Here is a 71,023-nt window from a genome sequence, read left to right on the forward strand (position 1 = left end):
GCCAAGTGAAAATTAGTCAGAGAAAGAGAAATATCATACGACTTCACTCATATGAGGACTTTAAGATATAAAGCAGATGAACATAAGGGAAGGGAAGCAAAAATAATATAACAACAGGGAGGGGGACAAAACATAAGAGACTCTTAAATACGGAGAACAAACTGAGGGTTTCTGGAAGGGTTGTGGGAGCGGGGATAGGCTAAATGGGTAAGGGGCATTAGGGAATCTACTCCTGAAATCGTTGTTGTACTATATGCTAACTAACTTGGATGTAAGTTTAAAAATAAATAAATGAATTTTAAAAAATAAATAAATTCTGTGTCTACCTCTCTCTCTGCCCCCCTGCCTGGCTCACACTCTGTTTTCTCTCAAAAATAAATAAACATTAAAAAATTTTTAAAAAGGAGCGCCTGGGTGGCTCAGTTGGTTAAGCGTCCAACTTCAGCTCAGGTCATGATCTCGCGGTCCATGAGTTCGAGCCCTGCGTCGGGCTCTGTGCTGACACCTCAGAGCCTGGAGCCTGTTTCAGATTCTGTGTCTCCCTGTCTCTCTGACCTCCCCTGCTCATGCTCTGTCTCTCTCTCTGTCTCAAGAAAATAAATAAACGTTAAAAAAAAAATTTAAAAAACCACTTATGTATCTTTGCCTTACGAATTCAAACCATACAGAAGTATAAAAAGTAGAAAGTGGGGCTTGCTTTAGCAGCTCAGATACTGAAATTGGCACAATCCAGAGAAGATTAGCATGGCCCCTGCGAAAGAAGGACAAGCAAATTCATGAAGCGTTTAAAAAAAAGTAAAAAGTGAATGGTGAAAACTGTTTTCTTTTCAGTACTTTAGCTGTTCAATGAAAATCAAAAATTCATGAAAATCTAGAAATACACGAATACGTGAATACATAGATTTTTTTTTTTTAAAAAAACAGCTTGATTATGGTTACGTTTTACATCCTATAAAATTCACCCATTTCATGTGTAGGATACAGTGATTTTTAGTAAATACAGACTGGTGGAACCATCACCACAACATATATACTTTTTGCAAAACGACGTAGTTACTTTCTTCATTCCTACTTAACTTATTCTCCCAATTCTAGAATGTACTTACCGATGCCTACAGTGCGGTAAACATGGCCAGGAAGCTGCATTTGAGAGTTTTTGGGTAGTTCTGTTCCTGCCAGTTGAGCTACCTGACTACCGAATGTCTGTTGGGTTTATTCCACTTACTTATATCAGGAAAATTTGCTACAGTGATTTAATTAACATGTTGAAACCGTTATGATATATGGGTGTAAAAAGAGATGTTTCTATGGAAACTAAGTTGAATGCTTTGGAAAGGCTGGTTGAAAGCAAATTGCTAAAAATTTGTTAGATTAGGTATAGATGAAAATTCTGGGGGCGCCTGGGTGGCTCAGTCGGTTAAGCGTCTGACTTCGGCTCAGGTCATGATCCCGCGGTTTGTGGGTTCGAGCCCCGCGTCGGGCTCTGTGCTGACAGCTCAGAGCCTGGAGCCTGTTTCAGATTCTGTGTCTCCCTCTCTCTCTGACCCTCCCCTGTTCATGCTCTCTCTCTGTCTCAAAAATAAATAAATGTTAAAAAAAAAATAAAAAAAAAAAAAAAAGAAAATTCTGTCCTTGGAAGAGCTACACACATCTAGAAGGACTTTGCGTTCAGATTGCTTCAAAGTGCCGCACTTTAAAGAAACATTTAAAGAAATTATGGGTGACTTGTGAAAGGCAAGAAGTATCTATCACTCTAAGAAACACTTTGACCAGGGGCCCCGTCATCACAGAAAAAGCCCGAGTCTATCTCAAAAGATTGATAAAGCAATTTACATTTATTAAGTCTTAAGTTTAAACCAAAAAGAGTGGTTTATAATATGCCAGGAACTTACTTTTCTTAAACAAAACCGTGTGCTGTGTAATGCTTTACCATTCTGCATTTTAATTGATTTTTTTCATGTAACAACTAACCACCAGGCCCAACAGCATCAGATAAAAGGGCTTTGGGTGGGTGTGTAACCAGCTTTTCCTTTACAATATATTGAGACATTTTTCATGTGGTTATATATAAGTTTACCTTATCCTTTATAAAACTCGCCTCATAATATTCCATTGTACTGTTCATACATCCTAATTTACTTACCAAAGTCTCTATCCATAACTATTTCAATGATTTTCTGAAAAAATACTTTGAGCAGGCAATTGAGAGGACAAAAGCGGGTTACCATTTGCAACTTCGTGGATGGAAATGGAGGGTATTATCCGAAGTGAAATTAGTCAGAGAAAGACAAATATCCTATGACTTCACTCATACGAGGACTTTAAGAGACAAAACAGATGAACATAAGGGAAGGGAAACAAAAATCATATAAAAACAGGGAGGGGGACAAAACAGAAGAGACTCATAAATATGGAGAACAAACTGAGGGTTACTGGAGGGGTTGTAGGAGGGGGGGGTGGGCTAAATGGGTAAGGGGCACTAAGGACTCTACTCCTGAAATCATTGTTGCACTATATGCTAACTAATTTGGATGTAAATTAAAAAAAATAAAAAACAAAATAAAAAAATAAAAGAAAGTGGGTTAAAATAATGAATCTGGCAGTAGAACATAGAGTGGATTAAAGAGGGGGAATGGAGTGCTCGCTTCGGCAGCACATATACTAAAGAGGGGGAATGGAAAAGGGAGAAATGGTGAATGAAAGGCTCTTGCAATCATCCAGCTCTGAGATTAAACCAGGAAGTGGCAGTGGTTTCCACATCCAACACATGTTCTTGTCAGTCGGGAAGCCCTGCCACTTCTAAAAAAAAAAACAAAAACAACCACACCATTCTTTTCCACCTCTATATTTTGGCTCATTTCAGTCCTCCTGCATTTCATCTTTGCCTGTTGAAATCCTGTTTTTCCTTCAAGATCCAGGACGAATACCACACCCTGCCATTATTAACCCTGGCTGCAAGTGATCCCTCACCTTCCATTTCTAAGAGCCGAATCCCTCCTTCCTTTCTTCCCTCTACAAAGCATTTTTCTCCCAAAGGCAGTACGGTTCGTCAGCTGAGTAACCACTTTGGACCCACCAACTTGCTATCTCGGTGAACTCTGCACCTGACCCAAACTCTCAGCGCCTCAGTGTCCAGACCTGTAAAATGGGGAGAAGCGTACACAGCGTTACGAGGATTAAATTTGCTAACAGGGAAAAGGCACACAGAAGAACGTCTGATGTGCAGTAAGCGTTGAATGACCCTGGGCATTCATTTTGATTGATGGTGGCGGGCGGGGGGGAGCGCGCGGTCCGCCCCCGCAGGCGCCGGGTCCAGGCCCGGGGAGCGCGGTCACGTGATTGGGTCAAGATGGCGTCGCCCAGCTGTTTGTGGCTTTTGGCCGTCGCTCTCCTGCCGGGGTCTTGCGCGGCACCTGCACTGGGGCATCTCGGCCCGCCGGTGCCGCTGCCGCTGGTCATCTGGCATGGAATGGGTGAGTGAGGGAGAAGAGAAGCAGGAGGTTTTGGCGACTCCTCTTTCCCAACCTGGGTTCGCATCGGCAGAGTGCGAGGTGGAGAGCGAGGACCGTGGTCGCACAGCACCAGGCTGGCCCGACGTCTTAGGATTTGGGGGGGCTCCTCTGCATTGGAAAGGGAGAGAGGAGAAGGGGCTGTCTTTTGGTGAGCTCTGGCAGAGACCCGTGCGCTGCGTTAGGGTATTTTGGGCGGTTCTTGCTTAATTCTCACGGCGCTGGCGTCAGGGTGCAGCGTCTGGCACTTGAGGCAGTCCTGGCTGTGGCTGCATGACCAGGACATCCATCCTTTTATTCATTCGCATGTAATATGTTTTAAATAAAATGGTGGCAAATGCAATGGAGAAGAGTAAAGCCGGGAGTGGGAGAGAAATGGAGATGGGGGCTTGCAATTTTATAAGCAGGGTCAGGAAAGGATTCACCCAGAAAGTGATATCTGTGCAAAGAGCTGAAGTGGATGAGGGAGGATACCCTGTGGATAGCTGGTAGAAGGAACAGCAAATGCAAAGGCCCTGAGGCAGAAGTATGTTTGATATGTTGGAGGAACAACATTCAGGTCAGCGGGGCTGGAACTGAGTGAGCAAGGAGAAGAAAATAGGGGTTTAGGTTGGGGTGGGTGGGGATGCTGGGGCCTACAAAGGGAGTTGGCTACAATGAGTTGGAAAGCCCTTGAGGGATTTTAGCACATGAGTAACATAATATGACTTACACTTTAAAAAGGACCACTCTAGTTGCTATATTAAGAATAGGTTGTAGAGGGACACAGACATTTGCAGGGAGACAAGTTAGGAAGCAATTGCAACAACTTAAAACAAGAGATGGTGGTGGCCTGAAACAATATAGTAATAGGGGACATATTGAGAAGCGGTCAAAGTTTGTGTATCTTCTGAAGGTGGAACCAATGGGATTTATTAACGGATTAGATTTGGGATGAGCAAGAAAGAAAGGAGTCAAGGATGATTCCATGGTTTGGGGCTGGACAAGTTGAAGGATGAAGTTGTCATTTTACCAAAATGGGGAAGCCTGTACGATGAGCAAATTTAGGGTAGGGAGAAGATCAGCAGTCTGCTTTTGGACTTACTAGATTTGGGATGCTTGTTAGACATCCAGATGTTGTAGAGCCATTTGGAGTGTGGAGTCTAGGACAGAAATACAAGTTGGAGATTTATGTTGGGAGCCTTCAGTGTATGGCTGGCATTTAAAGCCATGAGACTGAGCAGGATCATGGGAGCGAGTGTACACAGAGGAGAGAAGAGGTGTAAAGATTGAGGCCTGAGGCGCTGCCAACATTTGGAGGTTGAGAGGAGGAGAAACTAGCTAAGGAGACGGTGGTGGTGGAGGAAAGTCAGAAGAGTGCAATGTCCCGGAAGTCCAATGAAAATGTTTCCAGAGGAAGGGAGTAATCAGCTGCGTGGAATTTTATCAACAGGTCAAGTGAGAACTGCTTATTGGATTTAGCAATCTGAAGATCACTAATAACCTTAACAAAAGCAGTTTTGGGGGTGCCTGGCTATCTCAGTTGGTTGAGCATCTGACTTGTGATTTCTGCTCGGGTTACGATCTCACGGTCATGAGATCGAGCCCGGTCTTGGGCTCTGCGCTGGGCATGGAGTCTGCTTAAGAGTCTCTCTCTTTCCCTCTGCCCCTCTCTCCCGCTCGCACTCTTTCTTTCTGTCTCTAAAACAAATTAAAGTAAGTAAATAAATAAATGAAATCGTAAAAAAAAAGAAAAATAAAGAAAGAAGAAAGAAAGAAAGAGGAATTACAGTCAGCAAATATAAACAGTTTTCCCAAAGCTCTGTGCTGGGTTCCAGGGCTACTACAGTGGAGTTAAAAGAAGTTATTATGAGAGAAATAGAGGATGCTTTAAGCCTCAGCTTTTCCTTCTTTAAAAATGAATTCTTAAAGTTCCTCTTAAGTTAGAAATGGGATGATTAAGCTCAAGATGGAAAATGATCTCAGCCTACTTCTCCAACTGAGCGGCCAGTCACTTTTCTTCCAGTTCTTGGTTTTAGTTCTTTGAAACAGGAAAAGAAACAGGGCTGGGAGTAGGACGAGGCAAGGAGACCCCTACATTGCAAAAGTTAAGAAGGCACTCACTTTCTAGCTCGTAGAAGTTCAGGGTCAGCACTTGCACGAACCTGCGAGTGAGTACCTCCTGAAATTTTGTGCCCTAGGCGTTTCACTTTTCTTTCCCTAGTCCTAGTCCTTGAGTTTGATTCCTAAGTGCTCTTGACTCTTCTAACCCCAGATGTTCCAAATGATAAGGCAGGGTAATATGCACCTCTGCTTACTTTTCAGTTATGAATTCGGTGTCCCAACTGTATTGTGTGGGCTTTTGAAGTTTGTTATTACTTGATAAAACACGAGCCACGCAAAAAATGGTCTTTTTTTTTTTTTTTGAGGTGAAATTCATGTAACCTACAATTAACCATATTAAGGTATGCAATTCAGTGGCAATTAGTGTATTCATAATATTGTTTTACCAGCGCTCCTCTCTAGTTTCAAGTTTTTTTCATCATCCCAGAAAACACTGTACCCCGTAAGTAACCACTCTGTTCCCCACTCCCAATACTTCCTGTCCAATGTCCAATGTCCAATCTGTTTTCTGTCTTTATGGATTTGCTGGTTCTAGATATATCCTATATAAAGGGAATCAAACATTATGTGACCTTTTGTGTTTAGCTTTTTTCACTTATAATAATGTGAATTTAGTGTGAATTTAATGTGAATTTGGGTTCATCCACATTGTAGCATATGTACGTATGTATGTAGCATGTGTATTTCTTTTGTTTTTTACAGCTGAATAATATTCCACTGTATGTGTATACCACAATTTGTTTACCCACTCATCCATTGGTGGACATTTGTGTCACTTCTACCTTTTAGCTATTACGAATAGTGCTGCTGTAAACATTGAGGTACATGTTTCTGTATGGGCATGTTTTAATTTCTCTTGGGTAGATATCTAGTAGGGAAATTGCTGCATCCTATGGTAATTGTTAGGGTTACCTTTTTGAGGAACCACCAAACTTTTCACGATGGCTGCATCATATTACATTTCCACCAGCAATGTACAAGGGTTCCTATTTCTCCACATCCTTGCTTGCTACTTTCCAGTTTAAAAAAAATTTTTTTTAACGTTTTATTTATTTTTGAGACAGAGAGACAGAGCATGAACGGGGGAGGGGCAGAGAGAGAGGGAGACACAGAATCGGAAGCAGGCTCCAGGCTCCGAGCCATCAGCCCAGAGCCCGATGCGGGGCTCGAACTCATGGACCGCGAGATCGTGACCTGAGCCGAAGTCGGACGCTTAACCGACTGAGCCACCCAGGCGCCCCTCCAGTTTTTTAAATTAAAGCCATCCTAGTGGGTATGGGGTGGTATCTCATTATAGTTTTGATTTGCATTTCCTTTTTTAAATTATTTATTTTAGTGTTTATTTTTGAGAGTGGGGAGGGGCAGAGAGAGAGGAGGACAGAGGATCAGAAGCCAGCTCTGCGCTGACGGCATGGAGCCTGATGCGGGGCTCAAAGCTCACCACCGGAGCCAAAGTCGGTCGCTCAACTGACTGAGCCACAAGGTGCCTTGATTTGCAGTTCCTTAATGACCAGTGATGTTGAACGTGTTTTCATATGCTTGTTGGTCATTTGTATATCTCCTTTGGAAACATGTCTGTTCAAGTCCCTTTTCCATTTTTAAGTTAGGTTAACTTCTTGTTGAGTTGTAAGAGTTCTTTGTGTATCCTGGGTATTAAACCGTTATCAAATATATGATTTGCAAATATTTTCTCCCTTTTTATTTTTTTCCTTTTGCAAATATTTTCTCCCATTCTGTATGTTTCACCTTAAGAAAAATTTTTGTTTTTAATCTTTATTTTTGAGAGAGAGACAGAGTGTGAGCAGGGGAGGAGCAGAGAGAGAGGGAGACACAGAATCTGCAGCAGGCTCCAGGCCCCGAGCTGTCAGCACAGATCCCAATGCGGGGCTCAAACTCACAAATCGTGAGATCATGACTTGAGCTAAAGTCGGACGCTCAACCGACTGAGCCACCCAGACACGTCATGTTTCACATTCTTTATAATGCCCTTTGAAGCTTAAAACTTTTTAAAAACTATGTAACCTGGTTCATGAATATCTGCCATTGTCTTTGTTGTCTAGGAGACAGCTGTTGTAATCCCTTAAGCATGGGTGCTATTAAAAAAATGGTTGAGAAGAAAATACCTGGAATTTATGTCTTATCTTTAGAGATTGGGAAGACCCTGATGGAGGTAAGGCCCTTCACAGCTCTGTTCCTTTGAAGGTTTGCTGAGTGATTTCATAGAATATACTATTAAAATGCTTTGTCTTGCATTTTTAGCGGCAAATCTTGCAATGATACTTTAACTCTTGAGTGGCTTGTGTGCAGATTCCAACTAAACAAATTTGCCTTCTTAGAGAAGACACCAGTGGTGGTTCTCATCCCCATCCTTCCTCTGTGGCTCCTCTTTTAGGATGTGGAGAACAGCTTCTTCTTGAATGTCAATTCCCAAGTAACAACAGTGTGTCAGATTCTGGCTAAGGACCCTAAATTACAGCAAGGCTACAATGCTATGGGATTCTCCCAGGGAGGCCAATTTCTGTAAGTCCTGTTCTGTGATGTCATACGACTTACATGGGATTGAATTTTTTTTTTTCTTTTATTCAGATCTAGCCCCTCCTCTAATTCTTTTGAGCTCTTCATCTATCTTGGAAGGAACACTATTCTAAGATGTCTCCATGTAAAAAGCTTTATGGAACTTTATTTTCTGTGAAAGAATAAGGATTTGTTTGGCCATCTGGGGGAAATCCTGACACTCCCTGGCTTTGGGGAATCACAGAGAATGAAGTAGCTTCATCTGGGAAGTTGGTGGTTGATGATACATTTCCATCTGATAATCCTTTTCTCCCCCAGGAGGGCAGTGGCTCAGAGATGCCCGTCACCACCCATGATCAATCTGATCTCGGTTGGGGGACAACATCAAGGTAACCTTGGCCTCTTTGCCTGCTTTTTTCTCTGTTCTAATCCACACCACCACTTGATTTTATTTATTTATTTATTTATTTATATTAAAAAAAAAATTTTTTTTAACGTTTATTTATTTTTGAGACAGAGAGAGACAGAGCATGAACGGGGGAGGGTCATAGAGAGAGGGAGACACAGAATCTGAAACAGGCTCCAGGCTCTGAGCTGTCAGCACAGAGCCTGATGCGGGGCTCGAACTCACAGACCGCGAGATCATGACCTGAGCTCAAGTTGGACGCTTAACTGACTGAGCCACCCAGGCGCCCCTATTTATTTATTTTTAAAAGTGTATTTATTTTGAGAGAGAGCACACACGCACACCCGCGTGTGCATGAGTTGGGGAGGGACAGAGAGAGAGGGTGAGAGAGAATCCCAAGCAGGCTCTGCACTGTCAACACAGAGCCCAGCATGGGGCTCGGTCCCACGAACCATGAGATCATGACCTGAACCGAAATTGAGAGTCAGATGCTTAACTGACTGAGCCACCCATGCTCCTTGTTTTTAAAAAACACAGGTGTTATTCAAATGCATGTTGGTAAAAACCTTATTCATTCAGTCAACAAACATGTATTGAAAATCTGTAAGACAGACAAGGTCCCTGTCTTCAGGAAATTAACATTCTAGTTGGGGGGTAGGGAAGAAATAGACAATGAAGCAAGGAAATAAATAAATACAGAGAGTGAAAACTATGATCAAGAAAAAAAAAATAGGACAGGGGGTCCCTGGGTGGCTTAGTCAGCTAAGCGTCCAACCCTCGGTTTAGGCTCAGGTCATGATCTCACGGTTTGTGGGTTGGAACCCCGGGTCTCTCTCTGCCCCTCCCCCAGTCGTGCACATGCCTGCTCTCCTTCTCTCTCAAAATAAATAAACATTAAAAAAAAATAGGATAATACTTAAGAGACAGGGCAGTGGTTAAAGGTGTGGGCTCTAGAGCCAAACTGCCTGTGTTCATATCCTGACTCTTAGCACTTCGTATCTAACCTTGGGCAGAGTATTTCATCTTCCTGTTTAGAAGTCTCTTATCTGTAATATGGTACAAATAATGATTTCCTCTCTTCATGGTCATGAAGATTAAATGAATTATTGCCAACATATGGTTAGAACTATGCCGGGCAACCCTGAAAATGTTATTGATGAGGATGGTGAAGGTGGGAGGTATAACTGGGGGAAGGGTAGGAATTGGGGTTAGGCACTACTTGAGTGAGGGGAGTCGGATGTGACTTCCCGAAGCTCCGACCTGAGAGATGAAATGAGTCCAACCACTGAAGCAGTGAGAGAGGAAATACATCTACCAGGGAACGGCCAGTGCCAAGGTCCTTAGGCAGAAAAGAGTATAGGAGCGTCAGGGGGAAGCTGGTTATATGCATGCTCTATGTTATTTTCTTTTTTAAGTGTTTATTTATTTTTGAGAGAGCGAGAGCGAGAGAGAGAGCAAGCAAGGGAGGGGCAGAGAGAGAGGGGAACAGAGGATCCAAAGTGAGCTCTGCACTGACAGCAGAGAGCCTGATGCGGGGCTCGAACCCATGAACCGTGAGACTGGGACCTGAGCCGAAGTCAGACGCTTAACCAGCTGAGCCACCCTGGTGCCCCTCAGTACATATTTTCTTGAGGAATAAGTGAACGAGATCAGAGGTTAGTTCAGGTCTGTTTTATTCCTCACAGTGCCTTGCACATAGTAGTTACTCAGTACACAATTCTTGAAAGAATGGATATTTGGCTTCTGCTCTTGTAGGTGTTTATGGACTCCCTCGGTGCCCAGGGGAGAGCTCTCACATCTGTGACTTGATCAGAAAAACACTGAATGTTGGGGCTTACAACAAAGCTGTTCAAGAACGGTATGTATGGCTGGCTAAAAAAAGATACAGAACTGTCATTGCATGAAAATATCATGCTGACTTTCAGGGTAGCAGTGATTCCAGGAGTAGGGGCCAGTGATATTCAAATGAGAGGCTTTTTATAAATATCTCTGTGCTATCTATTCAGTTGTATTGTAAACCTAAAACTGCTTTAATACTAATTTTAAAAAGGAAGGGAAGGTATTCTTTTAATACACATATATATAAAGTTTATTTTATTTATTTTGAGAGAAAGAGGGAGAGAGAGGGAGAGAGAGAATCCCAAGCAGGCTCTGCACCATCAGCGTAAAGCTCAACATGGAGCTCAAAGTCACAAACTGTGAGATCATGACCTGAGCCAAAATCAAGAGTCAGGCGCTTAACCGACTGAGCCACCCAGGGTTTTTTTAGGGTATTTTTTTTTAATATAGAAAGAATGTAATTAAAAACAAAATAAATTTCCATCTTAAAAAAACTAACAAAAGAGCCTTTAAAAAATCCCAAGCCCAAGAAATTACCATATATATTTTGGAGGACAGATTCTTTGTGTTGTCAGTAACGAGGGTTTAGCCTCCTATGTCAGTGTTTGCAACTACTCAGGTGTGTTTGGATATTTAAAAATGTACAGAATCACTTTTGGAGTGTATTCTTTTCAATTGTTTCCAAACTTAAATTGTACATCAGAACCCCTGGGAAATTCATTAAAATGGATCCTGGGGCTTCATTCCTGGGATCAGAGATTAGATTTGGATTTAGTAGGTGTGGAGTATTCTAAACGATAACAGATTTGGCATCGACTAGTAAGGCTCTGGTAGCTACCCTACAGGTTTTCTTTTTTTTTTTTTTTTAATTTTTTTTTTTTTAACGTTTATTTATTTTTGAGACAGAGAGAGAGACAGAGCATGAATGGGGGAGGGTCAGAGAGAGGGAGACACAGAATCTGAAACAGGCTCCAGGCTCTGAGCTGTCAGCACAGAGCCCGACGCGGGGCTCGAACTCATGGACCGCGAGATAATGACCTGAGCCAAAGTCAGCCGCTCAGCCAACTGAGCCACCCAGGCGCCCCTACCCTACGGGTTTTCAAAGCATATCATTTTTGTCTAATACCAATTCTTCAATACAACACTTCCTTGAAGCCATTTTCCAGGGTTCAGCCTTGCCAGTGACTCACATATGGAAACAACTACGGCTAGCTCTCTCTTCCTTTCCTACCCTTTGGCTACATGCACAGCGACAAAGCTGTGTTGGGTCAGTAGTGCCACCTGGTGGTCAGTGAAAGAAACTAAGATACTTTTTTTTTTTTTTTTTTAAGATTTTTTTTTATTTTTTTCAAATCCACCCAATGTGGGGCTCAAACTCATGACCCCGAGACCAAGAGTCACATGCTCCACCGACTGAGCCAGCTAGGCACCCTGAAACTAAGATACTTCTATGTCTCCACCCCCTTTCCCATTAGGCATCTCAAACCTCTGCTAAGCTTTACCCCTAACTCTGTTTTGACTAGTCACAGCTCAGTTGTCTGTATTCTACGTGTTCTCTCTGCTCATGGATATGTGTGACTTCTTTAAACTTCATTGTTATTTATTCTTTACTCATTATTCTTCTAACTCTTGCCCAGATGCCTCAGAAAAATTCAACGTTTTCTTTCTTTGTGTTTCTTTTGTGAACCAAATACAACCCTTGGCAATCAGAATTATTAGTGACTATAAATGAGCAGTCATGGCGGGGAGCCAGTCACATGTAACTGATTAAAAGTGGTAGATTGATGTGTTTGTCTTCACTTCCTCCTTTTACTGGAATAATAATCAACTAGTAGCAAAAGAATAAAAAGTAATAAACCCACAAGGGCAGAGAAAACAGGAGAGAAGAGACAGTAAAAGATGTCAACACGTTTTTAAAAGAAAGCAGATGAATGAGTGCTAATTGTTTTAGCAGGAAACGTCGAAACCTTGTATTTCTATAGAAGGATGCACTGACAAAAAGGGAACAGGTTCACTTTTTATAGCTCCAGAAAGGGTCAGGAATGAGGTGCACAAGATCCTTTGGAAGGTAGAGATAAGTGCCTGGGGCTAAAAACAGGACTTTTTGTTGGGGAAAAATTTTTCTATATAAGGAATGATCAAACCGCCGTTCCCGTGAGTGCACATCCAAGTGATTGCTCCTCCCCCATTGTGACAAAAAAAGCAAAATTTATTCTCTGGAGCAATTTAACTAGAGAAGTGCCAGCCTCTGAGACAACAGGCACAGGATGGTGGTAAGACACCACATAGAAAACCCACGCCTTCCCCCTTCCCTCCCACTCAGTTCCCAGAATGGTAGCATTGAGGCTTCTTACCTGCGAGGGTGTCGTTCAGCGGCAGGCCCGTCTCTGGAAAACCTGACTGGCCCCAGAGAAAAGATCTACAGGTTGATGTTTTGGAATCCTCCAAGATGATAGGATTCCTCTTGACCCCCCTGAGGTGAAGCCACCAGGAGGTAGGCTCTGTTCTCACATGAGGAGCCTCCAGCCAGCTTTTGTGGTGTCTGTATAAACCATGAGCCCGGACCCCCAGTCAGACATCTGAGGAAAGCTTCTAAGGCGAAAGACAGACCAAAACCAACAAAAAGTATAAAAAGCAACTTAGAAAGAAAAGATGGCAGTTCAAGGAGCCAAAGAAAACCTTAAAAAAAAAAAAAAAGCCTATAATTATTATCTTTGGAGATAAAGAATTATAATCCAGGGCACCAGAAAAGAATGTGAATAAAACCACCAATCAGAGAGTAAAAGAGAGCTCCTGGAAATTAAAAATAAACAACAACAACAAAAATGTGTGCGCAAGATGGGAATATGCACTTGAGGAAATCTCCCAGAAATTAGAACAAAAACTCGAAGAGGTTAAAAGGAAAAAAAAAAAAAGAGAGAACTGACAAAATGAAAGACATTTAGCTGTTTGGGAAGTCCAGTTTCTGACCGATAGGAGTTCTGAAAGTCGCCCAGAGGAAAAGGGTGGATTGGAATTATCAAAGAAGCAATACAAGAAAATTTCTCCGGTCGACAGGACATGAGTTTCCAGACAGAAAGGGCTCGCTAAGTGGTTAGGGCAACAGTGAAAAAAGATTCACGTTGAGGTACGCTCCTGTGAAATTTCAGAGCACCGGGATAAAGAGGAGACCCCAGGGAGGCCGCCCACAGAATCCGTACTACTGACCGCCCCTCCTGCCAGCAGCACTGCTAGCTAGAAGGCAGTGATGCAGTACCTTTGTGTCCTTATTTATGTACGTGTGTATTTATTTATTCATGAGGGGATGGGGAGGAACAGAGAGAGAGGGAGAAAGAATCCCAAGCAGGCTCTAAGCTGTCAGCATAGAGCCCAATGTGGGGCTCAAACTCACAATCCGTGACGTCATGACCTGAGCTGAAGTCGGATGCTTAACCAACTGAGCCACCCAGTACCTTTGTGTTCTTTTTTAATTCTTTAAATGTATTCATTTATTTATTTAGGGAGAGTGAGTGAGCACAAGCAGGGGAGGGGCAGAGAGAGGGAGAGACGGAATCCCAAGCGGGCTCTACGCCATCAGCACAGAGCCTGATGCGGGGCTCGAACTCACAAACTGTGAAATCATGACCTGAGCTGAGATCAAGAGTCAGATGCTTAACCAACTGCACCACCCAGGTACCCCACCCACGCACCGACAGTACCATTGTGTTTTAAGGGAGAGTGATTTCCATCCTAGAATTCTATGCCCAACCTTCAAGAAGCAACCAGATGTGAAGAGAAAATAAAGACCTCTTCAGACATGGGAGAAAAAAAAGAATGCCCCTCTTTCTAGGCACCTGTTGGGAGACACTCAGTTCTATCCCGTCTAGTTACGTGGCCTAGTATGTCTTCAGACCTCCTCCTCTTCCCCAGCATGGAGTACGTGGTAATACTTCCCTGCACAGAAATTCGGTGCCGTGCTCAGTTCTTACCAAGTAGGCAGGTTTGGGCTGTTACCACTAGTGGTGTTGTGTTGAAAGTATTTATTCAACTTGAACTTCCTGTTTCTGTTATTTATAAGTATTGCAGTGGTTTTGCTTTCTTTTAGTTGCAGTTCTAAAGCATTCCATTCATAGTTCCATCAGCTGTTGCACTGCAGTTTGCCAGGCCCTGTGGTAGGTCTGGCAGATAAAGGGAGAATGAGACAATGACGGTCCCTGCTGTCATGCAGTAAGCTGTCAGTGGGGAAAAGGAGGCTCCAAGTGAACAGAGGCAGGGACCACCCCTAACAGTGCTAAGGCCGTGGTGGAAAGAAATGGCGGAGGGTAGTGGAAGCTGTATCTACTCTGGACAAAATGGTCTTTGGAGAATAGGTATTGAGGCTGGGATCTGAAAGATGAAAGGGAGCACAGGAGGAGCTAAGGGAAGAGCCATCAGGCGGAGGGAGCAGTAGGCACAAAGGCCTGATCCTGGGACACCTTGGGCTCGTTCTAGGCCCTGGCAGCAAGTTTAGTGATAGACGGGAGAGTTGGCAGGGGCTACATCGGCAGGGACGTGCAGGTCACGTCGGCAGTTTGGGTTTCCTTCAAAACATCAAGAGAAGCTACTGGCAGGTTTTAAGCAAGGGAGTAACATGGTCCAATACATGTTTTTGGAAGGTCTCCACTGCTTTGTAGAGAGCAGATTGGAAAGTGGGTAGAGGAAAAGCAGGGGCTGTTGCAGCGTCTTGCTAAGAGGTGATGGTGGTGTGGACGCTCCGTGAGATGGAGAGAAGTGGAATGACACGAGGAAGTGGAATGACACGAGATATGTTTCATAATGTAGCTGAACTAGACTGCAAGCCAGGATACATCTCAGCATGTATCACATGGTTTCCCGGGGGAATGGATTCTGAGTTCTCACCAGTTCATTTACAGATTGATACTTCTCTAATTTTATGGGGTTGCTTTTTCTTTGTAAAGTTTATTTTATATTTCTATGTATATCTCCGGTTAGCAGATGGTCAGTATGAGATTTAAAGAGGCAGGTAGTCCCAGCAGAGAGGCGGGAAGGGGGAGGTGAGGGCGTAAAGGGACAGAAGGAGATTGTGTTCTCCTGGCAGTATGTTCCTAGGCTGCCCTTTGTACCCAGAAGGATTCTCGTTGCAGGCGAATAACCAAATCAAACCAAAGTAAATTTTTAAAGTAGTTCATAGTCTGTTGGTACTCAAGGTTTCAGAGGTTCTAGAATCAAGGAATGGGAGTCACAGACAGCCAGGTCCATCTCTCTCCAGCTGGCATTGCTGCTGCCTCTCTCCACGCACACCAGCCTCTCTGGCCACCCACATGGCGAAAGGTGGCCTTGCCCGGCTTCCAAGTTTTTGGGTTTGTTTTTTTTTTTTAAGTTTATTTATTTTGAGAGAGAGAGTGATTGAGCAGGGGAGGGGCAGAGAGAGGGAATCCTAAGCAGGCTCTGCAATGTCAGCACAGAGCTCGATGCAGGGCTTGAACTCACAAACGCTAAGATCACGAACTGAGCCATGAGATTGGATGCTTGACCAATCGAGCCAAGTTGGATGCTCGACCGACGGAGCCACCCAGGTGCCCCAGCTTCTAAGTTTTTAATCGTCTCTGCTTAGGTTATTATCTCAGGCGAGGCTGGAATCTTCTGTCCCAATCCAGATTCTTGAGGAAGGGACCATGGCCCAGCTCAGGTCAGGTCTCTGTCATTGACTGTGGCCACAGAAGTGGGACCTTACATACCTGGTTACATACCTGTAACCAGGAGGGGCAGGGCAGGAAGGATACAGTTCCCAGACAAGGGAGGGTTGATTTTGACTTAGGCAGGGACCCCTCAAGATGTCTTCTACACTGTTGAGATCATTCAGCCTTAGCAAAGCAAATTTAATGGAGTACTCGGGAAGCTAGTGAGGGAGGCCTTTTCCCGCACCAGTCCCTGGCCAGGCTCAGTGCGGGCAGCAGTGAGGAATGGTGAGGGTGACTGTTCTCTCTCACCTTGTGGATGTGAAGTCTGCCTTCGAGTTCCCCTTTGAGAAGCTGGCAGCCCTTCCTGGATTTCTCCTTCTTCCAGTTTCCACCTCGCTATCCTGTGCCCATCCCTGCCCCAGGGAATACTGCATTGTTGCCCTGGCCTCAGCCTTGGCCTCTCCTCTTCCTCTGGGCCAGCTCTGCTCTCCTAAGTGGCCCTCCCCTTGGTCCGCGGCCCTCAGCCCTGCATGCCCAGTGCTTGGTAAGGCCTCTGCCCCCAGCAGCTCTCATAGAGCGCTCATCCACAGGTGTCCCGCTGTCCCCATGCCTTCACCCTCAACTTGCCACTCCCTTTTCTGGAAATACTGAGGCAGCCACTGAAGCTCCCTTAGGCACTTTTTAACTGTTCAAAACAGTATAAAGAGTAATGTAATCTGAGACCTAAAATTAATATTTTGTCATATTTGTCTCAGATATTTTAAGAACTGAAACATTTCAGATAACACTGAATTCTACATATCTCTGCCAGGTTCCGTTCTCTGTCCTCCTTCTCTGGTGACAACCACTGTCAAGAAATTAGAGTAGTAGAAGGGCGCCCAGGTGTCTCAGTCGGTTAAGTGTCCACCTCTTGGTTTTGGCTCAGGTCATGGTCTCACAATTTGTGGTTTCGAGCCCCACCATCAGGCTCTGTGCTGACAGCTCGGAGCCTGATTGAGATTCTCTGTCTTCCTCTCTCTCTGCTTCAGAGTTACTAACTCCATTTCCAGCCCCCAGCTCCTCTCTGGAGAATGGGGAGCAGGGTTGAAAATCCCGAGCTTCAGATGGAGGTTTGGTCTTTCTGGTGACCAGCCCCTTCCAGGAACCACCTAGGAGCCCACCCAGAGCCTCCTGAGTAGGACAAAAGATGCTCCCAGTATTCTTACATAACACTTAGGAAGTTACAAGGTTTTAGGAGCTCTGTGCCAGGAACCGGGGTTGGAGACCAATATATGTATTTTCTATTACTTAGCAGTCCTCGTACAAGAATTTATCTACTAGCAGAATTCATATGTAGACTTTTAGTGATTCATTGGGTGATTTGGGGAATGCTCCGTAACGTCTCTGCTTTAGTTCCATCATCTGTAAAACAGAGCAATAAGTATACCTTACGGATTGTAAAGAAGGTTAAATGAGTTAATAGGTGTGGAGTGTTTAACATAGTAACAGTACTTCGAAAACACTCAGTGCACCGAGCTGCTGTTTTGGTGGTTAGCACGTGCATTTTAGGCTTGACTGGGTATTGCCGAGGTGGTTGTACCAATTTCTATTCCCACCAACAGAGTGTGAGTGTTCCTGTTTTCTCCAGTCTTACTTTTTTTTTTTTTTTTTTTAAGTTTATTTATTTACTGGGGCTCCTGGGTGGCTCAGCTGGTTAAGCATCCAACTTTGGCTCAGGTCATGATCTCACAGTTTGTGAGTTCGAGTCCCATGTCAGGATATGTGCTGACAGCTCAGCTTCAGATTCTGTCTCTCTCTCTCTCTCTTTCTCTCAAAAAGAAACATTAAAAAAAAATAAAATTCTTCATAAACATAATTTTTTTAAAAGTTTATTTATTTGGGGAGAGAGGGAGAGTGAGTGCAAAAGAGAGAGCACGTGCGTGTGCAAGTAGGGGAGGAGCAGGGAGAGAATCCCCAGCAGGCTCTGTGATGTTAGTGCAGACAGAGCCCGACATAGGGCTCAATCCCACGAACTGAGAAATCATGACTTGAGCCAAAATCAAGACTTGGATGCTTAACTGACCAAGCCACCCAGGCGCCCCTCGTCTTACTAACTTTTGATCCTATGTCACATGTCTGTCAGTCAGATGTGTGCGGAATGGTTTCGCATTCCAATCTGTATGTGCTGTTGGACAGCTTGAACATCTGTTCACATTTGTTGTCTGCTCAGGTGTCCCTTTTCTGTGAATTGCCTATTCTAGTTTTTGCCTGTTTTTCAGTTGGATGCTCTTTTTCTTACTGATTTGTAAGTATATACATGCATGTGCACATGTATTATGAATACTAAGCCTTTCTTTGTTAGGTATGTTACACTTAACTTCTCCCAGCCTGTGGGTCCTCTTTTTACTTATGGTGTCTTCGTTTTATGTAACAGGTTTTTTATTTTATTTTTAGTTTTTTTTTTAATTTTTAATTTTTTAGAGAGAGACAGTGCATGGGGGCATGGACTAGTGGGAGAGGGGCAAAGGAAGGGGGAGAGAATCCTAATAAGCAGCCTCCACTCCCACATGGGGCTCTGTCCCATGACCATGAGATCATGACCTGAGCTGAAATCAAGAGTTGGATGCTCACCTGACTGCAGTTTGGTTTTTTAGACGGTTTTATTGAGCTACGATTCACATACCATACAGTTCTCTCATTTAAAGTGTATAATTCATTGGGTTTGGGTGTATTACATTACTTTTTTAAGTTGTGGTAAAACATATATATGTTTATAGATGTTTATATATAATATATTTATATTATATATAAAACATAAAAATTTGCCATTTGAATCATTTAAAAAATTTGTTAATGTTTTTATTTATTTTTGAAGGAGAGAGACAGAGAGACAGAGAGAGAGACAGAGAGACAGAGAGACAGAGCATGAGCGGGGGAGGAGCAGAGAGAGAGGGAGACACAGAACTCAAAGCAGGCTCCAGGCTCTGAGCTGTCAGCACAGAGCCCGATGTGGGGCTCGAACTCTCGAACTGTGAGATCATGACCTGAGCTGAAGTCGGATGCTTAACCGACTGAGCCACCCAGGCCCCCCCCCCCCCCCCGTTTGAATCATGTTTAAGTGTACAGTTCAGGGGCATTAAGTACCTTCACAGTGTTGTACAACCGGCATCTGGGGCAGTGCCTTCTGACTTGGATTCAGGCCACTTTATCAGTCCTTCTGACTGATGCACAAAGCTATTCTCCTACCCCATATTTTCCTCTCATTTTTTAAAAACGTTTTGTTTTTATTCTCATGCTCTTCATCTACCTGGGGTTTTCTATGCTTGAGTCTGTTTCTGGGCTGCGCTTCTGTTCCATTGGCTTATTTGTCTATTTCCACCCAGCGACCACGCTACTTCAGTTACTATAGCAACGTTTACCCAGTTCCTCTCCAAGTCTTGGCCGTGCTTGGACTTTTATTGTTTCATCTCGAGTTTATTTATTAAAAAAATTTTTTTTAATGTTTACTTATTTTTGAGAGAGAGAGACAGAAAGACAGAGCTTGGGTGGGGGAGGGGCAGAGAGAGAGGGAGACACAGAATCAGGAGCAGGCTCCAGGCTCCGAGCTGTCAGCACAGAGCCTGACGCGGGGCTCGAACCCACAAACCGTGAGATCACGACCTGAACTGAAGTCGGACGGTTTCAGTGTGCCCCTCATCTGGAGTTTAAATTATTGTCAGATTCTACCAAAAGTCATCTCGTGATTTAGATCAGACCTTCTTAGCGTCTGGCCATCCCCTCAGCGCAAGCTCTGCTGCATTCCTTTGGCTCCCCTTCAGGCGCTTGTTCCTCTTCCTCTAGGACTTGACCAGCATTTCCCCTTGCGGACTCTGCGCGAGCCTGCTGGTAAGCAGCTGGCTTCAGAGCGTGGGAGAGGAGGGACAGAAGGGGATGGTGACAGGTCTGAGAGCACTACCTTTTGTGGAATTTGTGCCACGCGTGGACACGCTACCGAGCTTTACGGCTCTTGTTTAATTTTCACAACAACCCTGCAAAGAATCCGGCTCAAGGGGCGCCTGGCTGGCTCAGGCAGAAGAGTCTGCGACTTGATCTCAGGGTCGTGAGTTCGAGCCCAGTGTTGGGCATAGAGATTACTTAAAAAATATAATTCTAATCCAGCTCAGAGAGGCAAATACCCATGATTCCAACCTGGGTCTGTGCAATACACGGCTGTGGGTGCTGTGTGCACCCCACAGTCCGCAGAGACAGTACGTGTGTATCGTTAAGAGCAAGGCTTCGGGGCGCCAGACTGCCTGCTAGGCTATTCTGGCTTTATTACCTCCCAGCAGGACGACCTCGGGCAAGCTGCTTAATCACTCTGGGTATGGCTGCCTCATTTGTAAATACGAGGCTAATAATAGCATCTCCCCTATGGAATTCTTGTCAGGATTAAATAGGTTAATGTATGTCAAGTGCTTAGAAGAGGCCCAGTGTATGTAAGTGCTGTACTCATGCTTCTACTATTGTCTCTAAGCCACAGTGGCTAGAGCAGGCCTCAGGGATAGAGGCTCCAACTGGGGGTGGTGGGGAATAGGGGGTGGGGGGGTGCCTGGATGGCTCAGTCAGGTGTCCCGACTTTGGCTCAGGTCACCCATCTCATGGTTTGCGAGTTGGAGCCCCACACCGGGCTCCTGGCTGTCGGCACAGAGCCTGCTGTGGATCTTCTGTCCTCCTCTCTCTCTTTAAAATAAATAAATGTTAAAAACAGAAAGATGGAAAAAAAGGCTCCAACTTCTGGGGCGCTGACAGCCTCGTGAGCGGGCTGCATTGGAAAGAGTGTGTACTCAGACAGATTTAGGCTCCTAGCTTACCTTGTCTGTGACTGTGTAGCGGTTTTGAGAGAGGTGCTTAACCTCCCTGAATTTGGCCCTTCACTGGTGCAAAGGAGATGATAATAACGAGCCCATGTTTCTTCTCTGCCTCCTGAGGAACCGTCCGCCTCCCCCCACGTCTCCACCTCCCGCAGCACTTCAGCTTCTGCTCAGTCTCAGGCCCTTCCCCCCGCTGCTGCCTGTGCACCCAGCTTCTCGCAAACCAAATGTCCTTCATTTCTTCCTGTTGCCCCTTCTTAGCTCTGCTTCCTTTTCACACAAAAAGGTGACCTAGGACTACCGCCTTTTCAGCCATTGGGCTCCCCGCTGTCATTCTGGGTGTCCGGAACCTGGTCTGGCAAGATCCAAAGACATTTGCATTTATTCACTTGACATTTAAAAAAAACAAAATTTGGGGGGCGCCTGGGTGGCTCAGTCGGTTGAGCGTCCGACTTCAGCTCAGGTCACGATCTCGCGGTCCGTGAGTTCGAGCTCCGCGTCAGGCTCTTGGCTGACCGCTCGGAGCCTGAAGCCTGCTTCCGATTCCGTGTCTCCCTCTCTCTCTGCCCCTCCCCCGTTCATGCTCTGTCTCTGTCTCAAAAATAAATAAAAACGTTAAAAAAAAAAACAACAAAATTTTTTTTGAAGTTTATTTATTTATTTTGACAGAGAGAGCACACACCAGCAGGGAGGGGCAGAGAGAGAGAGAGAGAGGGAGTGAGAGAATCCCACGCAGGCTCTGCTCTGTCAGCACAGAGCCCGACGTGGGGCTCGAACTCACGAACGGTGAGATCATGACCCGAGCCCAAACCGAGAGCCAGACGCTTCACTGCCTGAGCCACCCAGGTGCCCCTCACTTACCTTTTTTTGAAGGAACTCTGGCCGCCTGTGTGGACGTGTGTGTGCTCAGGCTCACCGCTTCTGAGCATTTGACACTGTTGAGCGCCCACTCCTGAAGCTTCTTCCCTTGTTCTCCTCACCGTCCTGCCTTCCCTTCTGCTCACATCTCCACATCCTACCCCTCCTTCAGCGCCAGCCGACTTGTTTCGGAGCTTGTCTGGCATCCCTGTCTCAGTCCCTTCCCTTCAGCAGAGCCGTCCTGCTGAGCGTCTGCTGTGTGCCAGCCAGCGTGTCGCTGCTGAGGGAGCTAGTCGTCCTTGGGGGGACAGGGAGCCAACTCGCACAGGGTGAGCAACCACAGTGTTAGACCAGTGTCGATGTCAGTATTTCATAAGTGGTCGGAGTTCATCACATGTTAAAAAATCAGTGAAAACTAAACATTGAGAGCACGTGCAGGGGAGGGGCAGAGAGAGAGGGAGACACAGAATCCAAAGCAGGTTCCAGGCTCTGAGCCGTCAGCACAGAGCTCGACGCGGGGCTCGAACCCACAGACCGTGAGATCATGACCTGAGCCGAAGTCGGACGCTTAACTGACTGAGACACCCAGGCGCCCCACTTCCCAAACATTTATAAAGAAATTATAGAACATCCCTCTGACTGCCGACGGGCTGACAGCGCCCCCCTTTGACCTCAGTCGCACCTGCCCTGGGCGTGAGGAGCGCTGACCTCTGCTGCTTCCACTGGGCTCTCATGCCCTCCTGCTCTGCTGAGTGGAACTTTCTGGATCGTCACCTCCGAGGCAGCTCTTCCACTCAGGCTGGAGAGCTCGTGGTGTAGAAGTGTTTCTTTTTTCCCCTGCCAGCCTGGGCTAGAGAGCCCCACCTGTGTTCTGACTCCTCCTTTGCCCCAGAGGACTTCTCCCGTCGGGTTCATGCTCAGCTCTCGGTGGAAGTGCTGCGGTGTGGATCCTGGTGTGGATACAGGAACTGAGTGGAAGTGCCTGCAGGGAGGACTTGGGGAGGGGTCAGCGTGGGTGGGGGAAGGTCCGGAGGGGAGGGGAAGCAGAGAGACTGGAGGAAAAGTAAAAGGACGTGAAAACCTGTCTGAACTAATGCTATAAACAACACCAGATCCCTGCCTTTTGTCTTTAAAAATCGTGTGACCTACCAGAATCCTGCACACTAGTGTCATCGGTCAACGATAGGAAAAACGCTTTGTGATTGAAAGGTTAGACCTCCCTCCCAGCCTGAGGATGGCAAGGGGGGTGAAGAGAGAGCGATGGGATGGTTGGGTGCAGAGGAGACAGAGGTGGTGATGGCTGAGTCTCTCGGGAGGAATGGCAAGCAGAGGAGGGTGAAGGAGGTGGGGTTGTGGGTGGAACAGCCTGTGCCACCCTGACCTGGAGGTATAAGTGTGGTAGGGCTCACGGCCATGGTGAAACCAATATTGCTGAGTCCTTTTCCTAACTCTGTGGGGCTCTTGTATCGTGCTAAATAGCACTTCCTTGCCTCCGGTGTCTTGTTAATGGGGCTCTTGAACTGTTTCACCAGTGGAAGGCTTGTCTGCTGTATTTACGGGCCAGGCCTGGGACTTGGCGGCTCCGATCTTTCGTCCTTTTGAAGTCTCTTTGTGCACGGTCCCCTAGGCACAGGGGCATGCACCCAGTGCGCTGACTGACCTGCAGCTCGGTCCCCTTCACTCATTCCTTCTTCTTCCTGCAGCCTGGTGCAAGCAGAATACTGGCACGACCCCATAAAGGAGGACATGTACCGCAACCACAGCATCTTCTTGGCAGATATTAACCAGGAGAGAGTAAGCACCCATCCCAGGCTGCCGTCCGTAGCTGTGCATTCATTTTGCTTCTGGGGCAGTACGAACAGATCAGCTGTGACTGTTTACCCAACGTATCCTGGGCAGAACCTGGGAAGCAGAAGTCCTGTTTTTTGGGAGGCAGTGCTTCTGAACTTTGTTTCCTTTTAGGAAGGCTGAGATTCTTCTGGCTTTCTCCCCGTAGGTCCTTTTCCTTTCCTTGTGTTGAAGAAGCAGGGTAAGCTCAGCAGGTTGCTGGCTGGCTTAAGTGGAACTTCGCAGCTGCTGTCTTACTGAGGGAAGCCTTCTGAGTGGGTCCCTTTGGGGTCAGATTTTCTCGGAAGCAAGATTTACTTAGAAGAGAGACTGCGGAGTGGGTCCCAGGCATGAGCTTGGTTTGAGAGATTCTGGTAAACTACATGGCTCAATTTATAGCGGGCTTATCTCGAAATTTTGGGGTTTTTTAATTTTTTTTTTTTTATTTGAGAGAGAGAGAGAGCGCGCGCATGTGCATGTGAGCAGGGGGACGGGCAGAGAGAGAGATAGAATCTTAAGCAGGCTCTATGCTCAGCACAGAGACTATGACCTGAACTGAAATCAAGAATCAGATGCTCAACCCACTGAGCCACCCAGGCACCCATTTTTGTTTTTTAAAAATTTTATTTATTTTTGAGAGAGAGAGAGAGAGAGAGAGAGCGCGACAGAGCACAAGCGGGGGAGGGGCAGAGAGCGAGGGAAACACAATCCGAAGCAGGCTCCAGGCTCTGAGCCTTCAGCTGTCAGAGCCCAACGCGGGGCTCGAACCCACAAACTGTGAGATCATGACCTGAGCCGAGGTTGGATGCTCAACAGACTGAGCCACCCAGGTGCCCCCGATTTTTGTTTTTTATTTTTATTTATTTTATTTTTTTTAATTTTTTTTTTAATGTTTATTTATTTTTGAGACAGAGAGAGACAGAGCATGAGCAGGGGAGGGGCAGAGAGAGAGGGAGACACAGAATCCGAAGCAGGCTCCAGGCTCTGAGCTGTCAGCACAGAGCCCGACGCCGGGCTCAAACCCACGAACTGTGAGATCATGACCTGAGCCAAAGTCGGACGCTTAACCGACTGAGCCACCCAGGCGCCCGTTTTTTAAAAACAAAATTTGAAGGGCAGTAGGGGAGAAACAGAGTAGTATTGCAGAGCCACTCAGAATGTGTAGTTTCTCATTTTGCCTTGGCTTTCTCTGAGTAGTAGCCGTTAACCTGTGTGATGGATGGCTATAGGGTGCAGTGACAGACTCATGGCCGCTGGCGTCTGTGTGCTCTGGTTGGCTGGGGTATTGCCGGTCAGATAGGATGGTAAGAAAAGGCTGTACAAGATACATTCTGGGCAGGGAGCTGGAAAAGCAGTCCATACCATGGAGAAGAAATATGGTGGCCCAGGGTCGGGGAGACCAGAGCACTGAAAGGCTTTAACATCCCTGCTGGAACCTGATGATGTTGTCCCTGAAATACCGCTGGCCTTTCCTCCAGGGTGTCAATGAGTCCTACAAGAGAAACCTGATGGCCTTGAAGAAGTTTGTGATGGTGAAATTCCTGAATGATTCCGTTGTGGACCCAGTGGATTCTGAGGTGAGACACTGTATGGGCACAGCAAAACATGCCAGGAGACCCAAGGAGTAAATGGTATTAAAAAACAGCTGCCTGCTGGGGAAAAACCTTCAGTCTCTTTCCGCCACCTCTTGTGTAGCTTAGGGCGTCTTCACCTGAGGTCTAGAACTGGGACAGTGGGGGCTGGAACCCCCACCACCTGAAATTGTTTGCAAAATTATGAAGTTGTGTTCTCTGAAGAAAGGTCTAATGCTTTTACCACATTTTCCAAGAGACCTGTGACCCAAACCACCAGCCCAAAGTCTGTAAATCCCTGAGGTTGGCACGCAAGGTCTGCCTTGACCTGTCCTTTCAACCCAGTCTTCCTTCATTACCCGCTTCATACCCTAGGATCAAGCCATCTTGTACTTTTTGAAGTGACCCAGAGTTGGCCTGTGTTTCTTTTACGTGCCTTTGTTCATGCTTTTTAGTCTCTAGAGTTCCCTTCCCTGGGCTTTTCCACCTGATGAGCTCCTATTCATCTATCAAGGCCAAGCTCAAGTGGTCACTTCTTCCATCCAGGATGCCATCCCTATTCCAAGTAGAATTTGCTCTCTCTTTTGCAGAATCATCACATTATGTCAGGCCACCAGGGACTAGCAAACTACGGCCTGCTGGCCAAATCCAGCCTGCCATCTGCTTTTGTATGGCCCATGAACCGCTTTTTAATGGTTAGAAAAAAAATCAAAATATCTGATGACATAATTATATGAATTCATATTTCAGGGTCCATAAACAAACTTTTATTGGAATACAGCCATATTCAGTTTTAATTTTATTTATTTATTAATTAGTCATATTCCTTTTTAAAATATTGTCAGTGGCTGCTTTTGTTCTGGCCTTTACAGAAAAGTTTGCTGGTCCTTGTGCTACACAGTTGCTTCTGTGCCTCCGTAGACTGTTGAAAACAGGGACTATATATATATATATATATATATATATATATTCGGGTGTGGAATTTAGCACGAGGATTTTCACAGCATAGGTGCTCAGTAATTGTAGGAAACAGGAATTCCGGAGAATTAGAAAGTTCTTGGGAAAGATGAACTCCTCCCTCAGGATCCACCCTGAAAAAGAGATGACTCAGATAGACTCTATTTTTATTCTTCGCTACAACTTTGTGATACTGTTGGTTATCTTAACGACTAGCCAGTCTCAGTCTGACAGTGTGTGCTATGTATCTGATCTGACCTTTCTGCCTCCTCTCCTGCAGTGGTTTGGATTTTACCGAAGTGGCCAAGCCAAGGAAACCATTCCCTTGCAGGAGACCACTCTGTACACACAGGTAACTGGGGAGGAGAAGGGTGCTGTTTTTTTCCGCTCCTGGTTCCTGAAGCTGCTAGGTTCTTTGGTGATAGACCCGGTCCCGTACACCTGGGAGCTGTGGGTGCCCGGAATCGTCCGGCTTTGATACGGGTGAGGCTTGTTAGGGTGCTGATTGTTACACCAGCTTATCAGGGGCCGGTTTACAGAAATGTAGATCCCAAATGAAAGACCTGTACCTCGTGGTTTTCAAGTATGCGCAACGGTCACATCATCTCCAGCTCCTTCCTTCTGATAAAAAGGTTCAGAACTGGCTTCTTTTGCTGCTGTGCAGGGTGCAAATCCAAGAATCCCCCGTGCATCATGAAAACATAGGAGAGGTGTTACTTTAAAACATGAACAGATACGAAGTCCCATCTTGAAATTTAGGGCGGTGACCAGGGGAGCTCCTGCAGGAGCCCGAAGAAGCGCAGTAGGCCCCCCGCCGTTTCTCAAGCAGAGGTCGCACCATTTCATGACCTCTAGTTCTGGAGCCTTCCATGCTGTTGGGACTCTCCCAAAAGTCACAAGTGCTGTCTGCACCACTTGCCTTCAGAGGCCAGTGGTCTCCTCTCTTAGCTTTTCTCCTGCATCTGGTGCCCCAGCTTGGGTGAGATCAAAGGAAAGGGAAGCTGGGGTCTGTTGAGCTTTGGAAATTACAACTAAGAACCTCCCTATCGTGAAAGCCAAACCGACGGTAAGCTACAAGCAACACTCCGGCACCGTCGACTGCCCGTCCTCCCAGCCGTACGTGTTCTGTGGCACCGTGGGTAATGCCATCCTCAACTGCAGGATGGGAAAGCATCTTGAGGTTATTGAAAGGTTGGCTGTGTTTTAAGTTAATGTTTTCCTGTCTTTGGCTCAGTCTCACTTAACTGACATTTTGAGGCAGTTTTGTCTGTGGCTTGCCCACCCACATAGGTGGTCCTCCAGAAGCTTTAGGAAAGTTTCAGAAAGCAGAATATAGAACTCCAGACAACAGTCTCAATTACATGTGTGTTTCGAACGCTTAGGAGGAAAACTGGAAGGAGGTATCCTTTTTGGCATTTTCGACAGACAGTACACCTAAATTTTACTACTCAGGGCAGAGACTGCTTTTTGGGCATTTATCGCCAATGAACACTCTTTCTTTCTATTTTAACTGTAAAACTTTTCATTAGGCTTCTTGACTAACTATGGCCTTTCTCTCTGCAGGACCGCCTAGGGCTAAAGAAAATGGACGATGCTGGCCAGCTAGTGTTCCTGGCTGTAGAAGGGGACCATCTTCAACTGTCGGAAGCGTGGTTTTATGCCCACATCATACCTTTCCTTGAATGAAACCCTTGTAGTTTGCACCAGAGCTCAGGGAGCCCCAAGCGCTTCTAAACCAGTAGGAGACAGTTCCCTTCATGCCTCAGCCTGAGCTCACATCCAGCTTGCAACTAATCCTTCCCTCTACTTATCACCTAACATGCCCTGCTCAGAAAGATCTAAGATTCGAACCTTATCCTTTGCCTCATCCTATCAGCATATGGTGTTAAATGCAAGTTTAATTAGTTAATAACCATGCATGGAGATTATTTTACAACCCCTCAATGTGGTCAGGCTGTCTTAGGAAACAGAGTCTGCTGCAGATCAGTGTCAGAACTGTGCCCAGGCCCAGAAGAGGCTGAAACTAAAGCAATTAGAGTCTAAAGGCAGACACCTTGTTCAGGAAAGCCTAGCCGCATTTCAAGCCAAGAGGTAGCCGGGATCCAGGCCCGAGGTGACCATAAATGCTCTCTCAATTTTGCTGGTGGTGATTCAACCAGCGCTTTTTAAAGTATTGCTTAAATGTTTCTGCAGAATTTCTTGAGGCTACTCTCTTTTCTCAGTATATTGTCCTGTGGTAGCATTTGATCTGTTCTGCTAGGCCACCGTCTGGTCTCGGTAGCACTCTTTTTGTCCCTTCAGGTAGTGATGAATTAGGTGCTCTGTCACAAAAGGAGGGAAGTGGCACCCAACTGGATTACTTAAGGGAGGGGAGGGGGGTGTACATCTTGCTTAACTTAGGGGAGTGAAAAAATTGTACAAGCAGCTATAACACTGTTATGTCAACTATACTTGAATTTAAAAAACAATGTACAAGTAGAAATGAAAAATGACAAGGCAGCTGGTTCTTCCCATTCCATCCTTGATTAACCTGTCCTTTTTCAGTATGACCAGTGGTCTAGATTCTAGAGGCACTCTGTTGCTGGTGTTAGCAGACAATGGGAGGAAAAATGGGAAGAGATCAGGCTAATTCCCATCTCAAAAAACCGTATTTATCAGTACGCTAAACTATATCTGATGTATTTGATGAAAAAAAAGGATGATTTGCTCAAAAAGTTTGGGGAACATTGTATACACCTTTTCTCCTGTTGGAGAGCAACTCACATTCGAATATTAATGACTCAGAATTCCTGTTTTTAGAGTAAAGAAAACTAACCTTAATCTACTGTTTCCCACACGGAGCATGGACATCTTGGCCGCCCCCTCCCCACCTGGAGAAAACCTATCAGCACTTCCTGGAAGACTGTTCTTCCAGAATGCCAATTTGAGATATGATAGCTATGCAGGAGGGAAGCACCTTGTTAGTGCTGCAAACTTTACCCTTTATGACTTTCCCCTCACCTTTCTCAAGCCTTATTTCTCAACTAAAAGATGAGGATTAAGGGTAACAAGTGGGGGAATATGAAAAAAAGTTTTATGACATTGTCTAAAATAAAGAATAGTTTCTTATCCTTGGTGTCCTTTTTCTTTCTTTTCAATATTCTTACATACACCTCAGGGCACCTGGTTGGCTCAGTCAGAACATGTGACTCTTGATCTAGGGGTTGTGAGTTTTGAGCCCCATGTTGGTGGAGTTTACTTCAAAAAAAGTATTAATCTCTATACAGCAAATACCACCAATAAATACTAAGCAAGTTTGGTATTAATTTTATTCTATTTTCTGTATAACTTTAAGTACATAAAGGTTTATTTCCACAGGCCTCAGGAAATGGGTAGAAGTCACAGGACAATCTCTCTTCCCACCAAAAAAAGTTGCATATTTTGGTAAGTGTCCTAGAGAGAAAAACTGTAATTTACATTAGCAATGCTGTGCAAGATTCTTACACAAGACCTAAAACCAGGCTGCAGTGGAGATTTTAGTCCTTTGTTCAGGTGCCTGGACAGAAACCAAAAGCAGTTGGGCATGACAGGGCAAAGGAGGCAGTGAAGACGGAGGGCAGGCACCTAGCATGGAAGAAGGAAGGAATTCCAGATTCCTTGGAATGGTGTAGTTTCCTTGTTTGTTTGTTTTGTCTTGTTTGTTTTTGTTTAAGTCGTCTCTGTAGGAAGGTGCTGGGCAGGGATCCCAGTGAGAGAAAGGGTCCAAGACTCCTTTAACTGGCCTGGGTGCAGGGCTCTGCCCAGCGGCCGATACAGGACAACCTACTCTCTCAGGTTCAGGCAGACCCAGGATGGAATGCAGAATAAAAGGAATGCCTACAGGAATCAATTTTGCTCGGAATGCTAGATGGCCAGGCTTCAGCCTTTGGTCCAGCGCGACCCCTGCCTCGCCTGTCAACAGTGAAAAGTTAGTTTGGTTAGAAGAACCAGCTAGAATCACACCAGCCTCTGCTACCTTCGTGGGCATTGTTAGAAAAAGATGAACTTGTGTGAACATTCTGATCTGTTGCTTCCTGGGGACCGCTTTATTCTTCCCAAATGACTGTTGGTCAAATAACCCCCAAAGGCTGAAAGCTAAAACACAGCAGTCCTGGTGTGCAGTTCCTTAAGAATGGACTGGTGGTGTGGTTGAGCTGACAGGGAAAAGCCGCACCTTCCTGCAGAAGATCAACTGACCTGCTCTCCCACCCAAATCTCAGCCTGAGGTATATTTCAGTGAAGGCAGGTAGCTGTGCTTCTCAGAGCAGAGAAGCGGTTTAAGAGCAGAAAGGTAGAGGAAATCTAGAAAAGAACCGTCTTGATACAGATTTATCCCACGGTGTGAGGGAGAGGGCAAAGAACCCAGTGGCACTTCGCTTATCCAGCAATTTCTGTCACTGTGGTGACCAACTTCTGCCCGTTCCATAGGGTCTTGAACTGCTCAGGGACTGGGAATTCATTCTGGAAACAAACAAACAAACAAACCGGGTTTAAATCCCAAGTCCAAGCTCCAAAAGAAGCTGGGGTTAAATCTTACACTTTTCTCTCAATGCTTGCTTCCACTAAACTATTAGAGCAAGAAGGCGGTCCTGAGAGTGAAACTGAACCGCCAGTAAACAGGCTGGCTCTGTAACCAGCAGCACCACATCTCCCACTACCTGCCACCCTGCCACCGCCGTCCCGGAGGAGCGGTGTAGGAATGAGAACAAAGGCTCCAAAGCCAGCCAGACAGAGGTTTAAGTTTGTTTCCTACTGTTCCTGAATCAGCAATCTTACACAGTTACACCCGTGAGGCACAGTGAGCAGGTACAGGACTTCGCGGCGCCAGTCCAATAGGGGGCGATGACTCCGTCCCATTCCTTTTTGCTACCTGAGCATCTGCTCAACCTGGAGCTCTACTTCATGTGACTACCTCCTACTTATGGCTGCTCGAGGTGTGTATTGCTAGGTTGGACCCACTCGGTACCGAATGACCATGAACCAGCCTCCAGCGCGAGTGATCTTCAGTCCCCCGTTCTGAGATCATATTACCAAAGAGATCAAGGAACTTACAAAGTCACCGCCTTCTGTAGGAATGAGGACATTCATCTCAGAAGATTTGGCACTGACTATCTCGCAGTCCAGGGAATTCTTGCTCAGGTAAACATGGCAGCCATCTGTTTTGTTGATGGAAATGGTTGGCACTTTACCCATTACCTGCAGAGAAAACCCAAAGTGCTGAGTCCCAGTAGCTGTGGAGAACAACAGGAAGTTTCAGGAAGAAGCTTTCACTGTTTCACGTGATTCAGCAACTACATGAAAGGCTCGCAAGTGCACAGCAGACACCGGATACTAGAGGTGGGTTGGGATGGGTGCTGGAAAAGGCCTCGCTGTAAAAGCCAACTCCTCTCCTGCCACCAAAGCAGCTCAGCTTACAGACTCAGTAGAATCAGATTCCCACCACAGCAACATCTGTGGGTCAGCCATGTCTTTCAATTAATTCCTCAGGGGCCAAAGGAAGGAGCCAAGATATCAAGTTACCTGAACTTTGACATCTCTACTATTGATTATCTCCACAATGCCCACCACGTCATCGAACACCAGACCGAGTTTCTTACAGTTATCTAGGAGAAGAAAGGGAGCAGGTCAACGGTACAACTTTAAATTTAACAACCTTTAGGAACAGGGTAGATATGGTTCCAGCTCTCTCAGGCTCTAGGACGGGGCCTAGGACTGACAAAAACTCACCTACTGTAATGGAGTTAATTTTGCCCTTGATTTGCAATGTTGTATTGACACACTTGTATATGTAAGCCACCTGTTTCAGCTCTGTGTCATCAATTACCAGGTTGGAAACATTCTCCTGATTTTCCTGTTAAAGAGAGACCGCTTTTAGGAATGTCATCACTAATACACACTACCCCCCAAAACAGGCTATCCCAAACTTCTGTTCTTGTAATCTAACCCAAGACCCTGCACTCATTTGGCTGTGCTCCATATACATTTATGTATATATATGTGTATATGTATATATATATATATATATATATATATATATATATATATTTTTTTTTTTTTTTTAACATTTACTTTTGAGAGACAGAGAAAAACAGCAAGGGAGAGACAGAAAAAGAGAGACAGAAAAAAAAAAACAGGGAAGAGGCGGAGAGAGAAGGAGACACAGAATCTGAAGCAGGATCCAGGCTCTGAGCTGTCAGCACAGAGCCCAACGTGGGGTTCAAACTCACAGACTGCGAGATCGTGACCTGAGGCAAAGTCGGACCTTAACAGCAAACCAGTCCTGGCATTTTTAACTCACCACTCTCCACTTCTTGCCCTCCAGTTCAAGTACAGGTGGCTCCTTCTTTGTGGTGGGTTTGGGGGACGGGCTGACTCCTGGTTTAGGTGCAGAGAATGGTTTGGGGCCACTTCGTACTGGACCACTCTGAGCCTTCAGGGCAGGGTTCTTGTGAGTCTTCATGTCATCAGATACATGTTTCAGGGCTGTAAGAACAACAGCTGCCTTGTGCCCATCCTTCGTACCACGGCTTTGGGCTGAGGCAGGAACCAACTTCTGTTCTCAGAATTAACTGCCTTACCAAAAACTTAACAAAAAGTCAAAAGCCAAGGCTCTGAGATGTTCTCTTAAACAAAGGTTTTGGAGAAGCACTTTTAGAATTTCCCTTCTACCCCAAGGTACGATTATACAGTTGCATTAAAAAATAAAATAAAATACAGACTTATGTGCATATGGGAGGAAAGGATATATGAATGCACAGAAAAAGATCTAGAAAGACATACACCAAATATATATTCACAAAATATGTACAGTTTTTAAAGCAAAAGAAGAAAAAATATGTGATAGTAAAGCAAATTTGGTAAAAGGAAAGAAACCTCACCCACAGCTAACCTACCGCACCTCCTACTCAGTGTTTGCATTTGAAATCTCCTTCCACCAGTTTTCCTACTGATAAACGTTTTTTATTTGGTTATAACCATGTACACTGTTAACAAGTTTGGTTTAACGAGTTAACACTTAAAAAAACTTTCTCATGTTAACCTACAGTTTTTTTTAAATGTTTGTTTATTTATTGGGGGGGAGGGGCAGACAGAAAGGGAGAGAGAATCCCAGGCAGGCTCTGCGCTTTCAGCACAGAGCCCAACATGGGACTCAGTCCCAAGAACCATGAGATCATGACCTGAGCCAAAATCAAGAGTTGGACACGTAACCAACTGAGTCACTCAGGCGCCCCTAAACCTAGTTTCTAAAAAAAAGAAAAAAAAAAATTTTTTTTTTAAGGAGCAGATTCCACAATCACTTTCCCACTGTAGGCGGATAAATGTCTTCCTCTTAAATATGGCCCAATTTATTTAACGAATACTGACTGGCCCTTTCAGCTCCACCACTCCCTGTGGCTGTAGTACAAGTACTAGATTTTTTCTTAAACACTGCATGGTTCCCTGTAAAGAAAGGCATTAATTAATGGCTGCTTAGTATTCCATTAAGAGGATATACCACAGTTAACCATTTCTCTTACTGTTGGATATTTAGGTTGTTATACCATTTTTAGCTACTGCAAATAATATATAGTAGTTGGTCTTTGTTTTAGATATTTTTACGGGTAGATTCCTAGAAGAGGGCTGTATAATTTAGACTTCCACCTTCTATATATAAGGGTGTCAACTTTCTCTATCCTGACATTGGTAATTATATTTATTTTTTTTAAATGTTTATTTTTGAGAGAGAGAAAGTGTAAGAGCTGGGGAGGGGCAGAGAGAGAGGGAGACAGAGGATCCGAAGCAGGCTCCGCACTGTCAAACACAGAGCCCAATGCGGGGCTCAAACTCATGAACTGTGATATCATGACCTGAGTCAAAGTTGGATGCTTAACCAACCGAGCCACCCAGGCACCCCCCAATATTGGTAATTCTTATGCAAATTTCCATGACTAATATATGCCCCCCTCTCCACCCCCAGGATGACTTCCCAAAGAAAGCATGTGGTAACACAGAAAAGGCTCTAGGGTGAACTGCCAGTACCATGCCTCGGCACACTAGGGTACTCTATATATGCCACTTAATATTAAGTCATCTGCTTATGGGGCAGAAGGCTTCCCCCAACTATAATCACCCACTTTCAATTTCCATTTAAGCCAGCTTTATGTCCCTTTGGGCAACTTGAAGGATAGTGACACCCAAATGAATTCTCCCATACACAAACCAGGGTTCTGTTTTTGCAGACCGTCAGGTCTCTAGTTGATTAGATCAAGCCCAAACAACTTATTGTACCAACTCTTCTTGCCAAAATATTCACTTACCATGTGTGATGCTCTCCCCCTGATTAATCTGCGCAAACAGTGCTGAGCGGGAAGCAGACTCATCTGAGCCAGAACTGGTGGGGACTGGTGGGGGAGGTGGGCCTGGTGGGGGAGGAGGAGGACCCGATCCAGCAGAAGGTCCAGATGGCAATCCACTCAGTTCTTTTGCCACAGGCCCCTGGAACAATAAGGGCAGGTAACACAGCCATGATCTCTTCCCTTCTGTACCATTCCCAGTAGGGTCCTACACATGTTCTAGGACATGGGGTACCCACTGTAGCCCTTGACGCTAGGATTCATGCTCCCTATCCACACCCAAAGGGGTTTTATTCCCTCTTACCCTTTCCCAAAGATCCAATTCAGCTCCATTTTTCAACTTTCACATCATTCCTTTGCCCTCTACCCGATTCCAGCTCTAACCCACAGTTTTGCAAATCAACTTCGTGTGTCACCAGTACCTCAGCCTCAACAAGTCCAAGGCTGATGTCATCATCTCCTGCCTGCTCCTCTACCTGTACAATCACCCCCTTGTTTCTATTTCAGTAAAAGACATTGCCATCCAAGCTTGACTCTTCAATCTTCTTGAGTCTAACGCCCTCAAGCTCATCAAACCTATTACCTTTTATAGCTTCTGCAAATTCTTCTGTACCAGCTCCTAGCACCATCAGCACCTCCATGGTCGGAGCAGGAGCCCTTACCCCTAACCTATATACTGAGACTCTCTCAAGGACAAGTCTGATCGTTATTACTCTCTTGCTCAAAAGTCACAATCAACCTTCCTTTCCAGCCTTTTATCCTAAAAATTGGACTCTCTCCTTCAACTGAAGCCAGAGATGACCAATCTGTACATTTACTCTACATGTACTCTGTTTAAGCTATGCCGTTTGCCAGTATTCCCATTTCTCCCACTTCTCACTGTTCTCTATTTGCAATGTCCCAGATCAGAGAACACCTGTTGAAAGTACAATCTCTTCCAGTGAGACTCACACTCCCTCTTACTCTGTCGTCTATATCTTTATCACAGTATTTTACTTGTTGACTTGTATTTAGGGGTTTTCTGTCTCTGTTTTTAAGCGTCTGGAGGGTTGCGATAATGTAACTCGTTCTTCTGGCTCCCCTCCAGCCCAATCACTATCTCTGACCCATGTGTACTGAAACTGAATAGAATTGGATATTCTTCTCTGACCCTTGCTTTCTTCACACTTTTCTTTTTTCTCCCCTTTTCTTTCTACTCTCCACTGTAAAGACTAGCATTCCTTCTTGGACCTTGGTAGCACCAAAGTCTAAGAAACTTGTGGACCCCTGTCCTGGAGGGATAGAGGGAGGGAAGAAAGGCTCACTAACCGTTTTGCTCCAGGCCAGTCCAGTGGTATGGAACTCCTTAATGTAAGCCTGTAGCTCTGTCCATATACTCAAGTAAGCTTTGACCCAGTCCACGTGCTTCTTATCACTAGGAGAATTAAAGAGAAACTCACCACAGTCAGGGCACATTACCATAGTGATTCCAGAACCCCTCCTATCTGTGAACTCATATCCTCCCACCTGTGGTGTGGTTTTGCTCAATGGCAGCTTTTCTATCACAACTGAGCTTTACTTTTCTTTTTTTTTAACCTATGCTATTACCCTAATTAGACTAAAGTCCATTAGGATAGGGACTCCAGATTATATCTCTTTCTATCTCTTATAGCAGTATTCTTCAAACTTTTTTAAGTATAACAAAACCATATTTTTCAAAGTATACCTTAGGGAGAACCTAATATACAAAACTAATAAAAGCAGGCATTCTGTGCATGAAGCTATATGATAGAAGGTCCCTTGCACATCACTGTGGAACTCTAGGACTTCAAGAAACTCAACTGCCTTATACCACAGTGCCTTATGTCAAAGTATGCCCCTCCCACCAAAAATTTAAAACTTCCCTGGAGGAAATAATCAGCATTAGATTATAGAAAGAGCACTGAATTATGGTTCTTCTTATATATTAGAAGACTTTATGCCTATTTATCACAAGACCTAATTTGCTCAACTGTGAAGTGTGGAGTTTAAAGGCAGGTTAAGTCAAAACACTGCGATGCTTAACTCCAGGTTGCTGGAAGGAGGGATCAAGGAAGTGCCTGGTGTTCTGAGACCTATTTCACACACACGAAGCTATTCCTTCACAGTAGTTACTCAACAAATATTGGTTGACTGATGACTGACAGAAGAAAGGAAGGGTTTGGGTAATTATGCAGCTGAGTGATAGCTGCCTGCAGTCACTCCAGCTCAAAACCAGCAATGGAGAAGTCAGTTAGGACTGGTGAACATACGTGGTTAGACATACAGAGACTCCCCTCCTCTTACATGATACACGTGCTTCACCAGACAGCTGCCTTCTCACTTTACCCGACTACGTGAATAGTCAGGGTGATTTCCGAGTAAATCTTACCGAACCTTTTGTCCCTAAGCCAATTAGAAATTCTCAACAAAGGAACAAAATCTACCTTGTCTAAACAGGCAAATTAAAGGGCATTTGTCCATTTTATCTCCAGCAAAACTTCCTAAACCTGGAAGGGTAAGGATGAGAAGACTAAAAGGGGCTCTACAAACCCTTTGGAGAAAAAGCAGAAGTGAAAGGAGAAACACTTCCTGCTTGCAGATGCAGCCTCTATAAGCCAGTATCTATAAAACTTCTGAGAAAGCAGCCCTGGGATGGAGAACCAACACAACAGCCTTAACCCCCAAATGCTACTCCGGCAAGTAATCAGCTGACGTGTCCTGTACCCCTTAAGAAAAGGCTGGACTTACACATCTTTGTATTCCTTGAGGACTCGGTTTGTATAAAACATGGCAGCGTCATTCATTTCTTTCACATAGGGACCAGGCTTGGGAGCCTAGAGAAACAGCAGCGGTCAGTGACTCAGAGCCTCTCCAGCCATGTCCCCTTACCTCTTTCATTCCATCCCTTCCCTCCCAAGGAAGCTGCGCTGCTCACCACAGCCACCCAACCCAGGGCCTGGATACTTTCGCTGACAGCTGACAGGTGGTTGAACAACTTGCTGCCTCGGTTCTTCTCCCGGAAGGTTACCACTTCTTGGATCTGCTCGGAGATGGGTGCCAACAAATCCGAAAGTTTATTCTAGGAAGAGATGCAGGGGAAGATTCGGGTTAGTCTTTCCACAAAAGCTTTAGGCGTTTGTCAACTTGGACCTTGCAGGCAAGAATTCATGGGCTGTATAATGAACACCCAAATAAACTTTGTACTCATCCTGCACAGATTCATATGGCTACAACACTGCTCCTCACCTCACCCTCCTCAGGCTAGATCTGGTGGCTCTTCATGATCAGGACCCTTACCTCATCTATACCACAAAATTCTACCATTTCAGCCACTGGTCTCTTTTCTGCCCCACTAGTAGGAGATACTATCTCATTTCTGAGCCTTTACTCACGATGGTCTCTTCTTTTTCTTTTCATCCAAATATTCCTTATACTTCATGAGGAACAGCCCTTCAACTCCAGCCACACTGGCCTCCTACAGCATTAATTGTCAGCATAACCAATTCTGGCACCTTACCATGCACCAACACAAACTATTAGTGGATCCACGTGAGTATGTTTTTCAAAATTTCTCATTAACTTTTCAAATACCAGGGCTTTGTCTCAGCCTTCTTTTATAATCTTTATAACCCTCACACATTGCTAGCTATATAGCAGCTGCTGAGCAGAGATCTGATGAAACAAATGCAAATAGAGGGCTTGGCATTTGAGCTGGCAGCTTAGCAAAATGGATGAATCTTGTGTTTCCATGTTTTACCCTTTCTCCAAAGCTCAGTTTCCTGAACATTGCAATTCTCAGATCACAGCATGAAAACAGTCTAACACAGGAGTCCGCAAACTTTCTCTACAGAGCCACACAGTGACTATTTCAGTCTTTGCAGGACATATGGTCTCTGCTACAGTTTCTCAACTCTGCCATTATAGTGCATAAAGCAGCAACAGACAATACTTGAAAGAATGGGCATGGCTGTGTTCCAAAAATCTTTCACTTACAAACTAGATGGCAGGCTAGATTTGGCCTGCAGGCTGTAGTTTATCAATCCCTAGTCTAGAACAAAGGAAATATAATTGTATCTCAGCTGCCTGATTTGTTGTGGAAAGTGCGGGTTTGGAGAAAAGGTTTCGAAAAAATGCCTTAACCATTCAAGACAGATTAAGAATTAAAGTCTAATATATTTAACATTATCTTAAACTATTTTTATATTATTTAGGCATGCTGAGGGTCCAGGGGTTTTAAACACAAGAGTCGCAGGAAGACCTGCTTCGTTACCTCTCTGCCATGAAAAGCCAAATGCCTAAAGAAGAAATAGGGACACCTGGGTGGCTCGGTCAGTTAAGCATCCGACTCTTGGTTTCGGCTCGGGTCATGATCTCATGGTTCGTGAGACTGAGCCCCATGTCAGGCTCTGCACTGACAGTTTGGAGCCTGCTTGGGATTCTCTCTCTCTCTCTGCACCCATGCCCCCTGGAGCGCGCGCACGCTCACTCACTCTTTCTCTTTCTCTCAAAAATATATAAACATTTAAAAAACAAAGAGAACAAAACTAAAATCTTTGGTTGTGAGAAAAATCTATTTCCTCTAATTGATTCTCACACCTTGGTAGCATAAAATTTTGAGGTAGGAGTACACTTCAAGGGAGATCTCCACCACGGAAAGATGAGGGAAGAAGCAGTACTTTAGGAGTTTTAGGGTCTCCACAGCAGCATTACTAAAGCCCAGTCACAGTGAAGCAAGAGAACTACTCTCTGACCCAAGGCCTTACGGGACAATATGATGAATTTGGCCTCAGCCAAGAGGTTAAAAAAGGCTGTCTATTGAGAGAAGCAGCGAAGTCCAGGAGTAACTACAGTCCCAAATAAAAAGGATGGGGGAAAAAAAACCAGTAGAGTCCAATAAATACTGAATGGCACATTCTCATATGACACTTTAAGTCTGACTACTTCTGGGACTTGGTGTGAACGCACACGAGGCTGAGGGTCTTTTTAGCATGTCGCCGTACTTGGCAGAAACCTCTCAACCCATCCTGAGCATCAAGCCACAAGGAAACCAAGTAGCAGTGAACTTACGCCTGCTGGCTGCTGACACTGAGAGGCTGTAACCAAGAGAGCTCGCTCCAACTTCAGGCCCGTGTGAACCATCTCCGCCTGCCGGAAAGGAGAAGAATCAGTTATTCTCGCCACATTACAACTGGAGAGGGTCCTGATAAGAAGAACCCGAAACCTCCACTTCCATGTGGTCTGGTAGCAACCCGGGAACTTCCTGTTGCTTTCCTCAGGTACTCCACTCCCAGGGAGTGGCAGAAGGATTACAGGTACCACCGTTCCCGTGGCAACTAATCAGGGATACATATCCGGGAAATGAAGGCAATTAGGGTCAGCTTTAGATGAAATCAAGTTAGCAACTGTACACGCAGTGTGATATGAAGGGCACTGAAAAATCCCTCTTGTCTCGCATCACCAAAAAGGCTCTTTTCTCAAAAACTAGAGGTGGAAGTCAAGGCAAAGGCCAAATTGATGCCCAAATTCCCAAGGTATTTACTCCTTTAGGTTATAGCTATTTCTCAAAGGTTGGGTCATGACCCATTCACAGATTTAAAAAAAAAAAAAAAAGAGTGCCACGCAAGTAGGTAAGACTGCTTTGTGAAGCTTCTGACTCAGTCACAAATACATTTTTTCTTCCTGACCGTCATGGTCAAAGGAGTTTTTTTTTTTTTTTTTTTTTTTTTCCAACGTTTATTTTATTTTTGGGACAGAGAGAGACAGAGCATGAACGGGGGAGGGGCAGAGAGAGAGGGAGACACAGAATCGGAAACAGGCTCCAGGCTCCGAGCCGTCAGCCCAGAGCCCGACGCGGGGCTCGAACTCACGGACCGCGAGATCGTGACCTGGCTGAAGTCGGACGCTTAACCGACTGCGCCACCCAGGTGCCCCATCAAAGGAGTTTAAGAAACATAAGTCTACAGGCACTATCTAAATAGAAAATTTCAAATAAGGTAACCTGTTTTTTCTAGATTTGCATTTTTAGAACGTGTACGTGATACATGTTTTTAAATCTTTTAAATGTGACAAACTGCATAAAGTAAAAAATGCAAGCCCCCACTCTTGTATCTAAGTCCCAGTCCCACTCACTAGAGCTAACACCACTGCCAACAGATGGCACAGGAGAGGCTCAAAATAGACCTTCCAAAGATCAAGCAACCAGTCTTGCTGAAGGGTCAGGAAGATCCTAAACATGGTTATTGCTTATAGAGGACCATTCAGGACTAGGAGAAAGATTCTGGGTCCCAAAGAAGATACAGAATATATATGTGAGTGTGGGGGTGGTGACGATGTAGGTGGCAGCATATGAAGGGAGGTGGGTGGAGAGGCACCTGTCACTGCCTACTTCACATTCCTGCTGTGAGCTAAATGTGAAAATAACTCACATTAGCATAACTAATAACTATCGAGCATAGTTTTATAAACGCTAAGTCATGACTATGACTCCTTTGCATAAGCCACCCTAGGCTTGGTTATATAACATGTTGGGATCAGAATGGTAGAATGTTCTCACTATTAGAGATGAACCAAGCCATAGTTTATGCACCAAGCAAGTTACCTGCATAAAAGAAGCCCACACAGTAAATGTGATCAAAGCAGAGGGCCTGGAAAAATCTGAGGAACTGTTCCAGTGCCTGGAGTGAGCTCCTCAGTGAAGGTAAAAGGGAAGGAGCCAAGGGACTCTTAAACCAAGAAGGAGTTGGATTTGAAGACCACCACCAGTCCTTAAAAGAGGGGGAAAAGGGGCAATACATCCTTACATGTTTCTGCACATCTCCCCCAATCTCTTTACTGATCTTCAGGTACTCTGCCACAGGACCGGTAAGCAGTGAGTCAAATGCCTGCACATATGGAGCTGCTCCTGCTAGACAGAGACACACACCACAAAGGATCAGTCATGCACCAGAAAGATGATTTTTAAAAAGCACTTCCACATGAAAGTGGAGAAGCAAGGTAATACAGTAGACAGAATACTGGAACACGAGTCCGGAAACCTGGGTTCTAGTTCCAGTACCACCACTAACTGCCTGTGTGACCCTAAGTTCCTTTTCCTCCCCGAGCTTGACTTTATCTATAAAATTAAAATGAAAAACAAAAACAAAAACAAAAAAACCCCAATCTCCCTTTTAGCTCTAACATTCTATGATTCATTTGGTGCATATACAAAATGGCTAATTTGCCAATCATTTGGACAGAGAGAGTTTTAATATCACTTGTCACTCGACTTACACTAGAGTCATTTTGCTAAAGAAAGAACAGGAAATATCACACAAGCAGGAAGTTCTTATGTTAAAATAACCACAGGCCTCCCTGCACAAGTCACTTCCTCTCTTATCTGTTCACAGGCGATGAACTTAGCAGATTAAGCATTTTGGGAAGTTAGCTCCAAAGGAGAGAATACCCTACGACAGAAAAATTTCAGGCCAAGACAGAGTCTTCATTCAAAGTACTCTGCTGTGCTGCATATTGCTTACCTTTTGGAGCACTGTCTCCATAGCCACAGTGCATGTCAGAGGCATGGGATACTGCCTCCAGGCGGCCCACTGCCCTCTCCAATCTTTCTACCAGATTTTGCATGTCAGCCATAATGTACGACCTGCTAAAGGAGATCACATGTCACTTGTGTTAATAGTACATAGCACCTAAGGAGAAAAGACAGAATACTCACGGGGTGAAGAAGATGCCAATTCGGAAGAACAGAATCATTTAATAATAAAACCAGATGAAAAACAGATGAACATATTTGCAAAATCATCAAGACCTCATTAAGCAAGAGAGCTACCCAGGAAAAGGTGTTCACTGGAAGCAAATGTTTCCCCATTCAAATACTTACTGAATATTTACTATGACAACACCAAGTATTTATGCCAGAATTTAGAATTTACACAGTATGGTCAATATATTATCTCAGTTTGTGCCTCCCAACAACTATTCAGGAATGGAAGGTTAATCACCACACTCTTTAGAGATAGGAAATGTAATTACAGTGAAGTTAAACGACTTACCTACTGTCACATAGCTAGTTAATAGCAAAGACAGCACTTTAGTTCCAGTCATCTGGCTTTAAATTCAGTGTTTTTTTCCTGCAACATCCTGCTGCCCACATATGGAATGCCAAAAACCAAGATGAATAGGGTATTTATTCTGCCCTCAATAACTTAGTCTCACAGTAGTTATTCGACGTGTACCCTAACAACTACAAATAGAAAAAAATATGTGAAGATAACACAAGAATGTTGCAGAAAATAACAGAATTTTAGGAAGGGGAAGAGCGCATCAGCTGAAAGAATCAAGAGAGGATAGCATGGAGAAGCTGCCACTTGAGCCAAGCTTCACAAAAGAGGATGGGTATGATCCAGATTTGCAGTAGGGAAAAATAGACACATCCAGAAGAGCTTTTTACAGATCTTTCACAAGTACTAATTTATCTGAAATTAGTCTCATTCAACGTCTAAATCCTAAAGAAAGTAAGCTCTACCACAGAAAGGTACTTCTCCGGCTTGTTGCCTATTATCCTCTACCATCCAGACCACTACCTGGCAGGTAGAAGGTGTTCAATAAATATTTATGAAGTTAATGAACCTGAAATATAGCATCCCCAAACTCCAGAGGGACAAGTATTCTGAAAGTTCATAATCATTAAATGTTTTCAACACACATCCACATGAAATGGTTGACACCGTAAGTGATATAAAAATCAGTCAGTGACGCTTCAGTCAAAGCCTTGACTTGGAGATTCCACTTCCAAACATTAATTAGTTCAGGTAACTGAAGCCGAATGAACCCAACACCCTTGAAATTGCCTAAAATGACCACAGCAATTACAATTTCCCCAAAGATGTCATGTCAGACTATCTCAATCTAACATACTGCCCTCCCTGTGGACAAGATAAGCAGCTGACAAGACAAAGTAAGGAAGACAACATAATCCCTGTCCATTTTTCCCAGTGTGTTGGCTCTGGTCTCTCTGGGCCCAACCAGAGAATGTTGTTTAAAAAAGAATCAAAGAAAAAAATGTGAAGGTAAACCAAACAAACCTTTTCATTCCCTGGCCTGGAGAAGCAGCAGAAGCCTCCAAGTCTCTGTTCCACTCACAAGTGGAGCAGACTAGAAGCAATCATGTTATGCACCGCCACCTGAGTTCTCAAATTACTGACTGTCCAGGGACAGATTCACATATAATCTGCCACCCTCTATAAATGCCAGAGGAAAAGGCAAGGAACGCAATAAACTCCCAAGCTATCTTCCATTAATAGATACCACCCATTCTGGGGGCACCTGGCTGGCTCGGTCAGTGCAGTATGCAACTCTTGATCTCGGGGTTATGAGTTTGAGTCCCATGTTGGGTGTAGAGATTACTTAAAAATAAAATGTTAAAAAAAATAGATACAACCACATAACATTGTACACTTATCTCTACTACACATTTGATATACTGGTCATATTCCTTCATATATCATGGATGCTCCAGGTTGAGGCCAGTGTTAACATGGAAAACATAGTACAAGTGTCTCTAATGGCTGCCAGGGTTGGTGAACACCTAACCATCTTAACAGCTTAGTAATATAGCTTCATGAGATTTCAGTTCCTTTTTTCCCACATTTCGCTTGTATTTGTAAGCTTTCATTGCTGTCTAACTTAAACAGAATGTAAAAGGATAATACGGCTATCATTTATAGGTAATCTCATTCTACCATGAACCAAACATAGAACAGTACTTAGTTTTTTGTTTTGGGTAGAGGTGGGGTGAAATATGAGATGTTACGGGAAAGAATATCCAGAATTGAAGGGACCAAAAGACACACTGCGTCTCATTCTCCACCCCGACACACATACTCGTATTTTTCAGGTGGTCATGTCCACTCCCAAGCCTTCAACTACCATTATCACAGTACCATCCAGCCTCCTTCCAGAGTGGCATGATCACAAGCACGGTAGAGACTAACAACTCCCAGAGCAGCATATCCAGCTCAAGCCATTCTTCTGGAATTTATAATGTGAAATCCAGCTTCCACCTAGACACCCCTCCTGGCTATTCCGAAGGGATCTCAAACTGAAATGTCTCAAAAACAACTCATGGTCTTCCCACACCTCACCCCCCGCTGTCTCAGCAATCCAGCACTACTACCAATCACCTGATTGACCAAGTTAGTAACCCGGGAACTATTAGGCCGTATAGTATAGTGGTTACAAGCATGGTCTCTTGAGAAGACAGATAATTGAGGGTTTGAATAACACTACTCATTGGCTCTATGACTAATGAGTGTTAGCAAACTTTGAGTCTCAGCTTCCTTATTTATATAATGGAGACAACAGTACAAAATCCAAAGGGCTAAAGTGAGAATAAAGGGGAAATACATTTGACCCTTGAACACAGGTTTGATCTGCGCAGATCCACTTACACAGGAATTTTGTACAATACTGTAAATGTATTTTCTCCTCCTTATGATTTTTTTAAAAAATGTTTATTTATTTTTTAGAGAGAGAGAGAGAGAAAGTGTATGCTTGCAGAGTGGAGACAGAGAATCCCAAGCAGGCTCCTCTCTGATGTGGGGCTCAGTCCCACAACCATGAGATCATGACCTGAGCCGAAATCAAGCTGGACTGACTGAGCCACCCAGGCACCCCTCCTTATGATTTTCTTAGTAACATTTCTTCTCTAGCTTATTGTAAGAAGACAGTATTATGGTATACATAACATACAAAATATGTGTTAATAAACTATTTTATAGTATGGTTTTTGGTCAGTAGTACACTATTAGTGGTTAAACTGGCGGGGGTGGGGATGGGGGGAGGAGTCAAAAGTTACACACAGATTTTTGACTGCACTGGTGAAGGTTGGCACCCCTGACCCCTGTGTTGTTCAAGGGTCAACTATACATGTAGCAGTACTGGACCCAGTCCTGAAAAATAGCAAGAATTCCATAAGAGTTAACTAAATTATCTTCTTCCTTTCTCCCCCAAGTCTAGTCAGTTATCAAAATCCACAGGCTCTATCTTGTTTATCTCATGAATAGATGCCCTTGCCTTCATTCTGATTGTCAGAAATCAGGTCTTCATGACTTTTCCTAGATTACTGCAATAACCTCCTTGCTAGTATCCCCTAATTACAGAAATACACCCTGTTTATCCATTCTCCACATTACCATCATAATCCTTCCCAAATGCAAATGCAATTAAGATAGCCTTATATTTAATATCATTCAGTACTCCCCAGGACATTCAGAGTAAAGTCCAAATAAGGATTTCCATATCTGGTCCAGCTTTATCTCCCACCACTCTTCTCTAGTTTTATCTCTTACCACACCCTTCTAAACACACTATAGTCACCCAGGACTACTTTCATTTTCCAGAAAGAATCATGCTTTCTCTCATTTCTGAGGCTTCATGCTATCCACTCTGATTGGTTGTTGTTCCATCTCATAAATCCTACTTGCCTATTAAGATTCAGCTCAAGTGCTACCTTCTCCAGGAAGCCTGTCCAGTTTGGTATGCTTTTCCTTCTTAATCTGTCCCCTCTCTAGAATTCCTACTGCCTTTTAAGACTCAGCTAAGGTACCACCTCTCCAAGAAACATTTCCAATTTGGTCATAACACTGTTCACTTACCTCTACCACACATTTAATATACAGGTTTAAAATCATTTATTTAATAGTTAATAGGCAACCAGCCACCCTAGGGAGGGACCATGTCTTGTGTTTGTAATTCCAGTACTATAAATGTAGTAAGCACTATAAATACAGTAGGTTATTACAGGTTCTTTAACCTTTCTCCCCTCAAAACAAGTCTGGCTATCTCCTCTCTCTCTCTGACAAATCTGGGGAGATTTGTTTTACCTTTCTTTTTTTTCCTCTTCGCCTATCTGCAGGATCTTACAAATACTCCCATCTTTCAAATAAATGCTACCTTCTTAGCACATACCACACTGATATTGAGATCTTCAAACCAAGTATCATAAGAAAATAACCTTATTAGATTATATAACAGTAATTAAAAATAGTCCCCTATAGTTGTAAGTGCTTTACATCCTCAATCTGATGCTTGTAAGACTTAAAATAATTCTCTAGGGTCTGGTATGAAGATACTGATCCCCATCTTTAGAATGAAGAAACTCAAGTTAAAAAGCTTTCCAGATATGAAACAACCAGTGGGTAGAGGCAGATAACCTAGGCCATGAACACAAATTTTCTGAATCCTAGTCTGAGGATCTTCCCACCACTCCACATGGCTTTTAAGAAATTAAGTGACTATGCAATTCATCACAGCATCCAGCCCCGACTGCTTGCTGAGCACATTACTGTGGGTTCAAGGGCTCTTCACCGTGTCTTCAGTTAACATTATTAGCAGCTTTTAATTTCTCTGCTTTCAATTTTCTCCATGGAGACCAATATTTTTTCATAGGCTCTTAGATGACACATATTTGGAAGGCAAATGTTTAAAATAAGGCTTTTCCGTAAGAATTTAGAGTTGCCAAAGTAGAAAACCATAGCCCTGCCTGATCTTGTTCTTTGCCATTTCTTTTTTTTTTAATTTTTTAATACATTTTTTTATTTTTGATAGAAACAGAGCACAAGTGGGGGAGGGGCAGAGAGAGAAGGAGACACAGAATCCAAACAGGCTCCAGGCTCCGAGCTGTCAGTACAGAGCCTGACGCGGGGCTCGAACTCACAAACCGGGAGATTGTGACCTGAGCCGAAGTCGGTCGCTTAACCGACTGAGCCACCCAGGTGTCCCTGTTCTTTGCCACTTCTGATTGACAATAGCCAATAACTAAAAGTAAGCCTCCATAAATGAATGTACAGAATCCCAACTATTTAGGCATTCATCATAAAAGCTTCAGAAAGGGAAACAGTCCTAATTTTAGAAGTCTAAGAAAAAACTAGGATTCAGGAGAACCAAGCTTTGAGTCCCAGCTCTGCCATGTATTAACTGTATAACTAAAGGACCGTCATTTAATGAGTCCTTACCTAGCACACAGAGATGTAAGGATCAAAGGAGAGGAATAGTCACTTTGGGAACCTTAAAATACAGTTTAAATGTAAAATGTTATCACTACATGCGTTGTGCTAGAATTCAGGCTTTAGATGGGAATCTGTCCATTCCCCTCCCCCAACCAGCCCCACCAATTCGCAGTACCTACAACAACCGGGCACACAGAAGATGCTTATAAAATGAAAGTGCTTAGTACTGTACTTGGCACTGTACTTAGCAGCTACTGAAGACATAGAAGGCAAATGGCATCTGCCCTCAAGAAGATTTCTTTTTTTTTTTAATTAAAAAAAAATTTTTTTTTAACGTTTATTTATTTTTGAGACAGAGAGAGACAGAGCATGAACAGGGGAGGGGCAGAGAGAGAGGGAGACACAGAATCTGAAACAGGCTCCAGGCTCTGAGCAGTCAGCACAGAGCCCGACGCGGGGCTCGAACTCACGGACCACGAGATCGTGACCTGAGCCGAAGTCAGACGCTTAACCGACCGAGCCCCAAGAAGATTTCATTCTTATTGGGAAGGCCAACACAAATGAAAATGCCAATGGGATAAATACTGGTGACACGTTTTTTAAAGTTCTTTTAGAGACTGTCTAACTCCATTTAGATTAGGAAAAGTTCCAGTATCAGCCTATATACTGGAGCTTTTTCTTTGTAAAATGTTGTATGGTTCTGAATGACACTGTATAAATTACTATATGTTCTGAGAGTTGAGAAGAAATCAGTGAGGACTGGAGATAGTCTGGGGTTTTTTTCTTTGTTTGTTTTTACATTTTTATTTAATTTTGAGAGACAGAACACAAGTGGGGGAGGGGCAGAGAGAGAATGAGACACAGAATCCAAAGCAGGCTCTAGGCTCTGAGCTGTCAGCACAGAGCCCGATGCGGGGCTCGAACTCACCAACTGTGAGATCATGACCTGAGCCAAGGTCGGACGCTTAACCAATTGAGCCACCCAGGCGCCTTGAGATAGTCTGGTTTCAGGAGAAAGGGGGGCATCCTGATAGAAAAAGTAAAAGGAAAAAGGGAAGACATTCTAGAGCAATCAGACGCAAAGAGGAGAGAATAAGGGGGCTAGGCACATAAAGTATGTTATGTGGGTTAATCTGCATAGAGCATCAAGCATCATGAAAAATAAGGCTGGATAAGCAAGGCAGGTTAGGTAATGAAGGGCACTGAAAGCCAGGCAGCATTTGAATCGGATATTGTGATAAGTGTGAAGCCATTTAAGGATTTTGAGTGAAGGAGTAATATGATGAAAGCAACATTTTTACAAGTACTATTTGATAAACAGAATGCAATTTGGAAAAATGGGACAATATTAAGGTCTAGGTTAGGTTGAACTAGGAAGCTAATAGGGTCTAAGGTTGAAAGCTGCTATTCATCCAGCTGTAAAATGAGAGGGCTGCTGAAAAAAATATTTTTTATATTTCAAAAGAAAAAAAATCTACACCATCTACTCTCCAGCCAGATATGGAAATGAAAGGAAAAGAATCAATTAACCCACAAATAATCAGTTTTAGGTAACTATGTAACCAGCACCTGAATTAAGTGGTAAAATAGTTTTCCTGTTCCAAGGGAATCTAATCTAGCAGGAGAAACAAAGCTACCTTCCACTGAATCCTTCACTGCCAGGATTAGGAGGGATTCTAGAAATCATCTTGTAAAAACACCATCTGATGCCAGAACAATCCTTTCAACATTCTCAGCAATTAGCCAGGTAACCTCTGTTCAAGCACCTTCAGTGTGGGGAAACCGAGACTTCTAGAGGCAGCCCATTCCCTTCAGACAGCTCAAAGTACTAAAAGTTCTTCCTTATATGGAGGCAAAATCTGCTTCCCTGCAACTTCCACCCACTGATCTTAGTTCTGCCCTTGGAGGTCATACAAAACAAGTGTGCATTAAACACAGAACAAGTACTAACTGTGTGGTAGTGACTATTGAGTACTGTAGCACTCAGAAAGGAAGCAAAGATGACTCGAACTGCAAATCCAGGGGCCTAAGAGAAGGATGACACTATAGGCAGAAACAGGTTTCTGGCATGTACTATTTGGGGCAAGAAGATGAAGTCAGTTTTGGACAAGGAGAGTCTGAAGAGGAGCTGAAGCTTCTAAGTGGGTAAGTAGAAATAAAACTTGGGGAAGGACCAAGGCTGGAGAACAGTGTTTGCAAGTTATCCACAAAGAAATATCACAAAGTATGAGAATGGATAGGCTCTTGGAGGGATATCACACACAGCAAAAAGAAACTATGAGGTGGATTCTCCAGCAATTTCTTTTGTGGTCTAAAACCAAGAAAAAAATCAGAATTGGCTAGTGATTCCTGCCAAAGCTGCTTCAGAGTCTCATCATTCGAACAATTCAAACAACCCAATTCCTCCAGCCTATTCAAGGCAGTTGTTCAGAAGTAAATGGAACCAGGCTACTCCTGCAGTTCTTGTCTCATCTCACCAGACAATTAAGCCAGTGGTATGAATGTCAACTTGAGTACGAAGTTGTCACATTTAAATGTTTTCTACTTTGTCTGGTAGTTGTTCCTCTAAGTCATACCCTCAAGTAAAACTGAAAAGCAGCTATGCAAGTCAGCCTGCATACTATGGCAGCCCAACTGATCTGCTTCAAAATGCTTCTTTTGGCCTTGACTTTGTATTTCTGTCCCTGAGATGTTATCCTAATAAAATAATCCGAATGTGGGGAAAGTGATAGGCAGATATTCACTGCAACGTTAACTTAGACCTCTAATTACAAGGAACGCACCGCGGAAAAAGACTTGAATAGAACACAAAATTTACAGTATTTGTCACATTGGAGTGATGGGGTTTTAGACAATTTCCTCATTTTCCAACCTTCTTTAACATAGTTAATTTCTTTATTAAAAAACAAAACAAAAACAAGTTCCATTAGGATCTCTCTCCTAAGGTACCACTAAGCTGTAAGACATTAGTTAGTTCTACTCCTAACAATATAGAATTAGAGCCTTGTTCTCATCACTAGGCTCTACTACATCAAAGTAAAACCTAGACATACTAACAGGAGACACAAGTTGGCTGTGTGTTTTTTAATTTTTTTTTTTAATGTTTATTTATTTTTGGGAGAGACAGAGAGTGCGAGCAGGAGAGGGGCAGAGAGAGAGGGAGACACAGAACCCGAAACAGGCTCCAGATTCTGAGCTGTCAGCACAGAGCTCAAACTCATGGACCGTGAGATCATGACCTGAGCTTTGAAGTTGGATGCTTCACCTACTGAGCCACCCAGGTGCCCCATGGTTTTTGTTTTTTTTTTTTTAATGTTTATTTTTGAGACACACACACACACACACACACACACACACACACACACAGAGTGCGAGTGGGGGAGGAGCAGAGAGAAGAGGGAAACACAGAATCCGAAGCAGGCTCCAGGCTCAGAGCTGTCAGCACAGAGTCTGACATGGGACTCGAACTCATGAACCATTGAGATCATGACCTGAGCTGAAGTCAGACGCTTAACCAAATGAGTCACCCAGGCACTGTGCAAGTTGGCTGTTTTAACCAGAAACCAAAGAACAGATACCACTTTGCCCCAGTAAAGATACCATCTAAATCTAACCCAAATCAGAAGCCACTGTTCTTCCTTAAGCATTTGGTTTCAGAGGCAACCAATGACATTTTACTGCCTGAGTCACTGCCATCTGAGGTTTAGATTAAAAGAGAAAGATCTATCTTCTAGTGAGGGAAAGAATCCAATCCAATATCAACACTTGTCTCCTGTGCCCTATCTGAAATTCCAGGAGTGAGTAAAGCTAGTTAGAATGTACAAGCTGAAGTCAGACTTAGAACTAGCTGCTTCAACAGTCAGGGCAAATAAACAACTTTGTGTGGCCATGGGTTTCCCCTCTCTCTTATACCCAAGGAATATTACGAAGATCAACTATGTAAGAGCATTCAGCAGGCAACTTTTACATTGTATAAGGAAAAAGCACATTGGCTGATTTCAGCTGGCTAGTTGAATAAAGATAGATCTAAGGACGCCATTTGTCCCTAGCCAGGATTCAGCTACAAATAGAGATATGAAAAGATCTGTGACTGTAAGTCTATAATTAAACTTAAGTATAGGAATTTTAATGACCTCTGCAGAAAAACAAAACAAAACACAAAAAAAGCAAGCTCACTCCTTCCATGAAACATTTCAACTCTATTTTCTAGTCAAATGGAAAAGTTTAACACAGGTCTCATAATACAAGGCAAACGAAGCTTTATTTATAAATAAGGGATATTTTTAGAGCTTTGATTCTTTTTATTAAGTTTACATGACGGTATGCCAAAAAGAAACAGCTTCATGGTGAAATGTTATAGTCGCATTAAAGATGATTCAACTATAACAACTTAAACAATCAAAATAAACACTGAGCACCAACATCATAAACTATAACAATTTAAAATAATGGCAATTTAAAATAAATTTAAAATGGCAATTTAAGATAAACGGTAATCTAGGGGCGCCTGGGTGGCTCATTCGGTTAAGCATCCAACTTCCCCTCATGCCATGATCTCCTAGTTCGTGAGTTCGAGCCCTGAGTTGGGTTCTGTGCTGACAGCTCAGAGCCTGGAACTTGCTTGCGATTCTGGGCCTCCCCCTCTCTCTGCTCCTCCCTCACTCACGCTCTACCTCTGTCTCTCAAAAATAAATACACGTTAAATTTTTTTTTAATTAAATACAATAAAAATAAAAAATAAATTAAAATTTAAATTAAATTAAAAAAAATAATAAACTAAACTAAGCTGTCTAAATGCAGGAACACTGGGGCACCTAGGTGGTTCAGTCAGTTAAGCATCAGGCTCTTGATTTTGGCTCAGGTCATGATCTCATGGTTTGTGAGTTCCAGCCCCATGTTGGGCTCTGCACTGACAGCATGGAGTCTGCCTGGGGTTCTCTCTCTCCCTCTCTCTCTCTCTCTGCCCCTCCCTTGTGCACACGTGGCATGCTCTCTTTCTCTCTCTCAGAAAAAAGTAAAAGAAAAGAGAAGAAAAGAGAAGGAAAGAAAAGAAAAGAAGGCAACATGAATAAAACAGGAATGTATATATCCTCAATGTAAGAGATATATAAATCTGCTTACTTGCACTGTCAACTAACCCAAAGCTTCCTTCTGGGTGAGTGCCTAATCAGAGGCATTTCTCTATCAAGATCACACCCTCTGAGGAAAAAAACAAAAATGAAAGTCCTTCAAGGACCCCAGAAATTCCTTTAAACAAACAATGATTCTTGCTGCCTCAATGAAAAATGATTCATTCACTACAGGATATCCAGTGCTTATGATGTGTATATACTGTGCTAAGCATGGTCATGAAGCCTGCCCTAGAAAGTCTAATTGGAGAGATAACACTGCACAAACATAGTTATGATACTTTCTAATGCAGTGGTTCTCAATCAAGGGCAATTTCATCCTCCGGGAGACACTAGGCAATGTCAGGAGACATCTTTGGTAGGCACAATGAAGCCAAGTGCTACTGGCATCTGATGGGTGGAGGCCAGGGATACTGCTAAAATCCTACAATGTACAGGCAGGCAGGCCAACCCCACAATGAAGAACCATCCAGCCTAAAATGTCAATTGTGCCAACGTTGAGAAACCCTGTTCTAATGTAATAAGGAGCAAAAGGGAAGCACAAGAGATATAAATAAAATGCCACGGGTTCAGGACTTTCTAAATCAGAATGTCAACCTGTACTATCCAATGAAAGCTAATTAAGGGTCTAATGTGGAGAATTTTGTAAACTGGACAAGGGAATTTAGATTTGATTCTTTGGGAATATGAAGCCAGGGAAGATGAAAATGGTTCTTTTTAAAAGATTAGACTGGTTGTAGGAGAGAAGGTGAAGTATGAAAGCCACGTTAATAGAAAGTAAAAAAAAAAAAAAAAAGAAAATGATGACAATTCAAAGGAATAATCACTAGGAGTGGGCAAGATGTGGCTTGAGGATCGTCAGATTTCAACTTCAGATTAAATTTCAAACCAGACAGGGGCACCTGCGTGGCTCAGTGGGTTATTCGTCCCACTTCAGTTCAGGTTATGATATCACGGTTTGTGGGTTCGAGCCCCGTGTCAGGCTCTGTGCTGATAGCTCTGAGCCTGGAGCCTGCTTTAGATTCTGTGTCTCCTCTCTCTCTGCCCCTCTCCCATTTGCGCTCTCTCTCAAAAATAAATAAACATTAAAAAAATTTTTTTAAATTTCAAACTAGAGAGTTCAACTTTCAATGACACTTTGTATTTGCTCGTTTAAGTAAAATGCGTCTTTAAAAAAAAAAGTCTATTTTTGAGAGAGAGACAGAGACACAGAGAGTGAGTGCGGGCGAGTCAGGGAGGGGCAGAGAGAGAGAGAGAGGCTGACAGAGGGTCTACAAAGGGCCTTGCGCTGACAACAGCGAGACTGATTCGGGGATTCCGGGCTCAAACTCCCAAACTGTGAGATCATGACCTGAGCCAAAGTGAGACGCTCAACCGACTGAGCCACCCCGGCACCTGTAAAATGCATCAAGTGCTTCACAGAAAACCGAAAGGAGGAAGTCACTTTTACAAGGCTTAGTTCCTGGTTACAAAAATAATCGCAGCTAAACCTACGTATGTATAACCAAAAAAAGGGGGTGAGAAAAAAGATCGCCCTTCAGATTGGAAACAAACCATTTTGCAAACTAAACAGCTAACCTCCTCAGAGCAAAAATACACGCACTGAAACTTAACATTACCACCAGTCTGGGCTCGCATGACAGGCTGTACCTGACAAAATGCTTTCACTGCTACCATTTTATTTAAGCTCCTCTCAGACATAAATTACGTCCACCTGACTGACAAAGTATTTCTAGTGAAGCAAAAGGTAGGCAATTCCTACAGAAAAAAAATGTCTTCCCTCCTACAGACATTTCTTTATGCTGGACCAGTGCAACTCAAACAGTAAGCAAATTGCCAACTGCTGAATAAAACCCAAACGCGTTCAAACGAGGCATCAAAAGCCCTTCACAACTTGGCAGGCATCTACCTTTCTTCCCGGTCTTACTTCCACCACAAACTCCAGGCGAACTCCGATACTCCAGGTGCTTCACTGAATATATGCCTCTGCACCTTTGCTCTTGTTTCCTCTAATTGGGATACCTTATTCCGACATCTGTCTGGATGTGCTGCAAACACCTCCAACTAAATACGTCCAAAATTCATTTTCTTTCCATGCCACCTCCCCAACTTACCCCCCTCCTCTCACATTACCTACCTTGGTGAATGGTACCACCCAGTTCCCTAAGCCAGAAACCAGGCACTCATCCTAGAAGACTTCTATTTCTTCATTTCCTTTTTTAAAAAATGTGTATTTATTTTTGAGAAAGAGAGAGAGAGAGAGAGAGAGAGAGAGAGAGAGAGAGAGAGAGAAAGCGTGAGCTGGGGAGGGGCAGAGAGATAGACACACACACACAGAATCCCAAGCAGGCTCCAGGCTCTGAGCTGTCAGCACAGAGACGAACGAGGGCTTGAACTCACAGACTGCAAGATCATGACCTGAGCCAAAGTTAGACGCCCCACCGACTGAGCCACCCAGGCACCCCTCTTCATTTCCATAAATAATCAGCCTCCAATTCTATGGTTTCTATCTTTTAAATACTGTTCAAGGGGCACCAGGTGGCTCAGTGGGTTGAGTGTCCCAATTCGGCTCAGTTTGCGATCTCCTGGTTGGCTGGTGAGTTCCAGGCTCACCGCTGTCAGCCTATCAGTGCAGAGTCTGCTTCAGATCCCCTATCCCCCTTCCTCTCCCCCCCCCCCCCCTCCGCCCCCCCCCCCCCCCCATATTAAAAAACAATACATACATACATACTGCTCAAATCCGATCCCTCCTCTCCTTCCCACGGTCACTGTCTCAGTTCAGGCCAAGACTATGGCAACAGCTTCCCAACACTGGTCTACTCTGCCATCATGTCCCTTCTGCCTTGACAAACTAAACTTCCTAAAACATAAATCTGACCACATCATTTTCCTAAGATCCACGTTACGCAGCACAATTTACAAGGTCCTTTATATCTGACCCACCACTTCCCACTTCCTCCGTTTCTCCAAGCATTACTAGAATTTCAGTCACTGCATTAGCCATGGTCTTTCACATGTCCAGATCTCCACGTCCTTGCACTTGTACTCTTTGCCTGGAAATCCTTTTTCCAGACTGACCACACAGCTAAGTCAGTTTTGCAAGACTTATCCTCCCATTTCCTCCTCAAAGCTCGGAAGTCTGGCTCAGGTATTCCTCTCTCTATTCTCCCATAGCCCTGTACTCACACAGTGCATTGTGACAGTGCGTATGGCAAGCCATCCCTGATTTACTTGTCTGCCCCCCTACACTCCAGGGTAACAGCTGTATTCCTGGCCACCAGGCCAAGTGCCTCATTTAGTATGTACCTCATACATATTAAGGGCTCAACGAATGAGTGGTGAATGATGAATGTGCTGGGCTGTCCTGTTTTTCAGCTGAACAGGGATCCCTACAAAGAGCTTCAACTGACACGGTTCTGATACGAACCTCTGCCTGAAAAGGTGCTCGTCCTCTCACCAAGCTTCATGCTGTTTATCCTTCAAAATTCATCTTAAATTCTGCTCTGCAGAAGGGATTTTCCTGAGCCCTAAGTTATATATTTCCAACACTGTTCTTTCCTAACACTCATCACATTTATAATTACTTCTTAAACGTCCCGGCAAAGGTCTGGCTTTTTTTTTTTTTTTCTTCCAAAACTGCATTCCCTAGATATGGCAGAGTGCTTGACAGAATAAACACAATTTGTTAGACTGAATTTAATCCTGTGAGATATGCAGAGATCTCCGCTTAAAAGATAAGAAAAATAAGGCTCAAGGAAGTTAATGCATCTACAGCTACAGAAACTTAGCAGAGCGGACAGACCAAACCTGAGCCATATGATTTCAGGTCCAGAAGTATGCAACACCTTCAATAAAGTTAAACAACCCTTTCAGAATAGGAGCAACGGATCTGGAGGAAGGAGAGGCTATCTGATTGCAAACACAAAGACCTGCCCCACTCTCTTGTGAAAAACTACCCAGGTATTCCAAACAGGTTGCATTTAAAAAAAAAAAAAAATTCCACGCAGCGGGCGGTCTTTAACCTGCAGCTGCCCGCCGCGACTCGACACCGACCGGAAGACCACTCAGATAAAGAAAGAGGTTCCTGGGAAACAGTCGTGGGAAGGACCTGGGGCTGTTAATCTAAATAACTGAGGTCTTGAGTCCAATTGTTTCCCTCACTCGCTATACGGTCGTAGACCAGCCTCTCCTCCCCGGGGATCAATTTACCCATCTGTGCAATGGGGACGAGATGGGGCATAGAGAAGAGTCTAAGGTGTCGTTGGTTCCTTAGGAATGCCTAAGTCTGGGCACCTTAGGAATCAGGCCCCCGCTGAGGCTGACGGCCAGGACTGCAAAATCCAGCGGAGGGGCCTCCCCAGAGGAGCCCGGCTCCGTTGGTCACCCTGGCCCCACCTCAAGAGACCGCGCCCAGGATCCCGGGTCGGCCTGAGGGCCTCCGCTATGGCCCCTTCAGCAACGCTCACCGTACGCGCATAGGTCGGTAAGACCATTAACAACTCCAGAGACCAGTGAGCCGCGGAGTGGACCCCCGTCCCTACCCGGCCGCGTTCCCTCACCTCAGAGTTCCGCCTCACCTCCGGACTGCGATCAGCCGTTCTCCACTTCCGGCAAGAACCGCCCAGCAATCTTCGCGCGACCCACTTCCGGGCCCTTACTGGGCGCGGCACCCCCACCGGAAATGGACGGCTGCTGAAACGCCGAGCTAGTGGAGGGACCCGGGAGGAAGTCTGGCCGCCCCGCTCGTGGCTCCGCCCCCTATTCTCCACGCCCGGAAGGGAGATCCATGCTAGACCGGAGGGCACGTGGGAGAGGGTCCCGCCCCCAAAGCCGGAGCGGCCCCCGGTGTGTGCTCGGGGGTAGGCCACGCCTCCCTGCCAACTGGCGGAGCCGAGTCGTCCGGGCCAATGAAGGGCCGAAATTACCAGCTAAGCTCCACCTCCGGAGAAGGAGAACAGGTGAGTGGCTAAATTAGTGCTCCTATCAATGCGGTCTCAATGACAGAGGCCAGTGCCTTAGCCTAGCCGTCGGAAGGGGTCTTGGAGGGACTAGGAGTCAGGATTTTCTGGGAATCCCGCACAATCGTCCACTCTCCGAGGAGATTGAGGCGAAGCTCCGCCTCTTTGGGCGTGCATATCTGTGTCGCCGTTTGTGACGTGCGGATGCCGTTGGTCTGAACAGTGTCCTAGGGATACCTCCCGAGGCCGGTGTGGGGAGGTGGTTGGTGAGGGAGCGTGGGTCCAGCCCTGGGTTTCTGGACATGCCCACCCTCGCTCGGCTTGCTGGCTGGGAAGGTGGAGGCTCGCCCCACTTCCTGTTTGTTCCGTGTGCTCTGTGACCATAGATGGTCAGGTCTGGGACCGCGCGGAAGCCTCCGCCCCGCGGTTTTGGAGTCCTTCCTCCCCGCGCGCAGGGTGTGGTCCCCGAGAATAAGATGAGCGGAGTGAGCGAAGATCATCCTCCGCTCCGCTAAAACCGGTTTGTGAGGCCGCCTCGCCCGGAGCTGGGCGTGCCCTGCCACCTGCCACTCAGTCCCGGGGACATTAGGTTCCGTGGCCGCAGCCCGCGGGGGAGAGAAATTTCGCGTGGTCCTCGGGCCTGGGGATCAGAGCTTTGTTCCCTCAAGGCTCACACTTTCCAACCGGTGATTATCCTCCCACAAAGATTTATTTCCAGAAAAAATTGGCGAGTGCAATTGTTCCCACTCCTTTGGCTGAGCGACGGTGACAGCTCCAAGCTTCAAGTTGAATGCAGGCGCTATATGCCAAAGTCACTCGACAGATACAGTTCTTATAATAATAGCCACCATTTACTGCGCACTATGTGCCAGGCCTGTGCTGAATGCTTCAAGAACATTTTCATGTAATCCTAATAGGAACTCTCTGTGGTAGATGCTATTGTGGCCTCCAGTTTTCAAATGGGGAAGCTAAATTACGTGCCAAAGTCACAAAGTAACTTAGAACTTTGAAGTAAACACATCTATATGATGAAATCCCATGAGTATGCCACAGACCATACTGAAATAACATGTGCCACAGTTTTGAGTTAGTGATGCCTCTGGATGGGGAGACATCCTGGGTTTCCATAATTCCTGGCTTGGGCACTTTACTAGGGATTAGACTGGCTAAGTTACCTGACTTGGCTGAACCTGGGCCTCTTTTTAATTTTGTGACTTCCAGTATGTTTAAAAGAAAAATGACCACATGACAAAATAGAGTACAAAAATTTATATTTTAAATATTTACATTTAACAAAAAACACTGTCTTTCTCTCTCTCTCTCTCTCTCTCTCACACACACACACACACACACACACACACACACATATCACACAAATATATCAAATAATTATATTTGAGTGCTTCATGTTTGTGAAACCTAGGGCAGATAGCCTCCCTGACCCTCATTGTAATCAGCTCTCCATTTAAGCCCTCAATCTCTTTCTGAATTTAGAGACAGCAGATACCTAGACATGCATTCCAGATGTAGGGGAGAGGGAGGAGGAAACAGGAAGAAGGATAAAAGGAAGAAAGTTTTCCTATTTACAAAATGGGGATAATAATTTGTGGGGTTGAAATAAGAAACAGAAGCAGTAACCTATATGCAACTACATTGTAAAGTGATTCTTTGTAAAGAGTGCACACATGAGTAAGTCACAACCCCTGCCCCTAAGGAAACTTCTAATCTTTTAAGGAGTCTAACCACATGTACTTGTAACCCCACGGGAGGCAATTTAAGAGCAGTATCTATCACTTTATTTATTTTGTAACATTTTAAAAGTTCATTTATTTTGAGAGAGAGGCAGGGAGGGGCAGAGAGAGGGAGAGGGCAAATCCCTGCGCTTTTAGCACAGAGCCCAAGGCAGGGCTCTAACCCACGAATCATGAGATCATGACCTGAGCCAAAATCAAGAGTCAGACACTTAACTGACTGGGCCACCCAGGTGCCCCTATTTATTCATTTGTTTATACACTGAAAAAAATGATTGAGTTCATGATTGAGTTCTTCCTCAAGAAGCATCGTAGGCACCATGCTACTTTGCACTAAACACGTTGAGGAGTATGCGAGTGGACAAGTCAGACTCTGTCCCTGCCCTCATGGAGCTTACAATCTATTGTGGAAACAGGTGTTGCCATCTGGGGCAGTCATCAGAAGTACTGACTATTGACTTCCAGCCTTTTCCTCCTCACTGATCTTGCCCAATTTCTCATCCATGGTGGGCTTTCATCAGGCACATGACCAATGAGTGCCTTGAATTTGGAATCGTCATTTCCTGGGCTGAGATGGGTGGGGAGAACATTGAGAGCAGACCTGAGTAAACGGTAGCAGAGGTGGAATCTGTGACTGGCTGAGGTGAGAGGTTCCTATAGAAGAATAGGAGTTAAGGCTGAAAAGAAAGAGGTTGAACAAGCTGTGCCAGGCAAGAGAGGTAAAACCTTAATGTGAAAGAAAGAAAGAGCTGGTTAGATTACATTTTAGAAATATAACTCTAACTGCAGGATAGAGCATGGGCTTGAGAGGAGGGGGAAGAGGCAGAGGGATCTGTCAGAAAATAGGTACAAAGGTAGCATAGGGTCTGAATCAAGGCTGGGACGTGGGGGTACAATGTAGAGGAGACAATGCAGAAGGGACAGGGCAGAAGATGCCATTGTTATAAAGGGGATGGTGAGGAGGAAGATGACAAGGAGAAAGGCAAATGGAAGGGGGATGATCTGAATATGAACCTTTAGGCTAGACCTAGTTCCCCAGGTATACACTCCCACTGAATACTACTTTTTCTTCCTGGCTGGTATCACAGTTCTCATTAAGTAATGATCTGTACACTTGTCTTTTTCTTTCTTTCTTTCTTTCTTTCTTTCTTTCTTTCTTTCTTCCTTTCTTTCAGAGAGAGAGCACGAGAGCTGGGAGGGGCAGAGGGAGAAAGAGAGAGAGAGAAAATCTTAAGCAGGCTCCATGCTCAGAACGGAGCCCAATGCGGGGCTTGATCTCACGACCATGAAATCATGACCTGAGCTGAAATCAAGAGTCAGACGCTTAACTGACTGAGCCATGCAGGCGCCCCTATACACTTGTCTTTTAATGTTTTCTTTCCTTGTAAGTACCTTGAGGTCAGAGTCTTTGCCTCTCTGGCACAAAATTGATCCTCAGTAGATATTTATGGGAAAATGTGGCTAAATGAAAGGGTGAGAGGGGCCAAGATGGTTCTGAGACTTGGAGCATGGGTGAATGGAAGGTGGGAAGAAGTCTGGATTAGGGTTTGGGGGTTTCGAGCCTCAGACTTCAAAATCCAGCCTGAGAAGAGAAAGAAGTACAGGGAATCATTCTGCGAGCAAGAATTGCCAACAGAGAGTTGATTGATTCTTACACAATTCCCCTCTTCATATCTTTTGCCACTTTCGTATTTTGCCTGGATTTCAGCACATTCTAAACCTGCAGAATCGCTTTGTCTCTGAGGGTACCACCCAAGATTCTTCCTTATCTCTCAGAGTTTCAGACACAGAAGTCTGGCAGTTCATCTGGAGCGTTTCCCAGCCTGGCTCAGAAGATCGCCTGTATCTGTGCAGCCTGGCTCAGAGCCTGTCTGCATTTGGGCAGATCCTGTATCCCCCAGCCAGAAGGGACTGATAACAGACAACGATCTCTGTGAGCCCATCTTTCTTCCTCTCCCACAGAGGGCCCCAGGCTCCAGCCTGAGTTAGTTAGGGTCTCAGGTCCAAAAATTACAAATTGGCAAAAGAAATATTGGCCATATGATACAGTGGTTAAGATCTGGCTTTGATGTCACTTGGCCTGAACTTGAATCCCAATATGCCACTTACTGTGTGATCTGAGTCAAGTCAGTTAACCACATAGAAGGATATTAATACCCATCTTGGGGCGCCTGGGTGGCTCAGCCAGTTGAGCGTCTGACTCTTGGTTTCAGCACAGGTCTCGATCTCACAGTTTGTGAGTTCAAGCCCCACATCGGGCTCTGAGCTAAGAGCACGGAGTCTACTTGGGATTCTGTCTACCTCTCTCTCTCTCTGCCACTCCCCTGCTCTCTCTCTCCCTCTTTTTCTCTCTCTCTCTCTCAAGAGCTGAGAGCACGGAGTCTGCTTGGGATTCTGTCTACCTCTCTCTCTGCCGCTCCCCTGCTCTCTGTCTCCCTCTTTTTCTCTCTCTCTCAAAAAATAAACTTAAAACAACATACCCATCTTGAATGGTTGATATGAAGACGAGGAGGGAATTTGTAAAACACTTGGTTCCCAGTGAATACTAGTGAGAAGTAACAATTATTATTCAGTACAGAGAGTCTATTATCTGTGTTCGTGGTGAAGGCCACCAGAAAGCAAAATAAGGTGTCAAATGTCAACGTACTGGATGGTGTTACCAGACCACTGCTGCTACTGCCACATCACTGGCAAGTCTCCCCACAGGGTCTGCTTCTTTACATCGCTACCTTTTGATTCAAAGTCTGGGCTTGTACCCTTGGCTGCAAGTAAGACTAGATAAATCAGTTAGGAATACGAATGCTTTTGGCTGCAGAACACTTGACTGTGGTGACTTTTTTTTTTTTTAAGTATATTTTTCTCAAGAAAAATGGAGGTAGGCAGCTTTATTGGTTCAGGAAAATCATCTGATATCTCTGTGATTCAATTAGACTTACCTTTATTTTTTTAAGCGTATTTATCTTGAAAGAGAGAGCACAAGCGAGGGAGGGGGAGAGACAGAATCCCAAGCAGACTGTGCGCTGTCAGTGCAGAGCCCAACGCGGGGCTCGAACTCCCTAACCATGAGATCATGACCTGAGCCGAAATGAAGAGTCGGATGCTTCACCAACGAGCCACCCAGGTGCCCCTCAGTAGACTTACCTTTGGAGTTGCAAATTGGCTGTTGTAGCCCAAGCCATTATGTCACATTTAAGGAAAGAGGAAGGAGGTACAGCATCTGAAATTGAAAAGCTAGTTTTCCAAGGAGCTCCATGAAGCATACCCTGCTTTCTGTCTCATAGCTAGAACCAACAGTCAAGAAATATTTCAGCTTCCTGGTTCCTCAAAGGAATACTTCCAAGGTTACACATTTCACAGTGTTTCTGAGGGCCCCCAGAAGGACCAAACCCCAGTTGCCTACAGCAGTAACCCACTCATTAATGAACCCTTTACTGACTTTTCTCCCTACCCCAACGCACTTGTCTCAGGACAAGAGAATGGGATTGGCTGGGTCTGCAACCCTAGCAAAGTGATAGAGAGCATTGTTGGCTTTGATGCTGTAAGGTGCACTCTCTCTTTGTTTGGGGTCTTACCCAGATATATGAAGGGGTTGCAGATGCTGAGTGTCCAATAGGAATGATAGGTGCGCACGATAATAAATTCCCAGAATGGTCCAACATCAACACATACCCTTTTAAACTTCAAAAAATGAAACAAAATGCTTCACTAAAATACACCCCCCCCCGCCTTTTATAACCTGAATTGTCATCACTGCACTCTCCCCCCTACCCAGAAAAAGGAACTGACAAAACCCTCATCAGTTACTTCATCCAGCTCCAGGTCTAGGACCTCCAACTAATGTTGATTTTCTGCCAGTTCCATCATGATGCTTCCTTAATGTTCCTGAGCCTATGGACTGAACTTTAAAGTCAACCACCACGACATACCACATCCTATATATGTTGGGGTGGGGTGATGGGGAGAAGAAAATTAGGTACAATATGTAACTATTGAACTGACATGGCAAGAGACCTTTCTATAGCTATCACAAGGTCTTAGTTGATAGTTTTGACTTCATGAGTTCACGTATCTATTACCCATTCCATTGTCTCTGTCTTCAACCAGCACTTAATCAGGGTCACAGTGATGTGAAAAGAAAGAGGACATGAAGGAAACATGCTGCTGTCTTAAAGGACCTGGTCAAGAAGTGGCATGTATTACTTCCACTATACTGCATGAATAGAATGTGGTTACATAGCTTGTAATTGGAGCTATGAGCTTTCTGTACGTGACCCAAACCTAGTTCTTGCCTGTTCTGCCTGTAAAATATTCCCATAATTTTCTGCACTAGACATGGCAAGAGTAGGAGGTCCCCTAAGTATCCTCTGGATTCTATGCATAACCCTCCCTTCCTATTGCATAGTGACAGTTCTCCTTTGCCGTGATAATAGGCATGTTCACCCCAGCCAACCATCATAATCCAAGATATGCAGGTAAAATTTAACCACAGGCTGTCCAGAAGTAAAAGCCCTAATATGTAGCATTTGCCAATTTCTGTGGTGTAAATACTCCCACCATGACTGATTTTGAACAATATGTCAATGAATGTAGAGTTGAGAAAAAGGCACTGTGGTATGTGGAATAATGGCTCTCCAAAGATGACCATATCCTAATCTCTGGAACCTGTTAATATACTATCTTACATGGCAACAGGATGTGATGAATTTAAGGATACTTAATGGGGAGATTATCCAGGTAGGCCCAATACAATTACATGCATCCTTATAAGGAAATGAAAAAGCAGGAAGTCAGCATCAGAAAAAGAGATGAGTTGTGGCCCCTGGGTGGCTCAGTGGATTAAGTGTCCGACTTCAGCTCAGGTCACGATCTCATGGTGGGGTTCGTGAGTGTGGGCTCTCTGTTGTCAGTGCAGAACCTGCTTCATATCCTCTGTCTCCCTCTCTCTACCCCTCTCTGCTCACGCATATGTATGCGCTCTCTCTCTCTCTCTCTCTCTCTCTCTCAAAAATAAACATTAAAAAAAGAAAGAAAGAAAAAGAGTTGTGATAATGAAAGCAGAAGTCTTAGTGATATGATCAAGGAATATGGGCAGCCTCAAGAAGCTAGAAAAGGTATGTAACCAATTTTTTCTCAGAGTCTCGAGAAGGAACACACCTGTACTAACACCTTGATTTTTTTTTTTTTTCTTAGCCCAATAGGACCCATTTCAGATTTCTGATCTTCGGAACTATAATAAATCTGTGCTGTTCCATTTATTTGTGGCCGCTAAATTTGTGGTCATTTGTTACAGCAACAGTAGGAAACTAACATGTGCACTCAGTCAGTTCCTGTAAACATGTATGAGCGGGCTAGCACACCACTGGATTAACTTTTTTTTTTTTTTTTTAATCTGTTACCTAGTGGCAAGAGAAGCCCAGATTAGCAAATGGCAGCCTTAGTTTACAATCCAGTGGAGCTGTTTTCATGTCCTCTGGTGGAAGCATTCCTCCCTTGGGTAATAAAATTTGTGAAGAGCCATGCTCAGAATCACAGAGACATGAAGATCAACATTTAGTAGTCCATTCGATAGAACAGAATTGCCATTCCACATTTACCCTTTCTTCCTGGTTCTAAGTGAAATGCTACTGCAGTTTGCTTATTGGTTCAGAACTCACCGTGCATCTTACGGGATAGAACTTCAGTCTCGCAAGATGTTGTCTCTTACGGCCGTGTATTGGGCACCTTTGGTGCCTGTTGGTACACCTTTCTACTCCAGCCATTGCTGTGGGTACCATGTTCATGCAGGTGCGACCTGACAGTCCAAGGCTTCAACTGCTTTCTTCAAGTATCTCGCGTTCTGCCCCAGGGCTTTCATGGAATTCACCCGATGGGATCTGGGGGAACATGCACAGTTATTTTGACACACGTGTCGACCTGAAAGTGACAACTTGAGAATGCAGAGGAGTTAATGAGCAATTGGGAAACCCTTCACCAATAAAGAACAGGAGCTTGTGAATAAATACTCCCTCTTCCTTCCCTAGTTGGACAATTATGAGGCACATTCTGCTTCAGAATGTCTCCAGGGGAATCAAAACCCACACACCCAAAGCAGTGACCTTCTGGATCAATCATCCTTGGATTGGCTTTCCTGGTTTGCCTGTATTTTACTCTTCCTAGTCTCTGACCCCATGTTCCTTGAGATTACTCCTGAAAATAAACTACCTGTTTGTAAGCACTTGTCTCAGACTCTGCTTTTGGGGGAAACTAAGTCTAAAAGATTTGGTAGTAGGAGTGACCGTAGAAAGCAGATTCTCAGTATGGGATTCGGGAACTGGATCAGACCTCAATGAGCACCCCGTTCCCCATGGTATGTGCAGTAGTGATAATCCTTGACAATGCAGTAGCCTCATAATTACTAAAATTCTTAACCAGTGCCATACTATAATAAGGTATAAGAAAGGTGAAGCATTGACTTTATTTTTTTTAACGTTTATTTTATTTTTGAGAGAGAGACAAAGAGACAGAGTGCACACTGGGGAGGGGAAGAGAGAGAAGGAAACACAGAATCCGAAAGCAGGCTTCAGGCTCTGAGCTGTCAGCACAGAGCCCGACACGGGGCTCAAACTCACGAACCATGAGATCATGACCTGAGCCGAAGTCAGAGCCTTAACCAACTGAGCCACCCAGGTGCTCCAAGCATTGACTTTAGAGGTAGAAGTAACATTTGAATGGCCTCGGGCAATGATATTATAAGGATTATGGTGTCGTCTAGCTTTTGTTAATGGTTTTTGAAGTCTGGGGGAAAAAAGATAACATCAGGTTAGCTGTCAATGTAAATACGTATATTTATTTGAGTTAAATGTATATACTTACATATATGTTTATATCATATATATATCAACCCTGGCTTGAGTGTTACACTGAACTAAACTTAGTCACTTTTTCTCCATCAGTCATTTCTTTCTGTCCCTTTCCCTAACTTCTCTGCTGCATGTGACAGTTCCTTAAAGTTCAGTCTTAGATTCTTTATTCTTTGCTCTTTCCACTGATGAATTAGCCTCATCTCATGTCTTCAGTTATTACCTTCGTTTCAGTGTCTCTCTGGTGTGTCTGCCATCCTTTTATTTAGCTTTAGGTTCTTGAACATCTTGCTTCAAATGTTGCTAAATGACATTGGACGGTGTGTCAATAAACTGCCACAAGATGGCAGCCTTGCTAATTTTGGCTGCGCTGAATACAGTTTATCCAACTCCTTCAAGTTGGAGGGAGTAGGAATGACTTCTAAAGACTTTAATCTTATTTATTTAACTTTTGCCGAAAATCTGCTCAATAGCCAGTCTTTTAATCTATTGTTACTGGGTTTTTAAAAAAATTCTCAAAAGTTAAGTATAATCTGCCAATGAGAAAACGGAGTTGAAAATGGTTACTTGCCCAAAGTCGAGACCTAGATTTGCAACCAGTTTTCTGACTCCAAACGTAATTCTTTTTCCATTACGTAAGTGAATCTCAAGCTGCAACAGTATTATTTAAGGCTTTTTGTTTTTGTTTTTAATTACAAGTAACTGAAAACCAACGGGAGCCAGCTTAACAACACAATAAAGCATTTGGGAGTGCCTTGTAGAAGGCGAAAAGGAAATGATGCCCTGGCTTTAAAAGATACAATAGAGCCAGGAATTGGAAAGCCTTCAAGACTTAGAAGGAGGACAGAAAAATGGGGGATGGGAAGAGAAAGGGAAAGCTGGGGTAGCCTAAGAGATTAAGCTCTGCCCCATTACCCATTCAACTAGACTGGTCCCATTTTAATGCATTTTACATATTGGGGCTCCCATGTCAGGTTCTATTTGAAAAATAAGGATTAGATACCTTAGAAAATACTTTTAAATCACTGGTGTAATAATATGAAGCCATTCCTATATTGTTGGACATTTAGGGCTGTTGGTTTTTTTCCTAATTTTTCACTCTAATAGGTAAAGTTGTGATGCCTGTTCTTTCATATTGTACTGGACAGTGCATGAAGTCATCTAGTACTTCATTTCTCCCGGCCCTTACAACTTCCCTTAAGGGAGGAAAGGAGTGACAATGTGGCCTTAGCCAATTCTAGCCTGTGCCCAAAGGCTGGTGCTACTTGGGCCTTCCCTGATTGTCAGCCGGTCCAACAATACTTAGTGTGCATCTAACTACATGTCAGGCACTCCTGGGCACTGTGGACACAATGGTGAATAAAATAGGCACAGTCTGTCTTCATGGAGCTGACAGTCTAGTAGGGAAGAGAGATGAAACAGACAGTCCACAATAATTACAAGAATCAGAAGCAAAGTGCTGCCTAAGGGAAGTTCAGATAGTTACGGAAATACACAACACAGTGAGCTGACCTAATCTGGGGTGATTAGGGCAGGCTGTCCTGAGGAAATGTTATTTAATCTGAGACTTGAAGGATGAGTAAGAGTTAGCCAAACAAAGAGAATGGAGAAGACTTGTTTGAGCAGACAGAAAACGTGAAAGGCCAAAGGTAAGAGAAGCCTGGCAGGTTCAAGGGATTGAGAAAAGATCAGTGTGACTGGCTACGGAAAATAAAGGGAAGTGATATGAGATTGAGGTGAAAGAGATAGCAGAGTCCAGATCATGCAAGATCTTATGAGCTATTGTAAGGGTTTCATAATATACTCCCAAGAGCATAGGAGATCATCCAAAGCCTTTAAACTAAGTAAGTGCACGGTCCTATTTGTGTTTGAACAAGAACATGCTAGCCGTAGCATGGAGAGCCAAAGTGGATGCTAGGAGGCTAGTGGGATAGGGGTGGGGGACTGATGCAGAAGTCCTGGCAAGAGGATAATGATGGCTTAGACTATAGTGGCAGCAGTAGATGAAAAGAAATGGACAGATTTGAAAGTAAGTGATCTAAGAGGTGGAAATTACAGAAGCTACTGATTGATTGTCTATGGGGATGTGTGTAAGAGAAAATGAGTAGCCAAGTAGACTATCAGTTTTCTAGCTTGAGCAGTTGAATGGATGGTATTTCCTAGTAGAGACTGGGAACACTAGAGTAACAGTAAATTTGGTGGAGAAAGGTGATGAGTTCTTTTTAGGTTTGCTTAGTTTGAGGTATCTTAGATTTCCTGAATATGCAAGTAGACATACAGAACTAGAGCTTAGAACAAGTCTGGCCAGAAGGTGTGGATTTAGGAGTCCTGAGATCAAAGGACAAGAAAAGGGTTAGCCAGAACTCCTGAAGAGCTACATTAATAGTAAGTTAGAAGAGAAGCCAGAAAAGGAGATTCAAAGGGAGCAACCTTGGAGCACTTGGCTGGCTCAGTTGGAGGAGTGTGAAATTCTTGATCTCAGGGTCATGAGTTCAAGCCCCATGTTGGGCATAGAGATGACTTAATAAATAAACAAACAAACAAACTTAAAAAACAACAACAACAAAAGGAGAAACCAGTGAGGTAGCAAAAAATGAGGAAAATACATGGTTCAAGAAAGCCAAGGTAAGATAATGTTTCAAAAAGGCAATGGACACCTGTACCTGATCAAATAAAAAGAAGATGGAAAAACATCCACTGGATTGAGAAATATGGTGGCCATCAGTGATATTATCAACAGCGATTTTGTGGAGTGGTAGTAGGCAGAGACTAGACAGGACTAAGATGAGAAGTGGAAGGTTAGAAAATGTAGACAGCAGTGTAGGTCACTCTTGAAAATTCTGCTCCGAAAGGAGACAGACAACAAGAGTTGGAGGGAGACATTCATTCACTTAGTTCTTCCAGCTAAAGTTTGGGGAGCATATTCAACTCTTCTTTGTCTCTTATGTCCTACTTCCAAAATATCAACAAAGCCTATTGGCTCTAATTTTAAAATATATTCTGAATCTCACCACTTAGCACTTTCTTCACTGCTACGTATTCCAAACCACCATTAGCTCTTGCCTGAGCTATCTTAAGAGCCTCTTAATTTATCTCCTAATCGGTCTCTCCCTCACATCTCTTCCCTACATAGAAGATCTGGGAACTACAGAGGCAAGTTCTCTTTCCCCTACAAACATCGTAATACAATGGTTAGAAAGGCATAGGATAAACTCTATACTCATTCCCCTTCAAAAAGGGAGAGTGGAAGGTACGCAGCAGAACCAATATGAAATCCAACAAGCATATGTTGATTAGAGCTCAGTCCAATTGCCTGAGACTCATTCTTCACTGTGTTCACTGTGGTTTTTGGCTCCAGTATCTGGGCTCTTGGTTCCACCCTCTGAATCATCCTCCCTTTCTTGCAAGAAAATTGAGCTAGCAACAGCCCTTCCAGCCCTCTGCCATGAGTTCCAAAGCCAATGCCACATATTTTAGGCTTTTGTTATGGCAGCACCCATACCAAACTGTTTCATTATCTGTTGCTACATAGTGAGTCACCCCAAAACTTAGAAGCTATATAAACTTGAGTCCTTTCACAAGCAGATGCCAAGGATGGAGTCAGAAGTTCAAGGGGGCAATGCGTGTGAAAGATAAAGTTGAGAGGGAACAGAAGTAAACAGGGAGAATCTTAAGACCATGATGTGGGACTGACACCTGTAATAGGAAGATTGGGTAGAAAATGCTTCAAGAGTGCAGTGCAGCTCTGAGGAAGCCTTGGCCAGGCTAATTTCCCGTTAGAACCCCACATGAGGGAGAAATAGCCCAGCTCCAGTGTGCCCACTGGGCTTAGTCATCAGCTGAGACTAATCCAGGGGAAGTGTGCCTTGGCATGAATGCTGTGGCAAATTCGAACAGTACAGTTGGAAGATGTCAGCTCCCTACAGTCTTAACAGCAGTTTTTTGCTGACGGTAAATCTAAGAGGTCATGCACACAGTCCCCTCCTTGCTGACGTAGTCCAGCCCTTGCACTGCTCAGGATCCGGTCTTCCACACATCCTTGGAAAGCAGCTCCACCTCTATGGTTCTCCCAGGGCTTTCTTATTGAGGGAAAACTTAGAAGAGGGAGGTTGATGGGATGAACTATAGCCCCATTTGCTGCAGATGGTTGTCTTTTTAAAAATTAGTTTATAGGCTCTTACTGTATATTACAGGTATAATCTCTTTTCAGTTCCACGCACTGCAAACATTTTTCCAATTCATCCTTTGCCTTTGCCGTCTTTTCCCTTATTAAAAAAGTGGATTTTTGCGAGGTCAAATAAACCTAATTTTTTCTTGATCTTCTGAGCTCTTGTTTGCAAGGTCTTTCTAAATCTTAAAGTATATATTTAGATGCCAAAATATTATTTTAAAATTTTAATTTTTCTAAGTTTATTTATTTTTGAAGGGGGGGCAGGGGGGGCAGAGAGAGATCCTAAGCAGACTCCATGCCTCCAGCACAGAGCCCCACTTGGACCTGGATCTCAGGAACCATGAGATCATGACCTGAGCCAAAATCAAGAGTTGGACACCTAAACTACTGAGCCACCTAGGGGTCCCTAAAATTAAAAAAAAATTTTTTTAACCTTTATACTTAAAAAAAAAAAATGTTTATTTATTTATTTTGAGAGAGAGAGAGAGAGAGAGCAAGCAGGGGAGGAGCAGAGAGAGAGGGAGAGAGGGAATCCCAAGCAGTCTCCTCCACTGTCAGCACAGAGCCCAAAGCCTGGCTTGAATTCACGAACTGTGAGATCATGACATCATGAGCCAAAATCAAGAGTCAGATGCTCAACCGACTGAGCTACCCGAGTGCCCCAACCTTTACATTTTAATGCATCCAGAATGTATTTCTGAATGTAGTGAATTTGGGAGTCCAATCTTATTTTCTTTCTGGTGGATGGCT

At 44.2% G+C, this 71,023-nt stretch overlaps 2 protein-coding genes and 1 non-coding gene across 5 annotated transcripts; 2 read left to right on the forward strand and 1 right to left on the reverse strand.

Annotated features, from left to right (window-relative positions):
- The first annotated feature begins 689 nt into the window (after positions 1–689).
- On the forward strand, positions 690–796 carry LOC125913789 (U6 spliceosomal RNA). Its single transcript, XR_007455088.1, has one exon. It is a non-coding gene; the product is annotated as a U6 spliceosomal RNA (small nuclear RNA).
- A 2,534-nt stretch (positions 797–3,330) lies between these two features.
- Positions 3,331–29,183, forward strand: PPT1 (palmitoyl-protein thioesterase 1). Its single transcript, XM_049618715.1, has 9 exons — positions 3,331–3,473; positions 7,673–7,782; positions 8,005–8,132; positions 8,445–8,515; positions 10,288–10,390; positions 23,422–23,512; positions 25,024–25,122; positions 26,354–26,425; positions 27,637–29,183. The coding sequence occupies exons 1-9, from the start codon at positions 3,350–3,352 to the stop codon at positions 27,757–27,759; spliced, it is 921 nt and encodes a 306-aa protein (XP_049474672.1). The 5' UTR covers positions 3,331–3,349; the 3' UTR covers positions 27,760–29,183.
- A 184-nt stretch (positions 29,184–29,367) lies between these two features.
- Positions 29,368–57,190, reverse strand: CAP1 (cyclase associated actin cytoskeleton regulatory protein 1). Of its 3 annotated transcripts, XM_049618693.1 has the most exons (13): positions 57,114–57,190; positions 41,939–42,060; positions 41,225–41,328; positions 39,492–39,569; positions 37,360–37,503; positions 37,173–37,258; positions 35,733–35,838; positions 34,389–34,566; positions 32,390–32,574; positions 31,819–31,942; positions 31,612–31,694; positions 31,144–31,287; positions 29,368–30,552 (listed from the first exon to the last, which is right to left on the reverse strand). In XM_049618693.1, the coding sequence occupies exons 2-13, from the start codon at positions 42,048–42,050 to the stop codon at positions 30,469–30,471; spliced, it is 1,428 nt and encodes a 475-aa protein (XP_049474650.1). In that variant the 5' UTR covers positions 42,051–42,060; positions 57,114–57,190; the 3' UTR covers positions 29,368–30,468. The 3 variants fall into 3 exon arrangements, with proteins under 3 accessions (XP_049474650.1, XP_049474651.1, XP_049474648.1); XM_049618694.1 differs by lacking the exon at positions 57,114–57,190 and having other exon boundaries at positions 41,939–42,063; XM_049618691.1 differs by lacking the exon at positions 57,114–57,190 and having other exon boundaries at positions 41,225–41,325.
- Between the last annotated feature and the right edge of the window lie 13,833 nt (positions 57,191–71,023).

This window comes from Panthera uncia, assembly GCF_023721935.1.
Source record: "Panthera uncia isolate 11264 chromosome C1 unlocalized genomic scaffold, Puncia_PCG_1.0 HiC_scaffold_4, whole genome shotgun sequence".
NCBI lineage: Eukaryota > Metazoa > Chordata > Mammalia > Carnivora > Felidae > Panthera > Panthera uncia.

Bases quoted from the DNA above. Each gene is read 5' to 3' on its own strand.
- PPT1 (XM_049618715.1), top strand. From the start codon at position 3,350: ATGGCGTCGCCCAGCTGTTTGTGGCTTTTGGCCGTCGCTCTCCTGCCG. The intron at 7,783-8,004 runs GTAAGGCCCTTC...CTCCTCTTTTAG, and splicing joins TTGGGAAGACCCTGATGGAG to GATGTGGAGAACAGCTTCTT. The intron at 25,123-26,353 runs GTGAGACACTGT...CCTCTCCTGCAG, and splicing joins TGGACCCAGTGGATTCTGAG to TGGTTTGGATTTTACCGAAG.
- CAP1 (XM_049618693.1), bottom strand. From the start codon at position 42,050: ATGGCTGACATGCAAAATCTGGTAGAAAGATTGGAGAGGGCAGTGGGC. The intron at 35,839-37,172 runs GTAAGTCCAGCC...TAATTCTCCTAG, and splicing joins CTCAAGGAATACAAAGATGT to TGATAAGAAGCACGTGGACT. The intron at 31,695-31,818 runs GTGAGTTTTTGT...TTCTTCTCCTAG, and splicing joins AATTAACTCCATTACAGTAG to ATAACTGTAAGAAACTCGGT.